At 47.1% G+C, this 72,089-nt stretch overlaps 2 pseudogenes; one reads left to right on the top strand and one right to left on the bottom strand.

Moving 5' to 3' along the window:
* The first annotated feature begins 2,269 nt into the window (after nucleotides 1-2,269).
* Nucleotides 2,270-32,735, top strand: LOC133225744 (katanin p80 WD40 repeat-containing subunit B1-like; annotated as a pseudogene).
* An 8,425-nt stretch (nucleotides 32,736-41,160) lies between these two features.
* On the bottom strand, nucleotides 41,161-54,662 carry LOC133225746 (kinesin-like protein KIFC3; annotated as a pseudogene).
* Between the last annotated feature and the right edge of the window lie 17,427 nt (nucleotides 54,663-72,089).

Consider the following 72,089-nt stretch of genomic DNA (forward strand, 5'->3'; position numbering starts at 1 on the left):
ATCTATATAACTTTAGAGAATAAATGTAGAGGGAAACAAGACTGAGGCACGCATGCCTTTGGAGGAGCTATCCCCCATGCGTCTCAGCGCTGAATAAAAAGCATACCTACTTTACAGCTTTAACGAGTTGTGGAGTCTATCTGCGTATCACATCTGAGGAGCTTGTACAAATGTTACCTGACAAACAGCTGCCAGCTGACAAACAGTGAGAGAGCCAGGAGCTCAGCTCCTGCCAGGGCTGTTCCTGTGACACCTGACAAGGGGAGCCACCTCCAGAGGACACACTGACCAGAGCCATGGGGCACAACTGCCTCAGCCACCAGTGAACCCTAAGCTAGGTAGTCTGGAAAGGACCTGTCAGGCATCCCTACGGAAGCTTTGGGCTAAGGGGCCATTGCAGCCGCCCCCTCCCCCCCCCGACAACCAAAATGCAACAACACCCACCCCACTACCCTCAGGAGAGCCGCAAAATTGCAACCCCCAGCGCCAGCACACCACCCACCTTCTTGGCCATTCTTGAAAAGGTGTTTCTGAGAGGCAGAGTCTAACTGGAGCTGCTGAGGGCTTGTGCCATTCTTGTATACCAAAAGAATCTTGATTTTTATATTTTGTACTCTGAAATTAATTTTTAGTCTTCATATTAGGATTTCAGATGTTTACGTGTTGGGGAAGAGGGAGAAGAGGAACTTTTCAAGTAGTGTTACGACTTGATTAAAGTTTGAGCTCTCTTTCTTACTAAGCAGTGACAGCTGCAGCAGTAGAGTATGTAGAGGATTTCAGTTGCACATGAAATCCTAAGAAAGTCCCATCAGAACAGGCAGCTTCCAACTGGTGTTCCCAGTGCGTTCCCTCTGTATGTGTGTGTGAGGCACAGAGCTAGCTTAGCTATTTAAAAAGACCTGTTTGAGAATGGAATAAAGCATAGAATATAGCTTAATTGACAAGTAAAAAATCTGAGTAGTGGTATTGGTTTTCTAAAGCTCATTTTAAATATTTTTGTGTTCTAATTAAATACTGGCCTTTTCAAAATGCCTAATTTGGAAGCTTATAGATGCTGGAGGATGAAAGGAACTGCATACATGTGAAATACTATCTTATGTCTCAAGTTATACTTCAGTAATAGTACCACGTTATCAATGTGACACCCACTTCTGGCAGCAACACTGTGGCTCCTTGCTTATGGGAAAGTTTCAAAGTAGCCCTGCTTGTGCTCTTGCTTTGACTTTGTAACTGGTTCATGACACTTTGACTCATTTAGAGCATACATGGTGCCATTGTGCTTGCACAGCATAATTGTTATAATGTGTGTGTCAACATTGTCTGGGCATCCGCACCTAATGCTTAAATACCCGTGTCTCTGTTAATGCATCCTTTCAAAGTTTGTCAGTGTGCCCTATAAAGTGAGATGATGTGGAAGTGTCGTGGTTTGAACCCAGCCAGACAGCTTGTCCACTTACTCCCCCCTCCTTCTTGCCCTCCCCCTACTCCTGGAGGGACGGAGAGGAGAATCAAAAAAGAATGCAACTCCCACGGGTTGAGATAAGAACAGTTTAGTAACTAAGGTATAACACAAATCACTACTGCTGCCACCAATAATAGTAATGATAAAGGAAATAACAAGGAAAGAGAATACAACACCTCATCACCAGGCGACCGAGAATTCACCCCCCCCAGCCCGACCAAGCACCGGCCGATCCTTCCTCCAACCCTGCAGGCCCTCCTAGCCCTTCCGGGTAACTCCCAGTTACTTCCTGGGCATGACGTGATGTGGTATGGAATACCTCTTTGGTCAGTTTGGGTCAGGTGTCCTATCTCTGCTTCCTCCCAGCTTCCCTCCGCCCTGGCAGAGCATGAGGCTCACAAAGTCCTTGGCCAAACCAAAACATCATTTTTTTCATCTCTGTTCCCAGCCCGAAAGTCAAAACACAGCACTGCACCAGCTACCAAGAAAGAGAAAAATGACTGCTACTGCTAAAACCAGGACAGGAAGATACATGCATGGTGCTATATGCAGTGGTGGTCATAGAATCATGGAATGATTTGGGTTGGAAGGGAACTCATCCAGTTCCAACCCCCTGCCACAGGCAGGGGCACCTTCCAGTAGACCATGTTGCTCCAAGCCCTGTCCAACCTGGCCTTGAACGCTGACAGGGATGGGGCAGCCACAGCTTCTCTGGGCAACCTGTGCCAACACCTCACCACCCTCACAGGGAAGAACTTCTTCCTAAGATCTCATCTCAATCTCCCCTTTGTCAGGTGAGATCTGGTCTTCAGGGTGTTCTACCATGCTGGTAGCTGATGTGGAAACAGGAGCAGTGGCACAGCCAGGTGGTTCCAACTCATGGATAAATACATGAACAATGCCATTGTGGACAGGGCTGTGTCTGTAGCTGTTGATGGTGGGTGACTTGTTTTCTTTGCGGAGTTTGACAGGCCATATATTACCCATTGAGAGACTACAGGTCAATATGAATAAGAAACTCATTGTTGCAGGGTCCCAATCAGGGTCCCTTCGAGTTTGGGACCTGGAAGCTGCCAAAAGTATGTTTCCATGAGTTCTGTTAATGCATGCTTTTTATACTCATCATCATCATGGCTTGACTTCGCGAACGAAGATTTGGGAAGGGCTTTAACCACGCTTACTACAAGCGTGCTCATGACTAAGAAGGCCAATGTGGGATAGGCAATTCCGGCTACAAAAAGCACAGCAGAAGGTCTTCTTGGGTGAAACAGGTGGGGCGTGATTCTTCCTGCGTTGTCTTTTCTCCTCGAGACTAGTTCTTCGTGAGCTCTCAAAGGAGTCAGCGGCATTATGTATGGTGTGCCTCCAAGTCTCCCGATTGGAGGCCAAGGTGGACCACTGATGGTAGTCAATATGGCCAAGGCTAAGGTATTGTTTCAGGGAGTCCTTGTATCTCTTCTTTGGGGCACCTCTCTTGCGGCTACCGGTGGCAAGTTCACCATAAAACACGATCTTGGGGAGGCGGTGATCCTTCATTCTAGAGATGTGCCCTGCCCAGCGCAGCTGCAATTTCAGCAATATGGCCTCGATGCTGGTGACCCCTGCCTGTTCGAGGACAGTGACATTAGACACATAGTCAGTCCAATGGATGTTTAGAATTGTATGGAGGCAGCGCTGATGAAAGTGTTCCAGGAGTCACAGGTGATGACGGTAGATGACCCATGATTCAGACCCATATAAAAGAGTAGACAATACAATGGCTCTATAGACACTGATCTTTGTACTTTTCTTCAGGTGTTTATTACACCAGACTCTTTTATGGAGTTTTCCGAAGGCTCTATATGCCTTTGCTATTGTGTTGTCTATCTCTTTGTCGATCGTGGCATACGAGGAAATGATGCTTCCCAGATAGCTGAACTGCTGAACCGTCTTAAGCTCTGACTCGCCGATGGTAATATGGGGATGGCGATAATCTTCTTGCGGTGCAGGTTGGTAGAGGACTACTGTCTTCTTCAAGCTGACTTCCAGCCCAAAAACCTCAGCCGCCTCCGCAAAGCAAGATGTTAAATGCTGCAGAGCTGCTTCTGTGTGGGCAACAAGGGCGGCATCATCAGCAAAGAGCAGTTCACGGACAAGATGATTTAGGGTCTTAGTGTGGGCCTTCAGTCGCCTTAGATTGAATAGGCTACCATCGGTACAATATCGAATATAAATGCCGTCTTGTTCGTCGAGGTCTGCTGTAGCCCTTTGGAGCATCATGCTGAAGAAGATTGTGAATAAGGTCGGTGCGAGAACGCAACCTTGTTTCACACCATTGGTTATTGGGAAAGGCTCAGAGAGTTCATCGCCATACCTGACTTGGCCTTGCTGATCCTCATGTAACAGAATAATAATTTTGAGGAACTTGGGGGGACAACCTAATCGTTCTAAGATCAGCCACAGGCCTTTTATGCTCACAGTATCAAAAGCTTTGGTGAGGTCAACGAAAGTTACGTATAGCCCTTTATTCTGTCCTCTACACTTTTCTTGCAGTTGTCTGAGAACAAATGCCATGTCTGTGGTACTTCTATTAGCCCTGAAGCCACACTGACTTTCAGGTAGAAGTTCTTCTGCGATAGCAGGTACTAGTCTGTTCAATAGTATTCTTGCAAGAATTTTACCAGCAATGGAGAGCAGAGTTATACCACAGTAGCTTGAGCAGTCTGACTTGACACCTTTTTTCTTATACAGAGTGACGATGATTGCGTCACGAAAGTCTGACGGTATTTTGCCTTGTTCCCAACAGCACACAACTAGCTCATGAAATTTAGCGTGAAGTGCTTGGCCTCCATGCTTCCATATTTCAGGTGGGACTCCGTCAACCCCAGCTGCCTTGCCAGTTTTCACCTGCTGTATGGCCTTAAGAGTCTCTCCCATGGTAGGGGCTAAATCCAATTCATTTTTCACCGGATGTTGCAGAATGTGCTGGATTCCTTCGCCTTGGACTACACGATTAGCACTAAAGAGGGTTTGAAAATGTTCAGACCAACGATTCAGGATGGAGATTTTATCTGTAAGAAGCGTTTGGCCATCTGCACCAAGTAAGGGGCTTTGCACCTGGAATGTGGGTCCATACACTGCCTTCAGAGCCTCATAGAATCCTCTGTGGTCACCCAAATCTGCACATAGTTGAGTCTTTTCTTCTAGGTTGAGCCACCACTTGTTCTGGATGTCTCTAAGTTTCTGTTGGAGTTTGCTACATGCAAGACGAAAGGCTGCTTTTCTTACGTGGCAGAGTGGCTGAGCGAGGTGTGCTTGATGAGTAGATCTCTTTTTTGTCAGCAATTCCTGGACCTCCTGGTTGCTATCGTCAATCCATATGCTTAATACCTATGCTAACCCTGAAGGTTCCGAACGTGCGAAGGATCAGGAGCCTGCCATTGCTTTCATCTTAATTTCCATCTCTCTTAAAGGAGCTTTTGTGCACTTCCTACTGAGCTGTGTATGCACACCCAAGCAGAAATTTGTACATGTACTGTGGAGACAGATCCAAGGAGATAGTTTCTAGGGTTTTGACTCAAGTGTGTTGAGAACTATATTCCAGATGAGTTTCCATGCACATGTAGATTAGCTAGTATATAGAATTTGTATTCAGACTCTCTGCTTAAAATTGTCAACCTTGAAAGGATCCAAAATAAAATTGGAAGTTTTAAGTATATTAGGTTCTACATAAGTCTAGGAATCCCTCACTTGCTGACCCCTTGTTCTCATTCTTAAGTTCTGTTCTTTTTTTCCTCAACTGATTTTTCTCCTCTTCTCTCGTATGGCCATTTAAACAGACAAAGACCTAAAAAAAAATCTTGGAGCAGATTCTTCTGGAAGGCGTGCTAAGGCACATGAAAAACAACAAGGTGGTTGGTGACAGCCATCATGACTTCACTAAGGGGTAATCATGCCTGACCAATTTTTTGGCCTTATATGATGGGGCTAAGGAACTGATGGACAGGGGTAGAGCAGTTGATGTCATCTATCTGGACTTGTGCGAAGTGTTAGGCACTGTCTCGCATGACATCCTTGTCTCTAAATTAGAGAGACATCAATTTGATGGATGGACCACTTGGTGGATAAAGAATTGGCTGGATGGCCGCACACCATCCAGCCATGTTGTGGTCGACCACGTTGTGGTCAACAGCTCAATGTCCATTTGGAGACTGGTAACAAGCATCCCTCTGGGGTCAGTATTGGGACTGATCCTGTTCAACATCTTTGTCAGCAATATGGGCAGTGGGATTGAGTGCATCCTCAGCAAGTTTGCCAGCGACACCAAGCTGTGTGGTTTGGTTGATATGCTGGAGTGGTGGAATGCCATCCAGAAGGACCTTGACATGCTTGTGAGGTGGGTCAATGCCAACCTCGTGAAGTTCAAACAAGCCAAGTGCAAGGTCCTACACCTGGTTTGGGGTACTCCCAGGCACAGCTACAGGTTTGGCAGAGAAAGACTTGGGGGTATTGGTTGACGAGAAAATGAACATGAGCCGGCAGTGTGCTCTCACAGCCCAGAAAGCCAATCGTATCCTGGGCCACAGATGATCCTGCTACTTTGCTCTTGTGAGACCCCACTTGAAGTACTGTGTGCAGTTCTCTTGTACTCAAAATAAGAAGGACATGGATCTGTTGGAGCAAGTCCAAGGAAGGTCACAAGGATGACATGGGTGCTGGAGCACTTCCCATATGAAGACAGGCTGAGAAAGTTGGGGCTGTTCAGCCTGGAGAAGAGGAGCTGCATGGAGACCTCATAGAAGCCTTCCAATATCTGAAGAGTGCCTACAAGGACGCTGGAGAGGGGCTCTTCATGAGGGACTATATCAATAGGACGAGGGGGAATGGATTTAAACTTAAACAGGGGAAGTTCAGGATAGATATAAGGAAGAAGCTCTGTGAAGGTGGTGAGACACTGGAACAAGTTGCCCATAGAAGCTGTGGCTGCTCCATCCTTGGCAGTGGGATGCAAGGTTGGCAAAGAAAGTGATAAATGCTCCATCCTTGGTAGTGTTCAAGGACAGGTTGGATGGAGTCTTGGGTAACATAGTCTAGTGTCATGTGTCCCTGCCCATGGTAGTGGAGGTGGAACTAAATGATCTTAAGGTCCTTTTCAACCCTAGCTATTCTGTGATTCTATCTGGCTGAATTTATTAGCACACCTATGAGCTAGTGTCTGTGCAAATGACCACTCTAGCTCTGGCTCAGGATTTAATTTCTGCCAGGGGAATCTTCAGGCTGTTCCTGGCGAAAGGTGATGGAGAGAGGTTGCCCTTGATATTATCTATGCAATTTTTCTTCCTCAAAGGTGAGTCCCTGCTTTCAGAAATGTGGTGTACCAGTTCTACTGGTCCTTTCTGGTTTCCAGAATTACAGGAGGTGTTACTTGGTTGATGACTTGCTGAAACCCTGTGATTGTTTTGCTGTCTCATACTTCCCAAATATTCTTTCCCAGTCTTTCAGATACTTCTTGAAAGGGGCAATTAAAGGAGTCCAGAGAGAGTATTGGAACTGAAGAGACAGAAGTCAGGATTGTGCCTGGATGGGAGTGCAGAGCCCTGGGAATGAGCCTGTTTGTCCAATAGCTTCAGGTGAATAATGCAGGTGATCAAATGTCCCTTTCACTTCCTGGCTAAAACTGTTGTCCCTTCTCCTACCCCATTTTGCTCTCTTTGTAACAAGTGGAAAGATAAGCTGCTTGGCAGCTGCCTCAGAGAGTGGCTTTTCAGTTTTATTTTCACCATGGAGGCCTCTGGAGTTTTATTCGTAGTTTCCACACTTAAGGGCAGGGCTTTCATTAGTATAACTGAACATTAGCCCTCTATTGCTGTTTCTTTGTATTGCAAGGGCAAGGTCAGAAACATTTCCATAAAATAATGTATGCAGATTAATAAACAATATGTAACATGTCTAACATATGTTGCATTAACATGTACTTAATGGTGAGGATAGTATGGCTGAACTTCTGCATGGTGTCTGGGGAGAAATGATCTACTAAATATTTGCTCCCTATTCCTTCTTCCTGCTCTGTTTCTTTTCCCAGTTCTTCAATCTTTACTTAGTTACACAGTGAACCTCTTGGTTACACAGTGAACCTCTGCAGCCTTGATTTCCATCCTTATGGAAGCATTGTGGCATTTGGCTCTTTGCACACAAACATTAAGGTAAAACCCATCTTCCCCTAGAAGTTGCCCTCTTTACTTGCAGTATCTTTGTTTTCAAGAGTGCCAGAATGTTTTGTGCCAAGCTGTTGGTTGATGCTGCACACATCATCATTTCCATGTGTGTGGGCAGGTGGATTTGAGACTGCTTGTGAAATCTGTGTGTGTGTTTGCAAAAGTAGCTCAGGAGTGTGACTCCTGTGCTGTGGAATGTGGCACCAAGCACAGATGTCCTGATTGCTGTGGATTGCATCTGCTTCATTATGCTGTTGGAACTGAGATTCTGTAGTAAGAAATACCTTATAGAAGTGATTGGAGAATTAGGTTAGGAAATACCCCTAAAGCAAACTGGTTCAGGAGCCCCTTCAGTGTTTTCATTCTGTAGTGTCATATCAGCTTGGTTATAGGGAAAGCTCTTATTGTGACAGGACTCTTCCCATGTACTGCTCTAAATATCTTTTGTTTACTTTTCTTCCCTGTACCTCTGGGATGTGAGGAGAAAAAAAAGCTGTGTCTTCAGGTACAAGGTAAAATCCTTAATTATTTTTCAGGTGAAGAGGGGGGGAAATATTTCTATTGAGGACTCGTGAACAAACCTTAAAGTGATTATGTACAATTAACTTCTTAGTTTTCCAGTATGAAAATAAGATCTGCACAATTTGTGAAGTGGATTGGCAAACCTCTGCAGGCCTCTGAGCTATATGGTAACATGAAATGGATATCATAAGAGTTAATGTACTCTAGTTTTGTTTGCTTTAGTTTGGGATGGAGAGATTCACGAGTGTTACTTTATATTGTGACTGATATTACCATGCAAGGCCCCACTGCCTCAAGATGGTTCTATTCTTGGGGCCTTTTTCAACCCAAAGGACTTGCTGCATATTCATTTAATTTAGAAACCAATTTAGTGGAATGACGCTTCTATGTGACCACATACATCTGTGTAATTTAAAATCGATTATTATTAAGTTGAATCTGTATTTATCATACTTTAAAGTGATGCCAGAAATATCTACAGTCATTTAATGTGGGTGAGTGTTCAGTGTTCTGCAAGCTGTGGACTCTGTGAAACAGTTACTTGATTTTATTTTATTATATTGTGTAGGATTGAAAGACAAAAGCCAGAATTCCCTCAGAAGGAAGGGAGGGAAAAAAAAGGTGTGTGTGTGGGAAAAATACTGTTGGTTGGTCTCATTTCAGGGTCACACAGAAGCAGTTTGATGTCTCTGCTTTAGTCCTGATGGGAAGTGGTTAGCCTCTGCTGCTGATAATCACACTGTAAAGGTAATCTATTGTGACACCTCCTTATGTGCTCGCGGCACATAGGTATGCTGGGACCATCTTTTACCAGGCATTACCAGCACTCACTCATAAACACTTTTAGTTGATTAAACTGGTTGAGCCCTGTGGCTTTGCAAGGACCAGTCTGTTTATGAGGATCATGTTTAGTGGCCCACAACATCCAGAAGAGATCTGTGTGCATTGCAGTGCACTTATCCAACAGACATCTTGGGACTATGCACATGAAAATTAAAATTTTGGTGATGGTGAGAGCTGTGATACCTGAACACTGGCCTTGGTAGTCTCAGATGTTGCAGAATGAGTTGTCCACAGCACATTGCTCTGCTCAGTGAATTCAGTAGGAGTGTGTCATCATAGAATGGTTTTGGTTGGAAGGGACATTAAAGCTCACCCAGTTCCAACCCCCTGACACTTGCAGGGACACCTTCCACTAGAGCAGCCACAGCTGCTCTGGGGAACCTGTGCCAGGGTCTCGTCACTCTCACAGGGAGGAATTTCTTCCTTATATGCAACCTAAATCTCACCCCATTTCAGTTTGAACCCATTACCCCATGTCCTATCACTACAGTCCCTGATGAAGAGCCTCTCTCCAGCATCCTTGTAGGCCCCCTTCAGATACTGGAAGGCTGCTTTGAGGTCTTCACACAGCTTCTCTTCTCTAGGCTGAACAGCCCAAATGTTGTCAGCCTGTATTCATATTGTATACATTGCATATGTTTATCAGTTTGAAAATTGCTGTTACATCTGAGCAGAGCAAGAGAAGGAATTCAGAAAAGTATCAAGTGAAGCAGTGACTTCAGTTGTTTCAGGTGTGGTATAGAGGAATGTGGGCAAAGGATTGGTTTTTGTTTTCAGCTTCACATGAAAAAACCTGATCAGTTGTTTCACTCTAGATTTTTTCAGTGGAGACTAATGCACAGGAAGAATGAATTGCTGAGGGATTCCTTCAGTGATTGCTTTGGGCTTTCTGTCTGCTTTTGAAAGATAATCTGTGGGGACAGGTGAAAATGCTTTATTTTATGCCAGTCTCTAAATATAAACCAGAAACTTTTAGAGGAGAAATTAAATGAAAAATTTAGAAGAAAATTCCAGGGGAAAACAAAAAGTAAAATTAAAATGCAGCCTCAAATGACTGGGACTGTATTCCTTCCCTGATCATTGAATCTGTTCTTGGAGGGGAAGAAGCATTAGAAGGTTGCCAGTACAAGGAAACCTGAAATGTATTGGAATTCTCTAACATTAAGTCCTTTCAAGAGTCTTTCTGCTCTTTCTTTCTTCCAGCTGTGGGATCTGGTGGCTGGGAAGCTAGTGTTTGAGTTTACATACTGGCCCAGTAAATGTTGAATTCCATCCCAATGAATACCTTCTGGCTTCTGGCAGCTCTGACAGGTATGTAAGGGGAGGGAGAAAGAAGAGGATTGTGTAAATCTGTTCCCTTTCCTGATGCCCTTCCTTTTAGCAATGTGGAAAATAGGAATGTCACAGAACTCAAATGTGCCGTTGCAAGAGTCTGACATCTAGCCAGCAGCACATCTGTGATGTGCAGAGCATGGAGGTCTTGCCTTCTCATCCAAAATTGGTAGACCCTTCTACTGCACCAGAAAACAATGCAATAGCCTCAAGCCTGTCACTAATCCAGCTGACATCCTGAACAGCAAGTAGTCCTTCTCAGTTAGCAGGCTTTTCTCAGCTTTGGGTCAGCAATAAATACCTAACCATGATTAGAGCATTTAAGCATCTGTGGCTGGACTCATGGATCTTGGCTCATCTGGCCTTCTGTGTAGGTTCATCATATGTGCACAACAGCAAAAGCTGAAAAAAATTCTAGCAGTTTGTGCATCATTTCAATTCTGTATCCTACAGCAGATCTCTAGAGGGATGAGTGATGATTTTTATTGCATGTACAGGACTGTTTGGTTCTGGGACTTGGAGAAGTTTCAAGTGGTGAGCTGTATTAAAGAGGAGGCTACTCCTGTCAGGTATATTAAATTCCTACTGAAGTGTCCAAGGCAGAGACTAAAGTATGGGTGAAGGGAGGATTTCCTGAAAGACTTTACTGGGGGGAAGTTTGGGCTGCTGGAGATGTTGCCCAGGCCCACCAGATTGTACATCTGAACACCAGATTGGTAGGCTTGTTGTTAGAAATGGAGTTGGAGGTGTTCTGTGAAGACAGAAATACTGCCCTGGGGTTGCTGTGGGACTGGACAAGGTTGGAAGGTTGTGTGTACCTAATTTTCTACCTGCCTTCCTCCCAGGTGTGTGTTCTTCAACCCAGATGGCTGCTGCTTGTACAGTGGCTTTCAGGATTCACTGTGTGTGTATGGCTGGGAGACAGAGTGCTGATTTGATGTGTTCTTGGTAAACTGGGGAAAAGTAGCTGACTTATCTGTCAGCAACAACCAGCTGGTAAGCCATTGCTCCCGAGGAGGGGTCAGGCAGCTTAGAAACATGAGATAAAATCTTCTCGCCTCCTTGCAGGCCTCACAGGTTCTATCAGACTGTCAGCAGACAGGGCCTGCCATATGCCCAGACAAAGACTGTGTGCTTTTGCTTTCATTGGCCTCATGCTACACTTTGTCTCTTTGGCTTCTGGAGGAAAGAAGTTGGGCTTGGTTTGACTAATATTTATGCTTGGCAAAAGTTTTATTATAGCCTTTTGTAAAACACTCACAGCTTCAAACTGAAAAAGCCAAAGCACCTAACTGGGAAATTCTCAAACACAATTCTGCAGGGTCCCTGCATCATGCCTGTCCTGAAAAAGGCTTGGGGTGTGCACCCTGAAACTTGGTCTTTTGCCTCTGCAGGTATTTGCTTTGCAGAAAGCACAGTCTCTTCCTTTGTTGTAGATCTCGGTAAAGTCACAAAGTTGGATTCTATTACTCATGGGCTAATTGGGGATGATGAGCCTCTTGTGCTGCCTACCCCCACGGGGTCCTCCCTTTGCCACATCTATGACAGGCTCTCAACTAGCTGCAGCAAGCCACAAAGGTAGGGAATCGTCTAGCTTGCTTGTTGTGGATTTCAAGATTTTAAGGAAACATATAGGGAGCTTAGTGCATTCTCTCTGATAGAATCCATATGACTTGCTCTGACAGTATCTCTTTTTCCACAGCAGAGTGGAATAAATCTCCTGCACATTTTTTAAAATACCAGGCCACCATTGTAGAAAGAGACATTATTTCTGAAACCTTTAAAGTACAAATTGGGAAAACAAATAGGGATGCATAAATTTTTATGCGTGCCAAATTCTCTAAAATCTTTATTAGGGCGAGAAGCAACATTTAAAGAAGGCAAAATGGAATTAAGAGTTAAAAACAATTAATTAATTGCAGTTTTGAGTTTATCTTTAATTCAGCAGAAAAGCAAAAAGGAGGACCTCCCTGAAATAGAAGAAATCTTTAATCAGGTATATCTGTGAGTATGGGCATCTGAAGTTCCAGGTAAGGCAAAAAATGCTTTGCCTGTTAAAGTGGAAATAAAAAGGGGGGCCTGCCCAATTAGAATAAAACAGTATCCCTTAAAATTAGAAGTTCAAAGGGAATAAAAAAAATCATTGATAAATTTTAAAATATAGATTATTAATTGAATGTGAATTGGAATATAATACTCCTATCCAGACAATAAAGAAATATGATGGGAAAAATTACAGATTGGTTCACAATCTCAGGGCAATCAACAAAATTGCAGAGGATATTCGTCCAGTAGTAGCTAATTCGTATGATTATTGACTACATTGAATAATAATCAGAAATGGTTTGCCATCCTGGATTTTAAGGACGCTTTCTTTTGCTTACCATTGGCCAAAGAAAGCCAAAGTTATTTGCTTTGGAATGTGAAAATCCTGGCAGAGGAAGGGAAACTCAATTAACTTGGACAGTATTACCTAAAGGGTTAAAAAAACAGTACAGCAATTTTTGGAAATCAGCTAGCATGAGAACTAGAATCATGGAAGCCACCTACTCAGACGAGGACTCTTACAGTATGTGGACGACCTGTTAATTGCTACAGAAACAAAGGAAGAATGTATCCAGTGGACAATGGAATTATTAAATTTTCTGGGACTGAATGGTTATCAGGTATCCAAACAAGGCCCAACTAATCCAAACCCGAGTTTCCTACCTAGGATATGAAATAACAGGAGGACAGAGAGAACTTGGAACTGCTAGAAAAGAAGCCATTTGCCAGACTCCAAGACCATCGACCATCAAGGAGCTCCGGACATCCCTGGTAATGACTGGATGGTGCAGACTTTGGATCCATGATTATGGTGTTCTGGTAAGACCCCTGTATGAACTGTTGAAGGGAAACCCTCCCTCTTTGGACTGGACTGATAAAGCAGAGGAGGCTTTTAGAAATTAAAATATAGAGTTAATGAGAGCTCCAGCTCTGGGACTTCCTATGTGACTAAACCGTTTTGGCTATATTATGAAAAACAGGGAATAGCTTTGGGGGTCCTTGATCAGAAACTAGGACCCTACAGAAGGGTAGTGGCAAATTTTTCAAAACAGCTGGATGAAGCGAGCAAAGGATGGCCCGGATGCCTAAGGGCTGTGGCTGCAGTCATCGTGAATATTGAAGAAGCTCACAAATTCACCTTGGGACAAAAGATTACTGTACTAGTGTCCCATGTGGTATCAGAAGTCCTGGAGCAGAAAGGACCCCACTGGTTATGTCCTTCATGTTTTTCTAAAATAGCAGGCCACCATTGTAGAACAGGATGATACAGAAACTGTGGTCCCTAACGTTGTGAATCCAGCATCCTTTTGCAGGAACAATCGACAGAACCACTAGCAGACGACTTCTTGGCCACCATAGAGACTGTATATTCGAGCCGACCAGATTCGAAAGAAAAAACGCTGGAAGATGATGATTCTTGGTTTACTGATGGTAGTAGCTTCATGAAAAATTGTAAACGAAAGGCAGGATATGCCATTACCACCACTTCACAGGTAAAAGAAGCTAAATCTTTACTTGCAAACACCTCTGCCCAGAAGGCAGAAATAATAGCATTACTGAGAGCTCTGGAATTGGCTAAAGACAAAAGGATAAAGATTTGGACTGATTCTAAATAAAGATTTGGTGTGGTCCATGCACATGGTGCCACCTGGAAAGGACGAGGACTTTTGAACACACAAAGGAAACAGATTAAACATGCTACAGAAATTCTGCGGCTACTGGAAGATGTTGAGGTACCTGAAGAAGTAGCTATTATGTACTGTAAAGGACATCAACAAGGTGACTCTGATCAGGAAATTGGAAATAATTTGGCCAATTTTGAAGCCAAACGAGCAGCTGAACAATCTCAAATCATGTCCTTAATCCCTGATGGCAAACTAACAACTGAAAAATCTAAACCTAGGTATTTAAAAGAGGATAGAAAATTGAGGATCTAAAAGGACAGGAAAATAAAGAGGGTTGGATTCAGATACCTAATGGGCAAATTGTAATCCCCTATAACCAGCTCTGGAAGTTAGTGCAGGACGAATATAATAAAACTCATTGGGGTAGCAACTCTTTGCATAAATATTTAGACAAACAAACTGTAGGAAGGAATCTATCCACCACAGTTCATTTAGTGACAAAACAGTGTCAGCTATGTCTTAAGAATGATCCTAAGACTGAAAATAGAAATCAAATTGGGACAATTGGGAGAGGAAGTTATCTGGGATAGCAGTGGCAAATAGATTTTTCTGAATTACCAAGAAGAGGGGGTTATCGATATTTGTTGGTGTTAATGAATACTTTTTCAGGCTGGCCAGAAGCATTCCCTTGTAAGATAAATAATGCAAAACAAGTGATTAAAATATTATTTAACGAGATAATAACCTTGTTTTGGGGTACCAGAGGCAATTTCTTCTGACCGAGGCTCACACTTTAGTGCAAAATAGTTACAAGAAATTAGCAAAAATTAGAAATTGATTGGCAACTACATGTTCCATACAGGCCTCAAGCCAGTGGGCACGTAGAAAAGATGGGTCATCTAATCAAACAACTGATTAGTAAAATATGTCAGGAAATGAATTAATATTGGTACCAAGGTTTACCACTGGCTCTATTAAAAATTCGAACTAAACCTCGGTCAAAAGAAGAGTTTAGCCCATTTGAGATTTTGTATGGAAGACCATATCTGCCCCAGTTTAAAGGAGAAAGTCTTCAGGAAGTGGGAGAAGGCTATCTCTGACAGTTTCTGATCAATCTGGGAAAACTATTGGAGGAGATAAATAAGAGAATAGTAGGGACAAGAGCAAGAGGTTTGGATTATCTGATTCACCCTTTCAGATCTGGAGACTGGGTTTATGTTAAGAATTTTTCAGGAGATCCTCTACAGGAGAAGTGGAGCGGACCGTACCAGATATTATTAACCACCTTTACAGCAGCGAAGATAAGGGAACAACCTGCTTGGATACATTATTCAAGAATAAAGAAAACACCAGAGCCAGAGGGACATGGCGGATCAGACTTTCAAGACCCTTATGTATGAAATTGCATCGGTCATAATTTGGACTCATATGAAAACTGGCGCCCAAGCTTGGGACCAGAACTTATACCTCAAATTAGTGCAGAATGTTACTAATGTTTTTAATCGTAGTGACTGTTGGGTGTGTGCACATTTGCCTAAATCAAGAGAAAGCCTGGATCTCCCATTAACTGGAGTTCCAATTCCTAACACTATCTCATGGACAAATTTGTGGGTGAACACCAGCAATCTGTATTTGAAGGAAAGTTTAACATTTGGAATAGTTAATCCTAACCCAGGTAATAAATATTACACCTGTGCACAAAGATGTATTTCACCATCAACCAGGGTAGGAGATCATGCTTGTTTAAATGCCACAGATGTAGGTCACCATTCAAATTGCAATCATACGATTAATATAGATGGTATCATAGTATAGGGGTGGCCCGTTCCTAAAGGGAAAGGATGGTATTGGTTATGTGGAAAAAATGCGTATAAGGTTCTACCCCCCAAGTGGAAGGGGGCATGCACCTTAGGTGCTGTAATACCCAATTTTACTATTATCAACAGGTACCCTTCCGGGACCTGGATTAGAAGTTTTGCTAAACAAATGAAGCGAGGGTTTAACCCTATTATTGAACGGCACACAGCATTTTATAGTTTTGTAAGAAGGCTAATGTGGAGACAGTGTTCTCACAGGAGAATGTATAATTGATACATAAACTCTGAATAATCCTGAAAGATACAGAAAGGCCATGAGAGGCCTGAGGAAACTTAAGCAAGCAACATAAGAAGAAGCTGGAATTCACTGAGTTAATGAGATCTTTGGGGTGTTGGCAAGCTTTCGAGGTCAAGTTCTCACACCTGTGCTTAACCAATTATGTGTTAGTCACTAAGGGTCTTCAAGACATGTATCCAATCATAATATGCCAAATCACTTTAAGTGCCTGTAAGAAATGGTATATAAGGAGGTAAAGCTTTGTAATAAATTGGCATTCGCTGATCACATTGATCGTTCCTGCGTTGTCAGTGACTCCCGCATCAACAAATGGCACCTGAACAAGGTAAATTGAGGTATGCAAGTTTGAAGGTCCAATCAAAGAAGAGGGGGCGGAGAGCCGGCCGAAAATCAGCGCTGCCGCGGCGCTGTGAAGTCAAACGTCTGCAAACTGTGGGACCTCGCCCTGATCAGGTGAGCGGCCGGGGAGAAGGGGTGCTCGCCTTCCAAAGAGGAAGAGGCAGTGACGGATCTCCTCCAACATATTCTCTCTAAGAGAGGACTGCAGTATGATAGTGCCACCTTACAGAGGCTGTTAAAGTGATCCCGTGATCGTGGCTTTATCCCCACAGCGCAAGCTACCTTTGAGGTTTCTGAATGGGAACGTATAGGCCAGGCATTGTGGGATGAGATCAGTAAAGGGACAAAGGAAGTGCAGGAGCATTCTGCACTATGGAGACTGGTAATTGAGAATTGAAAGGAAATGAAGTCGGACCGGGCAGTAGTGGCATCCGTTTTCCTGGCTGCTGCTCCTTCGCAAAGTCAGTCAGAGGTAGAGAAGAGTGTTATGTCTATGGTATTTCTCCCCCCCGTTGTGCCTGGCACAGCATTGCAGAAGCCTCCTCAGCATAAGGGGGAAGATAAAGTGAAACAGCGCTTACACCCAAAAGTACAGTCAGCGAGTACAAACGCGGTCACCTCCGACACAGAGGAAGGAGACCCCTAACGGGAATTGGAACCAGAGCCAGAGTCTCTGGCAGAACCGGACTTGTACTCTCCCCTTCCTGAGCCCAACTCAGACAACTCAGACGATTCAGACAGTTCGGCTTATTGGCAGATACGAACCAGCCTCAGTGATGGTCAACTGCGACAGTTGCTGAAGAAGTTAGAAGCATTGGAGACAAAAGAAACCTCCAAACCCTCTGCCCCACCCCCCTACAATCCCCTAGTAAAGAAAGGGGAGTGGGAGGGGGGTGTGGGGCACAGGGTAGGGGATTATGGTTATAACCCTGATAAACGTTGGTTTGGGATGATCAAAGATGCAATTGTTATGGGGGAATTTTCAGCTATGGGTCTCTCAGCATTCCCAGTGTTTAGCACTCCACAGAGGGGAAAGGAGTGGGAGGTGTTGGATTTAAAGGTAGTAAAGGAGGCGCATCAACTGGTAACATCCTATGGGTTAAAATCATCATGTACTCAGGCAATTATCACACATATTTTTCCTGCATATATCTTAGCACCATATGATATCTGTATGATAGCTCAATCGTTGCTTGCTCCCCACCTTCAGATATGATTTAAAGTGAGCACAGCAGAGGAAAAGGCTGGATACATGGCTACTGCCTTCGCTGCTGCTGTTAAACCCCTTCTACAATGAGGTTAGGGCGATCGTGGGGGTACTAAATGAAACTGATGTGGCCTATTGTGTACAGGGGGATTGTACAAGGGGGTTAGACAGAATGTACAGAGGGGGGTTGTACAAGGGGGTACTGCTTAAGTTATAGCTGGCTTGACAAGCTCAGCAGATGCCTTATCAGGCAGTACCAGGATAGAACCTCCTAATGAGGAGAACAGGGGGGTTGTACAAGGGGATACTGCCTAAATTATAGCTTGTTTGACAAGCTCAGCAGATGCCTTATCAGGCAGTACCAGGATAGAACCTCCTAATGAAGAGAAGAGCTCAATAAACCAGTTGGACATAGACCAGACCCATCCAGCTTCTAAAGAGCATGCGTGAGGACCAGAGGTAAAAAGTTCAAGCCTGAGGAAGACTCGTTTACTTCATCTTGAAGACCCCTACCCACAAGAGGAAGACTACTTACTTCATCTGAAGACCCCTGCCCAAGACCACCAGGAGGCACTGCACATGCGTACAGAGCCTTTTAGCTCATTATAATACGAAGCGGGGATAGAATATGAATATGTATAGGCGTATTGTGCAACCGAATACATATGTATGACTTTACAGGATAAATGTAGAAGGAAAACAGCACTGAGGTGCGCATGCCTTTTGGAGGACCAATCCCCCGTGCATCTTCAGCTGAATAAAGCATACCTACTTTACAAGTTTAACGAAATTGTGAAGTCTATTCCGCTATCACTAAAACTATGAGATGTCATAATTGTGGACAGATGGGACATTTAAAACAAAACAGTGTACTGTAAAGAAAATTAGTTCAGCAACCCACCCCCCCTCAGGGTACTGTTATGGTTTTGCAGATAAATGTATTAAATGTGACAAATTCAGACACACGACAATTGAATGTCGTTGCTTTGCAACCTTGCTTGCCTAGCCTTTCAATGATACTGATGCGTGGATTGACTCCACAACTCGTTAAAGTTGTAAAGTAGGTATGCTTTGATTCAGCGCTTAGACGCACGGGGATAATTCCTCAAAGTCATGCGTGCCTCAGTGTTGTTTCCCTCTACATTTATAAGGTTGCACCGTACGCCTATACATATCTATGTCCTATCCCCGCTTCGCATTACAATGAGCTAGAAGGTCCTTTGCGCCTGCACAGTGCCGCCTCTGGTCATGAGCAGGGGTCTCAAGATGAAGTAAATGAGTCTTCCTCCTGTGGGTAGGGGTCTTCAAGAGGAAGTAAATGAGTCTTCCTCTTCTTGAACTTTTCAGCTTTTAGTCTTCATGTATGGCCTTAGGGTTTGGTCCCAGCCATAAACCATCTGCTTCTCTCCCTTAACAGTAGATTCAGGGGTCTGCTTTTCCTTACCAATAGGTGCTTATCAGTAGAATCTGGTGTCTGCTTTTCATTGTCAATAGAACCAAGTGTCTTCTTTTCCTTGTCAATAGAACCAAGTGTCTGCTCTTCCTTATCAATAGTTAGTGCCTTTGTTCTGCTTAGCAGGCATGATAGGTACATACAATACCTTTGCTTAAACAAACGAATTCCTCTAGCCCCCCTGTACAACCCCCCTGTACATTGGTCAACCCTCTGCATCAATCCCCCCTTTTTTTATAAAGTGAGTAAATTCTTTTACTCGATTATTTATGACATAGCCATACATGTTCCTTCTATCGATTTATGAAGTGATTTCAATATGCATTGTATTATGTAAGGTACAATCATTAAAATGAGTAATCCTATAGCTAAGATCAAGAAGGCCTTGTTTATGTATTTCCCTAAACCATCCAGTAACTCCTAGGTTATTTAGCCATTCATCCAATCCGCCTCCAACAATTCTAAGCTCTTGCATATTTTCCTGCGATTTTCACAGCTTAGCATGAATTGATTCAGAATGGTCAGATAAATTTACCGAGCACACACCTTTGAAATCCTCACAACCATCCTGTAACAATATCTTTGTTACCTCCCTGTCTTGTGCGCTTCCAGTTGGAAAGGCTTCTGGCCAACCTGAAAAGGGGTCTGTTAGTACCAACAAATGTCTATACCCCTTTTTCTGTCATTTGGAAAATTCTGTTGCAACATTTTATATACTGCCACTACCGTCCAGAGTCTTTTTGAAATAGTTTCCTGTTTCTACTTGATATTTACATTTCATTTCTTTTTCAATCTTCATAATTTATCATAGATCATTTATAATTCCAGGAAGAAAATTATACCAGAAGTAGTCAATATTAAAACAATTAATATTAATATTCCTGCAACCTGTTGCCTTAACCAGGAGAGATCAGGTAACCATGAAGGTAACTTCTTCAAACCTCAGGAGGTATCATTCTTGGCCATTTTATTAAATATTTTAGTTTGTTTCTAGATTTCCCCCAGATCTGTTTCAGGAACAGCAATTTTCATTGATTCTTGTTTCACTGGGGTTATATCAATGGTTTTACTTTCTATTTCCTATGGTTGCTGCAGTATTTATGATTGCCTTCTCTAATTCACTTATTCCCAAAGATGGAATTAGCCATCTCACAAAACTATGAAATGCAGTACTCTGTTCAGCAGTAGGGTTAAACCCTCGCTTAACCAATACCATCCTTTCCCTTCAGGAACAGACCACCACTGAACCACACAATTTGAATAGTGACCTACACCTGTGGCATTTAAACAAACATAGTCTCCTACTCTGGTTCCTGGTGTAATACATCTTTGCATACAGGTATAATACTTGGATTAGGATTAACTGTTCCAAATCTTAAAATTGTCCATGAGATAGTGTTGGAAATTGGTATGCCAATTAATAAAAGGCCGTGATCTCCTAATTCAGGAAACTGTGCACACACCCAACAGTGACTACAATTAACAACTTTAGTAACATTCTGCATTAATTTCAGGTATAAGTATTAGTCCCAAGATGGTATGTCAGTTATCACATAAATCAAAATTACGACTGATATAATTTCATATGCGAGGGTCCTGAAGGTTCGATCCGCCATTTCATCTCTGGTTCTGGTGCTTTCTTTTTTCTTGAATAATGTATCAAAGAAGTTGTTCCTTTATCTTCACTGCTGTAAAGGTGGTCAATAATAACTGGTAAAGTCCGCTCTACTTCTCCTGTAGAGGATCTCCTGAAAAATTCTTACCATAAACCCAGTCTCTGGATCTAAAAAGGTGAGTCGGATAATCCACGCCTCTCGCTCTTGTCCTCAGTATTCTCTCATTTCTTCTAATTGCTTTCCCAGATTGATCAGAAACTCTAGGAGATAACCTTCTCCCACTTCCAGAAGACTTTCTCCTTTAAACTGGGACTGATATTGTCTTCCATGTAAAATTTTAAATGGGATAGCCTCTTCTTTTGACCGAGGTTTAGTTCGAATTCTCAAATTTTTAATAGATCCAGTGGTAAGGCTTGGTATCAGTATCTTGACATATTTTACTAATCTGTTGTTTTATTGTCTTTTTAACTTGCCCACTGGCCTGTATGGAACATGTAGTTGCCAATGAATTTCTAATTTTTGCTAATTTCTTGTACTAAAGTTTGAGCCTCGGTCAGAAGAAATTACCTCTGGTACTCCAGAACAAGGTATTACACTGTTTAACAATGTTCCAGTTACTTGTCTTGCATTATTTATTCTACAAGGGAATGCTTCTGGCCACCCTGAAAAAGTATTCGTTAACACCAACAAATATTGGTCTCAATAATTCAGAAAAAATTATTTGTCAGTGCTGTCCCAGATAACTTCCTCCCCAGTTGTACCAATTTGATTTCTACTTTCAATTTTAGGGTTATTCTTGAAGCAGAGCTGACATTGTCACTAATTGAACCATGTTATACAGATTCCTTCCTTCAGTTTTTGTTCATCTAAGTATTTAGACAAAGAGTTGCTACCTCAATGAGTTTTATTATGTTCTTCCTGAACTAGCTTCCAGAGTTGGTTATAGGGGATTATAATTCGCCCATCAGGTATCTGAACCTAATCTTGTTTTTTTTCCTCTCCTTTGAAAGCTCCAATCAATTTTCTATCCTCCTTTGAACACCTAGGTTTAGATTTCTCAATTGTTAGTTTGCCATCAGGGATTAAGGGAATGAGTTTAGATTGTTCAGCTGCTCATTTGGCTTCAAAATTGGCCAAATTATTTCCAATTTCCTGATCAGATTCACCTTGTTGATGCCCTCAATACATAACAGCTACTTCCTCAGGTAGCTGAACAGCTCTTAGTAGTCATAGAATTTCTGTAGCATGTTTCCAGATGACACACTGTGCATGGACCACACCAAATGCATATTTAGAATCAGTCCAAATATTTATCCTTTTGTCCTTAGCCAATTCCAGGGCACGTTCCAGAGGTTTCTTTCAAATCTGGTTGGCTTGAATATACAGTTTCACATAGTGTCCAAGCAGTCGGGTGTTAATAGTTCTGTTGGTTGTTCTGCAAAAGGATGCTGGATTGACATTAGTGACCACAATTTCTGTATCTTCATGTTGCACAAGGGTGGCCTGGTATTTTAAAAAACATGAAGGAGATAACCAGTAGGCTTCTTTCTGTTCCAGGACTGCTGATACCACATGGGACACTAGGACAGTAATCCTTTGTCCCAAGGTGAATTTGCGAGCCTCTTCAATATTCATGACAACTGCTGTCACAGCCCTTAGGCATCCAGGCCATCCTTTGCTCGCTTCATCCAGCTGTTTTGAAAAACACACCACTGCCCTCTTATAGGGTCCTAGTTTCTGAGTAAGGACCACCAAAGCTATTCTCCGTTCTTCATAGGAATATAGCCAAAAGGATTTAGTCATATCCAGAAGTCAGAGCTGCAGCTCTCATGAGCTCTGGTTTTTAATTTCTAAAGACCTCCTCTGCTGAATCAGTCCGTTCCAAAGAGAGAGGGGTTTCTTTTAACAGTTCATATAGGGGTCTTACCAGAACACCATAATCAGGCATCCAAAGTCTGCATCATCCAGTCATTCCCAGGACGTCTGGAGCTCCTTGACGGTCGACAGTCGTGGAGTTTGACAAACGGCTTCTCTTCTAGCAGTTCCAAGTTCTCTCTGTCCTCCTGTTATTTCATACCCTAGGTAGGAAACTCGGGTCTGGATTAGTCGGGTCTTTGTCTGGTTACCCAATAACCATTCAGTCCCAGAAAATTCAATAATCCCACCATTCACTGAACACATTCTTCCTTTGTTTCAGTAGCAATTGATAGGTGATCCACATATTGTAACAGAGTCCCCGTCTGAGTGGGTGGTTTCCAAGATTCTAGTTCCAGTGCTGATTTTGAAAGGACTGTTTTAAAACCCTTTAGGTAATACTGTCCAAGTTAATTGGGTTTTCCTTACTGTGTCAGGATTTTCCCATTCAAAAGCAAATAAATTCTGGTTTTCTTTGGCCAATGGTAAGCAAAAGAAAGAGTCCTTAAATCCAAGACGGCAAATCATTTCTGATTCAATATAGTCCATAAGGTATACGGATTAGCGATTACTGGATGAATATCCTCTATAAATTTGTTGATTCCTGAGATCTTGAACCAATTTGCAACTTTATTTCTTTACTGGCAAGACAGGAGTATTATATTCCAATTCACATTCAATTAAAATAAATGTGGTTTGTTGTTTTTTTTTTTTTAATTCCCTTTCCTGCAATTTTAGGGGATATTGTTTTATTCTAATTGGGCAGGTCCCCCTTTTTATTTCTACTTTAACAGGCAAAGCATTTTTCGCCTTACCTGGAACTTCAGATGCCCATACTCCCAAATATACCTGGATTAAGGATTTCTTCTATTTCAGGGAGGTCCTCCTGTTTGCTTTTTCTGTTGAATTAAAGATATACTCAAAACTGCAATTAACTGATTTTTTACTCTTAATTCCATTTTGCCTTCTTTAAATGTTGCTTCTTGCCCTAATGAAGATTTCAGAGAATTTAGCATGCATAAAAATTTTATGCATTCCTATTTGTTATCTGAATTTGTACCTTAAGGGTTTCTTTTCCTTGGTGGCCAGTTGCTCCCACATTTGTAACAAATTCTTTTCCCTCTGATTTAATGCCGAATAAGTTGCTCCTGTACCCACCTAAATTCCACTTTATTTTCTCTAGTCCATAGTTTTAATGTAACCAGTGGATCTGCTAGGGTAGATTCCCCAGGTCCCTTGTCAGTCTAGTTCCAGTTCAGTCATCGGAGCCACCCCACGGCACTCCCTCCCCCGCAGGGCAGTCTCACTTCCAACGTTCAAAACTCCCCACAGCTCACACACACCGATCCGGTCCCATAGGAGAAGAACCCACTTCCCCCACCTTTGCCCGACATTACTCCTCCATCTGTTTCAAAGCACTTCTGTCCACATTTATTCAACAAACCCTCAGTCCCATCTGTCAACATCTCTGTTCCCACTTCTTTGCCTGCCCCAGCACTTATCCCATGCTCAAACACAGGAGCAGCGTGAGCTCCCCTCCTTTCCACTTGGTTTCCCCCTTTTTTTTTTTTTCCCCATAGTTCCTCACCCTGCTCTGCAGAGGTTTCAGATGCCTGCCTCTGCAACAGCACTTCTGGTTTAATGTGAATGTGCTGCTTGTTGTTCGTGACAGCAATCACATCTTCATCAATATCTGATAGAACAGATATAGAGGGTGCTCCTCTCGGAGGTATCTGTGATACATGATTTTCCTATTTATAACTTTTAAACATCATTCCCCAATATCACAGGCAGAACAACATCTCTCCAGCTTAGCTTTCAGTTTTCCCCTGTCCTTTTCCAAAGCCAGAATTAGGGATCTGGCAGAGGTTTATTAATTTCACATTCTGCCTGACACTCAGGGTGGTTTCTTAAAGTGAAAAACATATCTTTATATAGTACTTAATCCCATTTTCCTGGCCACCTCAAAACCAACATTCATTGTAACAATGTATTGTAATTCAGAGTTCCATTTTTAGGCCATTTCTCCTGATCTTCCAAAGTATATAAAGGCCACCATTGGTTACAATATTTTATCAGTGTTTGTTTACCGAGCCCCCAGAAGACCCCCCCAGTTCTTTCCAGTGTGCCAAAATGTAACCCAATGGGCTTTTCTTCAGAATTCCCTTGTTTTGACCGGCTCCCATTTCAAACAACCTTTTACAAATCTCTATAGCATCTCTTTCCCAGTACTCTGCAAATGCACTTAAAAAATATGAGAGCACCTACACACAAGTTTTATGATATTCTCAGGGGGTTCAGTAAAATAATACCTCTGGGTTCTGCAGATCAACTCCCCTGTTGTTAGATCATAGTTTCGGTTCCATCAAAATTTACACTGTCCAAGTATCCACGGCCCACGGAGGTTCCACTGTTCAAAAGTTATTATGCACCCATATGTGAGGCTACAAGCCTCTGGTACTGAGTGTAAAGTCCAGGTCTCAAGAGTAGGACTACAGATATTAGAGGTTATACTTCTGTTATACAGCCACTGGGGAGCAGAGGGAACTGAGCTGTGGAGTCAAATGGATGATATCCTAATTGCAGGCAAAGATTTAAACAAGGACCATCTGCTCTGCCTGCTACAATCAGAATTAGCAAAAGCAGGACTGGTAATTGCACCAGACAAGGTGCAACATGAAGCCCCTTGGAAATATCTGGGGTTGATCATTCCCAGAACTGAAATTAGGCCTTCAAAAAGTTAAAATTGCCACACAGATAAAAACCTTGTCTGACGTGCAGAAACTGATGGGTGATATTCAATAGATCTGCCCTTTGTGTGGAATCACAAATGATGATCTGACTGATCTCATGCCCCTTTTAAAGGATGAGTCAAAGGCAAAAAAAAAAAAAAAAAAAGTTCTATTAAAAGCTCAGAATGAAGCCTCAGATCACATCATGACAAAAATCACTACCTCTTATGCTTCTCAATGGGATCCAGATTTACAGGTTATCCTGTTTATTGTCAACAGTGAGTATTATCCTTTTAGTCTACTAGCACAGTGGGATCTCCAAAAGACTGATCCTTTATACATTTTAGAATGGATTTTCCTACTTAAAACTGTAACTACTCGGTTAGAAGTATTTGCTCTTTTGATTGTATGAGGTCGTTCATGTTGTCAGGAAATTATGGGCTCTGACCCATCACAAATTTATTTGCCACTAGACTGGGCACAACAATCTAGCTCTGCTTTTCAGTTTGCTTTGATAGGTTTTGTTGATCCTCTTAATATACATTTTCCACCTCATAATATGTTTACTATGCTAAAGAATAATCAGCTTGAAGATGTTACCTTTTATCCTAGTAAACCTGTTGTAGGATTAACTGTCTTTACAGATGCAAGCAAAATCAATCACACAGCCGGATATGTTTGGCAAACAGACGATGGTTGGAAAGGGCAGAAGATACTTGGTCATTTTTCCAATTCACTACAGACACTAGAGCTAAGTGCTGCTATCGCAGTATTTCAGCGATGGCCTGACACCCTCCTTGTCAGTGAGTGAATGAATTAAAATTTGAGCATAGGACATCTGTTTTATGGATGTTTTCAGTCTTCTTAAAGTGAAGGGATCAACCTTTTTTACATTAAAGTAAAAAAAAAAAAAAAAAAAAAAAAAAAAAAACCCAACAAGAAAACTACCACTAAAAACACCACCACCACCACCCGACGCACCCCCCCCCTCCAAACTTCACTGGTCGCTGTCGTGGCTGTGAAGACTGAGTACAGAGATGAAGATGATTCTTTTGACTCAGGCCCTATTTACCCCGAGAAGGAGCCTGTGCACCTCCATCAGACTGCTGTTGCTGCTCCTGAGATTCTGATGCCTGATAATTCTGATACTGACCTGGATGGTCCTTTTCACCTGGAGCCTATTCATCTGGAAAAGTAGCCTGATTTATATCCCCCAGATCCTCATGCTAAATGCACAGATGTAAAGGGAGAAGCGAGACCAGTGGGGGATGCAGACGTATTGTGTGCTTTCTGGGTCATGTATGTTCTGCAGTGAAAAGGTCTCTTGTATGCTCTTATTAGGGGTATTGGGCAGACTGTGACGGATTGTGAACTTATACCCCATATGCAACTCATTTAATACAGTCTCTCTATGATATTCATATACTAGAAGTTGGTAAATATAAGTATGTCCAGGTTTCTATTGACCTTTGGAGACCTTTATAGATATTGCTGGACACTTCTTCCAGCATAGGCTGGCCACCTGTGTCGGAATGAGTGTGCATTTAGGTCAGTATAAAGCCCAAGCCTCATGTGATGTGGGGGAGGCAGAGCCTCGGGGGGGATGCCCTCTAAGGTTGAGCCTGCCACCTCGCACTGTGATGATGCTTCTTGGAGCTGGTTTCTTGTTAGTCTTCACAGAGTCCTTGTGCCACGTTCTGTACGTGGGATTGTGTAGTGGGAGTAATGATAGTTGGGATTTTGTGTTTCAAATATTATAGTTGTGTGGAGTGTGCTTTATTGTAGTTGTGTGGAGTGTGCTTGTGGGATCCCATATGTGTGTGTGTTGAGGGCAGACAGTGTTCTGTGTATCTTTTGTTGTTGGGTTCATGTAAAAATTTTTAACGGGTAGCAGTTTAATATTTAGGCCAAGAAAGGGTTAATGCAAAAGTGGGGTTGCCAGCAGGTATTTATGGTTGCTGCTGAAGCAGGCAGGCAGATGTAGCTGCTGCCTAGCAGAGAGGCATTTATAGCGGCTGCTGAGCAGGCCGGCGTTTGTAGCCGTGCAAAGCAGGGTGAGCGACTTTGGCAAAAAAAAAAAAAAAAAACCAACAAAAACCTGGGGATGAATCCAAGACTTGGAGGAACATACCTACTGTGTCAGATGAAGAACTGAAAGCGGGAGTGGTAGTGCAACTACAAGCCGCAGTGCTACGACCAAGTATATCTCAGGTGGCAGGAAAAAAAAAAAAGAAAAAAAAAAGGGCAAACTCCTCTTTTAACCTGTCTAGTTCTCAAGAACTGATAACCTGGAGGAGGAGGTGTATTTGTGTCCTCCTGCCTACAGGTCCATGGCGCCTGCCTGCAAAGTTTGTCAAGCCTTACCATGATCGGAACAGACAAATGGAGGAACCTGATGCCTCAGCTACAGGAGCTGACCGTGAATACCCCAAGCAGAATGAGATAGAGGAAGAGAAAAAACAATGATTGATAAACATCATTTGGGGGCAACTGAAAAGTAACAGCTTAAATATGTTTGTAAATTAGCTATTGTTATAGGCTTTGATTTTGTGTATGAAACCACCTGTATTTACTAGCCAGTTGCTAATAAGAAACTACACCTTGTATTATGTGGATTTGTCACTTGTAAAAGAGATGTTAGAGTATGCAAATTTGTAGTAGCTGCTAGAAAATGCTAAGGCAAAAGATAGAAATATTCTAATACAATGGTAGTGTTATAAAGCAGGTAATGGAGCAAATTAAGAGGGTGAGAGAATTCCACTGGTAAGAAATTTCTTTGGCTAGTCCCTTGCTGGAATCAGCATCTTCAGCATGCTGCTGCGCCCTGTAATAGTTACTCTGCTAATGTAAATCTGTGTGTGTGCCTTGCCATAATAACAACTTGTTATTGGATGAAGCAGGTGAAACTCTGCATTGACAACAAGGTGCAAGGACTGAGGCTGACCAAATGCCTGCTACCACAATCAAGGGCAAGACTGGGTTGACCTCTGTGTTTGCCACCAAGAAGAACCTTTAGCTCCACTGCTGGCTGCAACCCAGCAGGCGTGGAGCGGTGGGGACACATACCATGCCAGACCTTGATGTGAAGGATGGCCTCCCCTGTTATCAGAGAGCCATGCAGGAGAAAAAAAGGGGACAGGCCCAGAAGCCTGTAATTGGCATATGTTGGAGATAGATCTAGCCCAAATCCCCTGCTCAAGTAGGGTCATCCAAAAGATACATAAAACAAAAAGGGGGAGATGTGGAGACAGTGTTCTCATGGGAGAACACATAATTGGTACATAAACTGAATAATCCTGAAAGATACAGCAAGGCTGTGAGAGGCCCGAGGAAGCTTAAGCAAGCAAGATAAGAAGAGGCTGTAATTCATTGAGTTAATGAGAACTGTGGACTGTTGGCAAGCTTTCGAGGTCAAGTTCTCACACCTGTGCTTAACCAATTATGTGTTAGTTGCTAAGGGTCTTCAAGACATGTATCCAATCATAATATACCAAATCACTTTAAGTGCCTGTAAGAAATGGTATATAAGGAGTTAAAGCTTTGTAATAAATTGGCATTCGCTGATCACATTGATCGTTCCTGCGTTGTCCGTGACTCCTGTCGACACCGTGACTCCCGCGTCAACAGTGTACGCATGCGGGGAGAGTCTTCTGGAAAATTATGTAATCTATACGTAGCCTCATGAATATGTATGTATGCCCAGGGACTATAAAGGACGGCTTGTGTGGCAATTCAGTAGCACGTTAGGAAGGAGTGACCCCCTGTGCTTCCGGCCTTGGACATAGAATACCTGCTTGTCAGCGTTAAAAGTTTGTTGGCAAGTTTGTTCCTGGAGTTTTCTCTGAATGAAAGCACAATTCAGGTGCAGTCCCAGCAGTGAAGATGACTGGGATGAGAAGGAATCAAAACCTGAGATCCAGAATCCAGAGGATGATAAAGAGATCTTCCAGCCCAAGAATGCTATCTGTCAGTACAATGTTTTATTATGCTTTTAAGTAGCATTTGGGTTACAGTTGTAGGTGCTAAACTGGTTCAGTAGAAGTGAGCTTTGGTTTTACTATCATAGAGGTTTTGTCTGTTTTTTTGGATGCTGAACCACAGATGATGATGGTGAACTGCTTGGAGGTGGCACATTTACTGAGTGCAGTGATGTCTGGTCGAAGCCTGGGTAAGAATCCAGAGCTCTGCTGTAAGCATAGAATCCCAGACTGGTTTGGGTTGGAAGGGGCCTTAAAGCTCATGTGGTTCTAACCCCCTGCCATGGGCAGGGACACCTTCCACTAGACCAGGTTGCTCCTAGCTTTGTCCAACCTGGCCTTTATCCAACCTGGCCAGGGATGGGGCAGCTACAACAGCAAAGCATGCTGCCTTCCTGTCCTGATTACAGAGGACTACTGTTTTATGGGATCTTTATTAGCTTAGAATTGTGCTATGTATAAAATCAGAAGACTCCATTAAAGAAGGAAAGATGAAATGTTTTGTTAAAGCAGAGGTGGTTGTTTAGGAAGCATAGTGCAAGGCCTGTATCATTTTTATTGAATGTGAGAAATTAGGTACTCCTTCTACGGAATTAGTAGTCATTATTTGGATTTACTTATGTAAATCAGTTTAGCAGGAGGTGATTCCCTCCCCCCCCGATGTAATTTGTTGTGTCAATGCCTTTTCTTGTGCTTCATACCTCTACATCAGCAATGAACTACATAGGTCAGTTTGTTCCTCTCATCCATGAAGGCTGAAAGCCTTTGGCTAAACTCAGCAATAGCGTCACGGATTGAAGGAGGTAACTCTGCTTGTTGTATTGCTGATTACCCAAATGTGTGGGGTTGTTGAAGGTCTCCCAGCTCCAAGGTTGACTTATCACTAATCTGTAGCCTTGGATCCTCCTTTTGTTTGCTTGTTTTGTTCTCTCTCTCTATGTAGGTCACAGTCCTCCTCAAAACAGTGAGCCCTTTCCAGCACTCCCTGAGGATGGTATGAAAACAGCCTCTTGGGGGGAATGGCGTTAATGGCCCTCAAACCAGGGAGAGCTGCATGGCTGCAGAAATAAGTACTTGTAATCTAGCTGTACAGAAACTTTGCTCTCATCTCCTCTTGAAAGGAACAGTTTCTACTTTCCCACTTTCCCTCTTGGTAGAGCCTGTGAGCCAAAGGAAGCAGTGAGCTGCAGCCAGCTCAGCAGATGTCCAGAGATCTGCCAAAGAAGAAGTCTGGACTGAATGTGTTCAGATTTTCCATAAGCTGTTCATGTCTCCACTGTGAAAATATGATACAAATGCTCTCTAGACTTTACAGTTTAACAAAGCTGATTCCCTTACTGAAGAGGAGTAAAAATTCATCTCCAGGCTTTGTCCTGCCCTGAGTCCTGCCTGAGCAGTAGAATCAAAGGCCAAGCCTCCAACAGGTGATGGTTCTATCGCTTTTGTTCACTTCTTGCACTTGCAGTGGTGTTTCTGCTTGCATCTCAAAACTGGAGCACTCTGAAGAGGACCAAGTGAAGGATATATTATCCTGGCTTCTTTAGAATTTTCTCTTAGCCTTCAGGCTGGCTGCAGCCTCTTGTCCTGATTTTAGATATCAATGGCAGCACTTGGCACTTCTGCTGGGACATCTCCCTGTTCTTTACAAACCTTAAGTTTAATTCACTTTTTTTAAATTTTGAGTTTCTCCAAAGCTTCAAACATATTTGTGACTGATGTAGTAGAGAAGGCAAAAGAGAAGTAACTGAAATCAGAACAAATTGAACATTTCTATTTCAAAATGGTTTTAAAACAATCTGCAAGGAAGTCAGCATTTGCTGGGACTCTGGACACCAAAATCAGCTGTCATCTAGGCCAGAGAAAGCTCCTACCCTCCTGTGTCACCCTGCTCTGTTATTGCTGCTCTATCAGTGTCTATGCTTTCAGTCTGTGAAAAACCAAAGCCAGTCAGAGCTCGTGGATGAGGAAGCCATTTCCCAGATCAGGAAAGCCCATGAGATCATGTGTGTGGTGCTCGCCAGTCGCCACAAGAATCTGGACACTGTGCAGACGGTGTGGAGCTCCAGTGATATCAAGGCAAGGATGTGGAGATACCTGAAGCTTGTGAGGTTTGTTCAGCCTGGAGAAGAGAAGGCTGGCTTGGACCCCTTCTCTGCCCAACCTGTAGTCCTGCTGGGATTGCTTCATTCTAAGGTTTAGGACCTTGCACTTGTCATGGTTAAGCTTCATAAGGTCTGGCAATCAGCTCACCTCACAAGCATGTCAATGACCTTGGATGGCATTCCTTCCCTCCAGCATATTACTAATCAATAGCTCGGGTGCTTCATCAGGAACCAACTTGAGGGAGCACTCAATCCCACTGTCCATGTCACTGAGAAAAATGTCGAACAAGACCGGTCCCAACAGTCCCACCTCTCAAGCAAAAAAAAAAAAAAAAAAAAAGGAATAAATATGAGTGTCCTGCTATCTTCTGGGGCTTTGAGGGTGGCTTGTGCAGGAAGAGGCCCCAGCAATGTGCTGTTACAGTACTGGGGCTGAATATTCTGCCTGCTTCGTGTGTGTCCTGCCTGCGCTGCTGCTGCTTTGCTGCTTGCTGCCTCACCCAGGGTCTTTCTGGTGATGATCCCATGCCTGGACCCAACTGGGGTATAACATGGGCACATCTCCAGCCCCCACAGCAGGGAGAAGCCTGAGATGGAGCAAGATGCTGCAGTGCTAGGGCTTACTTAGTGTTTGACAGCTTTATCTCCTGGTAACAAAGGGAGCTGAATACCTGCAGTCTGGGGGCTGTGTTGACAGGCTTGCCCAGGCACAGCTCCTGGACAAGTCATCTCATGGGCTTTCCCAGCTGTGAGAGATGGGCTGTGAAAGGGGAGGGACCACACACCCAGCCTGCTGCAGAAACAACAGCAGTACAGGAGAACGGACTTCAACGGTTTATTTGAAAAAACTTTTGTTACAAACCAGGCTTTTTTAATTATTAAAATACATATAAACATTATTCTTACAAAAGGCTATTTTTCCCCCCTTTTTGCTTTCTTTTTAATAAATTATCGTAGAAGCGTAGAAGCATAGAATCATAGAATACTTAGGGCTGGAAAGGACCTTAAGATCCGCTAGTTCCAACCCCCCTGCCATGGGCAGGGACACCTCACACTAAACCATGTCACCCAAGGCTCTGTCCATCCTGCCCTTGAACACTGACAGGTTTGGAGCATTCACAACTTCCCTGGGCAAACCACTCCAGTGCCTCACCACCCCTACAGTAAAGAACTTCTTCCTTATATCCAAAGTGCAACTCCCCTGTTTAAGTTTTTAACCTTGTGATCCTCTGTCCCATCATGCACAGTTCCAGTGAAGAGTCCATCCCCAGTATCTCTATAAGCCCTCTTCACATACTGGAAGGCTGCTTAGCTGGGGTCTCCACACAGCTTTCTCTTCTCCCAGGCCCCAACAGCCCCAACTTTCTCAGCCTGCTTCATACGGAGGTGCTCCAAGTCCCTTATTCATTCTCATGGCCCCCCTCTGGACTTGTTCCAACAGTTCCATGTTATTTTTATGTTAAGGACACCAGAACTGTACACAGTACTCCAGGTGAGGTCTCACAAGAGCAGAGTAAATGGGCAGGGTCACCTCCTTCAACCTGCTGGTCATGCTCCTTTTGATGCAGCCCAGGATATGGTTGGCTGAGGGCACGCTAATCCCACTGTCCATGTCACCGAGAAAGATGTTGAACAAGACTGGTCCCGGACTTCTGTACGTTCAGGTTCTTAAGATCGTCTCAAACCAGATACTCTCCTACAGTGAGCCCAAGGTCTTCATTCTCACAGTTCCTGTGACTGCCTTCCAAGACTTGGGTGATGTGGTCAGAGCCTTTGCCAGTGAAGACTGAAGCAAAAAAGTCATTAAGAACCTCAGCCTTCTCCAAATCCTGTGTAGCTAGTTCTCCTGAGAGCTTCCTGATGGGGCCTATGCTCTCCCTAGTCTGTTTTTTATTTGCTATGTACCTGTAGAATCCCTTCCTGTTATCCTTAATATCCCTAGCCAAGTTTAATTCTAACTGGGCCTTAGCTTTCCTAACCTGGTCCCTAGCTTCCCAGACAACATCCCTGTATTCTTCCCAGGCCACCTGTCCTTGCTTCCACCTTTTATAAGCCTCTTTTTTCATTTGAGTTTTCCTCAGCAGCTCCTTATCCATCCAAGGAGGTCTCCTGGCCCTCCTGCTGCACTTCCTTCTGGTTGGGATGCAACACTCCTGAGCTTGTAGTAGGTGATCCTTGAATATCAACCAACAGTCTTGGGCCCCCCTGCCCTCTAGGGCTATATCCCATTGTCCTGGTTTTAGCAGTAGCAGTTATTTTTCTCTTTCTTGGTAGCTGGTGCAGTGCTGTGTTTTGACTTTCAGCGGCAACAGAGCCATAAAAATGGTATGTTTTGGTTGGCTGAGGACTTTGTGGGCCTCATGCTCTGCCAGGAAGGAGGGAAGCTGGGAGGAAGCAGAGACAGGGACACCTGACACAAAACTGACCAAAAAGGTATTCCACAACCACAGCACGTCATGCCCAGGATGAGGCCTGGGAGCTACCCGGAAGGGATAGGTGGACGGCAGTGTTGGGAGGAGGATCGGTCGGGGGTTGGTCGGGCTGGGGGGAGCAGTTTTGAAGTTGCCTGCTATGGGGTGTTGTATCTCTTTCCCTCTGTTATTTCCTTCTATCATTACTATTATTGGTGGCAGCAGTAGTGATTTGTATTTTACCTTAGTTACTAAACTGTTCCTCATCAACCCGGGGAGTTGCATTCTTTTTGATTCTCCTCTCTGTCCCTCCGAGAGTAGGGGGAGGGCAAGAAGGGGGGGGAGTGAGTTAACAAGCTGTTTGGTTGGGTTAAACCACAACACCCATGGAACCTTACTAAGCAGGTTCCTGAAGAGGCCAAAGTCTGCTCTCTTGAAGTCCACGGCAGTGAGCTTGCTGCATGCTCTTCTCACTGTCCTGAGGATCTCGAATTCAGCCATCTCATGATCACTGCAACCAAGGCTGCCCTGGAGCATCACATTTCCCACCATCCATTCAGCCATTCCCTGTTAGCATGAAATCTAGCATGGCAACTCTCTTTATCGGCTCCTCTATTACTTGCAGAGGGAAATTGCCTTCCACACAATCAAGGAACCTACTGGATTGCTTCTGCCGGGCTGTACAGTCCCTTCAACATATCACAGTATCACAGTATGCTAGAGAATGAAGGCACTCTAAACAATCACTGAGTCCAATCCCCCTGCTGGAGCAGGAACACCCTACAGAAAGATGTTACACAGTAATCGTGTCCAGGCGGGTTTTGAATGTCTCCAGAGAAGGAGACTCCACAACCTCCCTGGGCAGCCTGTTCCAGTGTTTCTTGTCACCCTCACTGAGAAGAAGTTTCTTCAAGTTTAAGTGAGAGTTTCTGTGTTCCAGTTTTTTAGCCATTGCCCCCTGTCCTATCATTGTTTGCCACTGAGAAGAGCCTGGCTCCATCCTCTGGACACTCCCCCTTTATATATTCAATGACAAAGGTCACCCCTCAATCACCCCCCTTCTAATACACCCCAGGATGCCATTAGCCTTCTTGGCCACAAGGGCACAGTGTCGGCTCATGGTCACCCTGTCGTCCACCAGGACCCCCAGGTCCCTCTCCCCTACACTGCTCTCTAACAGGTCGTTCCCCAGCCTATACTGGAACCTGGGGTTGTTCCTGCCCAGATGCAGGACTCTACACTATCCCTTGTTATATTTCATCAAGTTATTCCCCGCCCAACTCTCCAGCCTGTCCAGGTCTCGCTGAATGGCAGCACAGCCTTCTGGCGTGTCAGCCACTCCTCCCAGCTTAGTGTCATCAGCAAACTTGCTGATAGTACACTCAATTCCCTCATCTAAATCATTGATGAATATATTAAATAATATTGGTCCCAGTACCGACCCTTGAGGCACTCCACTAGATACAGGCCTCCAACTAGACTCCGCCCCACAGACTACAACTCTCTGGCTTCTCTCCTTCAGCCAGTTCACAGTCCACCTCACTACCCGATCATCCAGACCACACTTCCTCAATTTAGCTGCGAGGATGCTGTGGGAGACTGTGTCAAAATCTTTGCTGAAGTCAAGGTAGACCACATCCACCGCTCTGCCATCATCCATCCACCGTGTTATTTCCTCATAAAAGGCTACGAGATTGGTCAAGCATGACTTCCCCTTGGTGAAGCCATGTTGACTGCCCCTCATAAACCTCTTATCCCTGATATGCCTTAAGATGGCACCAAGGATAAGGTGTTCCATCACTTTCCCAGGAATGGAGGTGAGGCTGACCGGTCTATAGTTACCTGGGTCCTCCTTCTTGCCCTTTTTGAAGACAGGAGTGACATTTGCTTTCCTCCAGTCCTCAGGCACCTCTCCAGTTTCCCAAGACTTGGTAAAGATGATGGAGAGCGGTCTAGCAATGACCTCCACCAGTTCCCTCAGCACCCGCGGGTGCATCCCATCTGGACCCATGGATTTATGGATGTCCAGATTGCTCAACTGGTCTTTAACCCATTCCTCATCGACTAAGGCAGACCGCTCCATTGACCTATCTTCATCCGAGGTCTCAGCGGTACAGGGCTCTTCAGGACTGCCTCCGGCAGAGTAGACAGAGACAAAGAAGGCATTCAGTAACTCTGCCATCTCTGTATCTTCTGTCACCAGGGCACCTGTCCCGTTCATCAGCGGGCCTACATTGCCTCTGGTGTTAGTTTTATCTGCCATGTATTTGAAAAAGCTCTTTCTGCTGTCCTTGACCCCTCTTGCCAGCTTTAATTCCAAGGAGGCCTTAGTCATCCTAGCAGCTTTCCTACATCCTCTAGCAGCAGCCTTATATTCTTCCCAAGTGGCCAGCCCTTCCTTCCATGACCTGTAAACTCTCCTCTTCCACTTGAGCATACCCAGCAATTCCCTATTTAGCCACGCAGGTCTCCTGACCCTCTTCCTTGACTTCCTACGTGTCGGGATGCTCTGATCTTGAGCTCGGAAAAAGCAGTCCTTGAACGCCAACCAACTATCTTGGGCCCCTTTACCTTCAAGCAGCCTAGCCCATGGGATTTCCCCTAGCAATTGCTTGAAGAGGCCAAAGTTTGCCCTGCTAAAGTCCAGGGTTGCAATTCTACTTGCTATTCTACTGACCCTACCACACAAGATCCTGAATTCCACCATCTCGTGGTCGCTGCAACCAAGGCAGCCCTCAACCTTCACTCCTTCAACCAGACCCTCCTTGTTAGTGAGGATGAGATCCAGCAGTGCACCTCTCCTGGTTGGCTCATCCACCATTTGCATGAGGAAGTTATCATCCATACACTGGAGGAACCTCCTGGACTGCGGCTGGGTTGCCGAGTAGTCCTTCCAGCAAACATCAGGGAAGTTAAAATCCCCCACGACGACCACGGCCTGTGACTGTGAGGCCGCTCTCAGCTGCCTGTAGAAGGCCTCGTCAACTTCCTCACCCTGATCCGGTGGCCTGTAACAGACCCCCACAACAGTATCACCCCTGCCAGCCTGCCCCTTAATTCTCACCCACAGACTCTCAACTCGCTCATCATCTGTCCCCAGACAGAACTCAAAGCATTGTAGCTGCTCTCGCACATAAAGAGCAACCCCACCACCCCGCCTGGCTGGCCTGTCTTTCCTGAAAAGGACATAGCCCTCCATGAGTATATTCCAGTCATGTGAGCTGTCCCACCACGTCTCTGTAATTGCCACCAGGTCATAATCTCCTGACTTAACACAGGTTTCTAGCTCCTCCTGCTTATTTCCCATGCTGCGCGCATTGGTGTACAGACATTTCAGGGAGCAAGCTGAGCACACCGATTTCACCCTAGGATTACAGGAGGCCTCCCAGTCTTCATCAATTCCGGAGCGCTGTCCCACTGAGGCAAGCCCAGCTACAACCCCATCCCCCTTCGAAGCTAGTTTAAAGCTCTCCAAATGAGCCCTGCTAATTCGTGCCCCAGCATCCTTTTGCCTCTGTGCAATAAACCTTTCCCACATGCCAATGTCCAGACTGGTGCCCTATAAAACCAGCCGTTATCAAAGAATCCAAAGCCCTGCCTGCAGCACCAGCCTCAAAGCCAATTGTTTATGGACTGAATTTTCCCATTCAGTCCCACATCATCAATAGAAGATGGAAGGAGTGAAGAGAAGATCACTTGAGCCCCAGAGTCTTTCACCATCCGCCCCAAGGCCCTGTAGTCTTTCTTTATCTCCCTCAGACTGCGGGAAGCAGCTTCCCCCTCACCCGTCTGGAAGACCAGCAGCGGGTAGTAGTCTGTCGGGTGCAGCAGGTTGGGGAGCGCCCTGTCATATCCCTGATCCGGGCTCCAGGCAGACTACACACTTCCCCTACACACTTCCCTATGATGAGGGTCAACTCTGCATATCGGGCCCTCTGTTCCTTTCAGAATGGAATCACCTACTACAATGACCCTTCTTTCTTTCTTATCAGAGGCAGTCTTGAGGTGTGAAGTCGACCGCCTTTTCCTATGTGGCCTTGTAGGCGGGCCTTGCACCACATCCTCACCTACCTCTCCTTCAAGATCCAGGGCCTCAAACCTATTACGGAGGGACACCTGGGGAAGCAGGGCAGGAAGGGAGGAGGGCTGCCCACGACGCTGAACTGGAACTTGCTTCCAACCCTCATCATCTTTTTGGTCCCGTACCTCTAGGCAACAGCTACAGGGCAGGGGCTGTCTTGGGCCATGCCCCTCTGTCTGAGAGGGCAGGGAGTCCATCCCCTTTTGGGGGGTATCTCCCTGGAGCTGTTCCAACTGGCCAGCCAGGGAGTTACTCCACCAGTCGATCTCCCTTTCACACTCCCTGATGATCCTCAGCATCTCAACCTCCTCCTTAAGTTTAGCCACCAAGCTAAGCAGATCTTCTACCTGCTCACACCTCACACAGGTGGAATGCTGTCCTCCCTCCGCCGGCAGTAGCAGGCTCTGGCACTCCCTGAATCCAGAGACCTGAACAGCCACGGTTAGGGCCGGGGTCTCTGTCTGAGTTGCTACAGTCCTCTTACTGTTAGCTCTCTTTCTGGAGACGACCATATTGGTCAGCAAAACGACCTACCTGTTTTCCCTGCACCTGGTGGGCAGCGACGTCGCTGCCCTCTCAAAGGCTCTTTCAAGTCAAGGGGCAGGGGAGTGGTTGCCGTTCTCCGTGGGAATGCCCCCTGCCACGTCAGCCGCTCTCTCGCAAGGGCTGCTGGGACTTCGGGAATCAGGAAATGTCGGGAATCGCGATCCCTCTCCGCTATCCCCTCTGATTTTCCAAATCTCAGTAGAAGCTCGCGGTCGCTGTAGCGTGCTGGCTGCGGCTCTAGCTGGAAGGAAAGCCGACGGAACTGACTGAATGATATCAGGGTGGTTGAAGTCCCCCATGAGGACAGGGGCCTGCAAGAGTGAGACTGTTCCTATCTGTCTAGAGTGCTTCATCCACAGAGTCCTCCTGATCATGTGGTCTATAACAGATCCCCACAGTAATGTCCCCCATCGCTGTTCTACCTTTGACCCTGACCCACAAGTTCTCTGTTGACTGCTCACCTGTCCCCAGACAGAGTTCCATACTCTCCAGCCTATCCCTAACATAAATAGCAACTCCCCCACCCCGTCTGCTGGGCCTGTCTTTTCTAAAGAGCCTGTAACCTTCCATTCCAACACTCCAGTCATAGGAGCCATCCCACTATGTTTCTGTGATACCTATTATATCATATCCCCTTAGACGTGCACACATCTCTAATTCCTCTTGTTTGTTCCCCATGCTATAGGCGTTTGTATAGAGGCATCTTAGCTGAGCTCCAAGTGAAGCTGGCTCATTGGCTGGAGCAGTTGAAATGTCTCTCCATTGCTCCGAGCATTTATTATAGGTGCTGGCAACTGACTGGGTGGTTTGGATGGAATGATGCCCCCATCCCCCAACACATCTAGTTGGAAAGCCTCCTTGACCATGGGTGGCCTTTTTGCACCAAACCGCTCTTTCCTTTATTAGAACTCAGCTTTCTCCCTAGCCCCAGGTAGACTTGGCCATGAAATTGAGTCCCACATTCTAGGTACCCAAACCCCTAATTATTGCACCAAATATGCTGTAGAAGAGCAAGAGGAGGGGAGCTGGTGGGAAGGAGCCATCAGTGCGCACAGTCCAAGGACTGAAGCAATAGGACATATGGAGGTTCTGTGTGCCATAGGGTCACAGGCGGTGCCACCTCCTCCCATGCCCCTGCCAACCTCCATCCTGACACATACACAAAATGGAATTTGGGCTGGAGGGGTGGAGGAGTTTTTTGTTTGTTTTCCGTTCCAAGACCATGTAAACAGGTTATAAATGTTTCAAACACTTTCATCTTGACTACGCTGTGATATCTCTTGACAAGACAACTGGTAAAGAACTTTACAATAGCTTCATCTGAGACTGAGTCACCTGTGGGTCGTGGCCAACCACTGTGCCAGGGCAGCACCAGCACCACGGGCAATGGCAGCTTGGCTCATCCAGGCATCAGGGTGCCGCCATGCAACAACAGGCCTTGGAAATCTTCAGGGAAGTGTAAGCTTCTGGGATTTGTTTTCTCAGCTTAAAATATAGGAAGCACTGCTCTGCAAGACATGAGGCAGTTCCCCAAATGGCAGGCCCAGGCTGGGCCCTCAGAGCCATTTCCACAAGCTCCCCTGGCTCTAGCATCCTCTCCAGCCAGGTAGAGAGCTTAGAAAAAGCTGGAGAGATGGAGGGAGCACCCAGGAGCTCCCACTTGGACTAAAAACATCCATCCAGTGAGACTAAAAGTCAGAACCAGGGTTAAGGGGAGATCCTGCTCAGCACCGCTGTCCCACCCTGTGATGGGGGTCTGGCTGCTGGAGATGCTGGCACTGTGCTGCTCATGCTGTAGAGGTGCTGTCACCCTCACATCGAGTTGGTTGGGCAAGGGCAGCAGCACCAAAGCCTTGGATGTCTCTGAGCAGCCGGGTCTCAGTAGTGACATGAGGGGCCCAGTCCTGCAGCAGGTTTGGGGCCAGGGCTGGCAATCGTCACAGGGGCACTGAAACTGATGTGGCCTATTGTGTACAAGGGGGTTGTCAAAATGTACAGGGGGGTTGTCAAAATGTACAGGGGGGTTGTCAAAAATGTACAGGGGGGTACTGCTTAAGTCATAGCTGGTTTAACCAATCAGCAGATGTCTTATCAGACAAATACCTAGAACAAAACCTCCTAGTGAGGAGACTGGTGTTGTACAAGGAGACTGGCTTTACTCATGGCTGGCTTGACAAGCCCAGCAGTTGCCTTATCAGACAGCACTAAGATAAGGCTTCCTAGCGAAGGAATAGCTCATTAAACCAGCTAGACATGGACCAGACCCATCCAGCTCCTAAAAAGCATGGTGTGCAGGACCAGAGGTAAAAAGTTCAGCCTGAGGACTCGTTTACTTCACTTGCAACACCCTACTGAGAGGAATACGTACTTACTTCATCTCAAGACCCCTGCCCAAGACCAGCAGGGAGGCACTGCGCATATGCGTGGAGCGCCTTTTAGCTCATTATAAATACCAAGCGCAAGAACATGAATATGTATAGGCGTATTGTGCGACCTAATACCTATGTATGACTTTACAGGATAAATGTAAAAGGAAAACGGCACTGAGGCACGCATGCCTTTTGAATACCAATCCCCCGTGCGTCTTCAGCTGAAGTAGCGTACCAACTCACAACTTTAACAAAGTTGTGAAGTCTATTCCTATTAGGCACCATCTTGGTTTTCCCCTGTGGAAAGAACACATGGGGTCAGAGTGGGCATGGCCATCACTGCCCTGGCCCCATCGGCAGCATTCCAGTGGGTGCTGCTCATGCTGGATCCCAACATCTGATGACATCCCTGCAAGTGGCAAGGCCCCAGACCCCTGCCGTGCCCTGTGTGGGGCCAAGCAAGCCCTCCAGAACTGGCTCTCAGCGTTCAGGCATGCCACTTGCTAACAGACGGTCCTGCTGCCCCGGATTCAGGCCAAACTGAAGGGAAAAAGGTTCTGCCCAGGGGCACCCCAGGCTGTGGCTTCACACTAGGACACTCTTGGGGAAGTGCTAACTAGCCACTAGTTAATCATCTAGCTGCCCCCCCCCCTCTGACTGGCTTTGCCTGCCAGTGCCTGGCTGGGATGAGGCTGGGGGCAGGAGCCTCTGATGATGATGATGGACCCTGGTGGGGCACCCAGGGTGCAGAGCAAGGCTGGGGTGTCCCACCACTCACCTGAGGGCTGGAGCTTCCTGCAGATGGGGAGGTGGGGCAGATGGGGACAAGCTGCCGGGCTGCTTACATGGCCCCATCTGGGGGGGTGCTGTAGTCCCTGGAGAGTCACCCTGGGAGGAGATGATGGGGTACGGCCCCAGGGTCAACCTGTGCCAGTCCCAGAGTGAAGAAACAGGGATGGGCTCATGGGCAATGTGGTGTCCAAATGTGCTCTGGGGGTACCATGGGGCTGGTGTTAAACAACTTGGAGAGAGTTAAGTGGCAGTATCAGAATCTAATGCCACTGCTTGGGGACAGCCTGTGCCCCACCAGGTGATGGTCCCTAATGGAGGTGGCTCTGTCGGGACATCTAACAGCAAACAGCTTCGTGCTAATGCATGGGGCAAACAGAGGATGGCGCCCAGGAGTGGAGGGGAAGATGGATGTTTTGGTTACCTGACAGCTGCTCCTGGCTGGGCCAGGAGCCCAGCTCTGCCTTGTGGGTAACTGGACCCAGCTCCAAGGAGTGAACCCTCTCAGCAAACTTGAGGGAGCACAGCGTCTCACTAGTGTTCTTCTTGGTGGGGGAAACCTGTGGGCAGCAAGTCACCCCGCCAGCTGCCTGCACCCTCAGGGCTGCCCTCCTGCTCCAGCCAACACACCAGTCCATGCCCCAGCCAGATGTTATTATTAACTTTCCGCTCCCAAGATAACCCTGTCCATCCACACCAAGGCTAGCTCCATGTGATCTGGTCGGATCCCCTATCACCAACTGCCCTGGCTTGAGGGACAGCCAGGAAAATGGTGGCAGGTGGCAGGGGGCAATCACAGCCTGCAGACAGTGACAGTGAGGAGGGCATGGGAGTGGGAGCTGTGCTTGTTCAAGTTAGTGCATTCTGTTGCACAGCGTACATGGCCAAACTGACAAAAAGACCTGGGGAATCCAGGAGAATGGGGATGATGGGGGGTGGTGAAGGTCAGTTGGCCCCAAACTCACCACAAATCCCCTAACCCGGCACAGCCTCACAAGGTGCCTGGTCTATTGGGATTGTCACCCCGGCTGTCAGTTAGATCCCTGTCATGAGGAAAAGGCAGAGGGTGACAGGCAGGGCTTGGTGGTGACAGTGACTTGGGTGTGGAATCCTCAAGGTCACCTGCCCCCCACACTTTTATTTTTAACCCCTTGGAGGTCACCCCAAGGACAGCTGACCATTACATCACACCCAGGATCATTTTAATCTTTGTTGGCTCTCCAGCGTTTCAGAAATACTCCCAAATCCTGGAGGCTTTGACCAGAACCCCCCAATGGTTGCCCCATCCCTGGGAGTGTTCAAGGCCAGGTTTGGCACGTGGCTTGGAGCAACCTGCTCAGAGGTGGAAGGTGTCTGACCTGTGGCAGGGGATTGGAGCTGGATCAAGCTCTAGGGTTCCTTCCAACCCAACCAGTCTGTGACTGTGATTGTGCCCGTGTCTCTCCCACGCCCTTTTCACTTTGTTGATGTCCTCCACACTTTGCACCCTGAACTTGGTCAGCCCCAGCACATAGAGCTGCCTGATGCCATCAGGACACAGCTTCCCATCTCCAGCTTCTCCTTTAGCTCCTTCCCCAGCAGAGGCCTCTTTGGCCAAGGGGTATCCATTATAGCCATTACCATCCCGGGGGTCAGCCATGCTGGCTCCCTCCAGCACACAACCCCTCATTGCACAGAGCTGTTTGCCCAGGCTGCCAGATCAGCTGGATCCTTCCAGGATGCTGCACATCCCAGTCAGGACCCATGGCTCTCTGACTCCCCATGTGCCCAGAACTACCACCCAACCCAGACCTAGTACTCATTGCCATCCCCATTATCCATATGGCTGCATTCAGCCTCCTCCAGGCACCTCCTGCCTGCAGCTGGGCTGGGAAGAAACAATTTCTCATGGCCCTCAGTTCATTATTTTCAGTTTAACATCTGGGGGGGGGTGAAGGGGCAGGGAGGAGAGGGGGATGCCCTGACCACCGCATCAGTGCCTGGGACAGATGGGAAGCTGAGGAAGCAGAGGGAAGCAAAGCCAGGCAAATTCACCTCCATCGTGTAGGTTTTTCCTGCCCCTGTCTGCCCACAGGTGAAGATACAGATTGTCCTGGGTTTAGCAGTAGCAGTCATTTTTTCTCTTTCTTGGTAGCTGGTGCAGTGCTGTGTTTTGGCTTTCGGGCTGGGAACAAAGTTGATAAAAATGATGTTTTGGTTTGGCCAAGGACTTTGTGAGCCTCATGCTCTGCCAGGGAGGAGGGGAAGCCGGGAGGAAGCAGAGACAGGACACCTGACCCAAACTGACCAAAGAGGTATTCCATACCACAGCACGTCATGCCCAGGGGGGAACTGGGAGTCACCCCGGAAGGACAGGGGGTCTGCTGGGTTGGACTCGTTGTTCGGCGGGTGGTATTGTACTCTTTTCCCTTGCTATTATCTCTTATCATTGTTGTTAGTGGTGGTAGCGGTGGTGATTTGTGTTGTACATTGGTTGCTAGACTGTTCTTATCTCAGCCCGTGGGAGTTGCATTCTTTTGCTTCTCCTCCCCATCCCTTCGGGAGTGGGGAAGGGGGACGCCCCTGGGGGGGGACGACGTGGGCCTCGACTGCTTCCAGCCCGGCACCACTCACTGGGAGTGAGTGCACAAGCTGTCTGGCTGGGTTTAAACCATGACACAGATGTTGTATCCATCAATGCAGGTGACCAGGGCTTGAACCTCCTGAAAGACCTGGGGGGGAACTGGAGGATGTCAGAAGATGGCTGTGTCTCCCCATCACACCAGAAGCGTGGATGGCAGCACCCACCTCCTCCTGGGATGCTTGCAGGCGGAAGACCTTATCCAGCTCAAAGGACACCAGCTTCCCCTTGTGCAGGAGGTGCGGGACGGTGTCATCATCAGCATTGAAGGTCACTATGTTGGCTGCTTCCACACCCTCGCCATCCTTCTTCATGATGGGGCAGACTCGCCCGAAAACACGGATGTTTCCTTGGAGAATGGGGTTGCACGATGGTGTCAGCCCTGGCACATTCTGCTGCCACCCTCTGTCACCATCAAACACTGAGCAGGCTGAATGATGCTAACCAATGCAGCTCGTCACCAACCCAAGCATCTTAGAGGGTTGCAGAGCACCCAAGCCATGGTGCTGGGGTGCAATGGAGTGGTGCTCCCCTGTCCCCCCCTCAGGGACATGCTCTCCTGTGAGCTGCACACAGCCTTCCAGCTGCACAGATCGCCATCGTGGCACTTCTGTGGGATCTCGCAGCCGTGGCGGTACTTGCACAGCAGCTCCTAGTTGGGGCCGGTGCATCTCCAGGGCCTGGCTGATCTGGGGGGATGGAGACCAGTGGCTGGAGCCCACACCCCCCCCTTCCCCCAGCATCTCCACTGGCATGGGGTGGTAGCCCTGGGGGATGGGGAAGGTCTCACCATGGCCCTGCGCTCCGCAGGGTTTCCTGGAGGAGCAGGGGGAAGTCTCTAGAACTGCTGCTTTCAGGCTGTTGTAGTTGTGGGTGAAGGGTGCGCAGTGCTGGCTGCATCGTCAGAAAGTTGGTCCAGATGCCTGCAGGCATGAGGAGGGGTGGCATGTGGCACAACACCCCAGCAATGGCTCACCTGCGAGGTCTTCCTTACTGCCTTCATCTCCGCTTGGGCATGGACGCCTCCCTCAATGGCATGGTTCTCCTCCTCCTCCATCACCTGCGTATCCTCCAGCCTCTGCCCACGTGCCTCTGCTCCAGTCAGCTTCGTACATCGTGAATCCTGGGTGGGAGAGGAGCAAGGGGGTTGTCATGAAGGATGACCACCCACTGCACCACACCGCAGTACATGGAGCCAGGCTGGTGGTTTCTGAGCTCAGCTTTGTCTGCTGGGGAGCTCTGCAGCTGTTGCTCCAGTTTCCTTCAGCACCTGCCTCTGACACTCCACCTGCTCCTGCAGGTACTGGTTTAAGGGACTTGGCTCTTGCACAGGGCTTATTTGGCTCTTGCTGATTCCACCTCCACCATCTTGATGGGTGTACTGTGTGGGAAAAGTACCTTGAAATAAGATTGGGTATATGGGAATGAAGAACCCAAGCATGTGAGCTGGTGGCTTATTTGGTGAAATCATCATGCTGTGCTGACGTGCACAGGGATGGGTGACACTTTCAGGACACTCACTAGGCACCAGAGTGCCAGTCCAGCCTTGCCTAGCCAGGAACATGGATCAGAGGGATATGGATCAGACGCTCTGAGGGCTGAAGCAGCTCTGCTTGGAGAAAGGCTGAGACTGGGCTCTGTCCATCCTGGAATAAAGAGAGGCTCTGGGAGGCTGCCAGAGTGTATCTTCAGGTGCCTGACAAGGGCTGACAAGAAAAGCTGGAGACGGCCTTTGCAAGGGCTGTAGGGACAGGACAAGGGGGAATGGCTTTTAAGTCTGACAATAGGGGAAACTGAGATGAACTCTTAAGCAGAAGAAGATCTTTCCTTCAGAGGGTGGTGAGGCACGGCACAGGTTGCCCTAGAAGCTGTGGCTTCCCCATCCCTGGCAGTGTTCAAGGTCAGGTTGGGATGGGGGCTCCGTCAGCAGCCTGGTTCAGTGGAGCAAGGGTGTTCCTGCTTGTGGCAGGGGATTCAACTAGTTTAGTTTAGGGTCCCTTGACTTGCACCAAGTCCTGGGAAGTCCCCAAGATTCTGTGATTCTATGGAGAGCCCCTTAGTGCTCACTGCGGGTAGAAAGTGTTCTGGTCCTCTGCAGTTGGGCTGGGCTTCTGGAATATTAAGATTTTCAATACTGGGGCTGGGGCTGTTACTCAAGGAACAAAACAAAGGGTTTGAGATACCATAACTTAGAAAGACACACTCTGTGGTTAAAGACAATATCATCTCTGGATGAAAGATACACTCTGTGGTTAAAAAGAATACTATCTTTGTACAACCTATGACTAAACAGGTGCAGGTTGGTTAAACATAAGTCGGGGTACCACATGTCTGCCAGAGAGTTATGAAATCGAACCATAAAAAGAGATAAATAAATGAGAGGAAGGGGCATACAAAATCGAGTAAGGGGAGATGTAACCAGAGGTGGGACAGTTGGCATGCAGATTATACGCATCGGATAGTCTGTAAACCTTGGAATACCCAACCAATGGGGAAACAAGGGAGGGAACTTGTAGATGGGATAGGAAATGTAAATCATTGTTCTGACTTTGCTGTGCATGCCTACTTGCCAGGATACCCGTTTTTGCAATGACATTAATAAACCACTGCTTCACTGCTGTCTACCCTGAGCTTTTAGAAGAAAACTTCATCTGAAGAGACCATTTCTCAGGATCCCACCTTCTGTGCCGCTGGGGCTGGGACTTGAGGCTGGCGATGGTCTCTTGGCTGTCCCACAGCTGCTGGCTGAACCTCAGCAATCTCAGCCAGGGAATACTTGATCTGCAGTTCCACCTCGGCCAAGCAGTTTGTCTTCTGCTGCACCTCCAGGTCCAGCTCCCCCAGCTTGGCCTGTGTCTCCTCCGCCCCCTGTTGCAGCTGGGACAGATGCTCCTGCAGCCCAGCATTCTCCTGGCCCCAAAACAGCACAGATGAGGCCGTGTCACCCATGGGTTCCCATCACCCTGATGCCAATGCCACCATCACCAGCCACTCACTTGGAGGTAGGTGCAGTCCCGGCATGGTGCCTGCTGCTGCCACCACAGCTCTCTCTCACATGCCTTCATCTTCTGCCACAGGCATTCATTCTCAGCCACCAGCACGTCCTGGTGCTTCTCCATGTCCGTGCCTCCCTGCGACAGGACGGATGGGATGGGAGCTCAATGCACCCTGGGGACCCCCAGCCTTCAGCATCAGGGGAGCCCCCATCTTGCTGCCCCCATGGAGCCCCCAGCCTATGTGGGACCCCCATGCCTATGGTGGAGCCCCCAGCTTGCTGCACCCCAGAGGAGCCCTCACCTGCCACATTGGGGACCCCCCCAACCTGCTGTATGGATGAATCTCCACTTTCCTACCCCCAGGGAGCCCCCAGCCTGCTCCATCAGGGGATCCCCAGCCTCCTATGTCAGAGACCCCCGCACCATGTCCAGGGAGCCCCTACTCTGCTGTCACCAGGGGACTCCCAGCCCCTAGAAGGTATGTCACTTCCCACTGCAGGGTGACAGTGATGGGGGGGGGTGGCTTTTCCTGCCACAGTGCCACTGGTTGTGACATTGCATTGGATAGAAAACCCCACAAACTTCCACGCTCAATGTCTCTTTTGCAGCTCGCAGGGTCCAAACTGCGACCCTGGGGAGGTTTTAACCCTTCTAGGTTCCCGTCCTCCCCACAGCTCCCACATCTCGTAGGGCAGGAGTGGCTCAGCCCCAGTGTGATGGCAGCTCACCAGCTCCAAGTGCAGCCGCCCAGTCTCCTGTGTCTGCTCCAGGAGCTTTGCTTTCAGAGCTTCAACCTGTCAACACAGGCAGAGTTAACCAGGAGGCATCTCAGCAGCTTTCAGAGGAGACCCCCATGGTGATATGCTGGACACCACCATCCATTCTGGCTTGCATCTTTGTTATGCCTTAATTTTCCACCTTGCTCTAAGCATCTGATTGACATGAGCTGATTAAAATGAGCATTAATGAAAGGCTTGCTTCGACCTTGTTTGACTATGTGTGTAATTTGTCCATGTTGAGCATGAACAGAAACCATTATTAAAGAAAAAATAAGCAAAAGCATCATCTTTGGAGAAGGAAGAAAACAAACCTACCCATAATTACGCTTAAAGAGCCTGGAGTGCCCATCCTGCCCTTGCAGTGCAGCTTCATTTTGCCTTTTCCATTTTTCTTTCTAAGAAAGTTATCTTTGGAGAAAGATGGAGCAGGAGCCATTCCATAAGTCCCCATGTCTGAGTCTGAAAGGAGGATGCTCCCCAGGAAAACTGCTCACCTGGACATGGCAAGCTGTTGTCCCATCCCAATAACCAGCAACTGGACCTCCATGGGCGATCATTTAGGAACTGCTGATTAATAGGATAATACATAGGTAATAAATTAGGAACAATTTTTTCCCCAAAAGGGTGGTCAGGCATTGAAACAGGCTGCCCAGGGCAGTGGTGGAATCACCATCCCTGGAAGTGTTCAAAAAACGTGCAGCAGTGCAGATGTGCTGACACGGTGCTGCAGTTAATGACGATCGGTTATTAGGGCACATCCTCGCAGGGATGGGTGTATCTCCTGAATACTCAGCAAGATTCAGCTCAGGGTCCCACAAGAGAGCTCTGTGTGCTCACAAGAGACAAGCTGGGGAAGGCAGCTGCTCCCTGCGGCATCAGGCGCAGCAGACTCACACTCGAGTGGGAAAAAACCATTTCTGTACTCAGGAAGGCAGATTATTAAGGTATCTTTTAGACATGCACACCAGAGCCTTCCCACCACTCCCTGTGCCAGCAGTACTCCAAAATACACCTTCATCCCCTACCTGCTCAGGCATCTCCAGCTGCATCCCACTCTCCAGAGGCAACAGGGATTCCTTGGCAGCTGGATCCGGCTCAAGCTGTGGCCCAGCCATGCCCAAGCTTTTGAAGTTTAGGTTGGCGCTTTGCTTGCTGCCAAACTGGCTGGTGCGGGGCTGGATCATGGCTTCTATCATACTGAGTATGCCAACCAAATGCAGGACAATTACCTCTGCCTTTTTGACACCTGTGGAACAAGCAAAACCTGACTAACAGCTTCCACAACAGCCATATGCAAATACATTTACAAGCAGCCAGAATTTCTATATCCCTGGGATGACCCAGGTCCTTGTGCTGAGGATGTGGCTGCGGTAGTGCTGAATGGGTTTGGAGAGGGTTCTGGTTATGGCAGACAAAACGCTCTCCCCTTTGGCAGACAACTCTATGTCTTTGTGTTCACTTTCCACCTCCTGACTCTCAAAAGTCACTAAAATTAATCTGCTGGGTTGGTCTAATGAGCCTGTTCTGAGCTGGGAGGACGGATGATGTCTGCAGGGCTGTGACCCTGATGCCCAAAGCCCTCCCGGCCACATCATGCCCAAGGAGCCACATGCCCTCACCAGCATTATCCCAGTGTCATCATAACATCAACCAGGGGGCTGCAAGCATCCCAAGGGAGATGCAGCCAAAGCTAGTGGGATGGCACCAGTGCTCAGGAGCATCCAGCTCACCCCTACGCCCAATGCTCTGAGATGGAGGTCCTACACTCCTTCCAAGCATGTCCTTCACTAACTGCAAGCCACAGTGCTCCAGCCAAGCCACATCCTGAAGCTGGGGAACCCGACAGACCCCCTTGTGTCACACTGTCCCCGCCATACCTGGCCTTGCAGCTGGAGAGAGAGGGAGAGCTTGTTATTCTCCCGGGCAGAGAGTTTCTCCTGCAGCCACAGCTTCTTCTGCAGATGTGCCATGGAGGCCATAACCTTCTGGATCACCAGGAAGGGCTGGGCTGCTGCCAGACTGGCACATTTACCACTGCAGATCCTCCCTCCTGCAGTGGGAGCAAAGGTGGAGCTGCTCAGGACTTGGCTGACTTGCTGGGGAATGGGATGCTGGCTATGGGGAGAATCCCAGGGGCTGCGGTGGAGGTGGGACTGCAGGAAGCAGGACTTGCAAAAGTCCCATGGAGAACAGTGATGTGCCAGGAGGTACATCCTGAATGCCACATTGCTGACCAGGGTCAGCAGGACCAACAGCCTGGGTCCAGCTGGGTGAGCCCCTGGAGGGGGGGGTGGGATCCAAAGGGATGGGTTGATGCCAGCAGAGCATCCCAGGCCATAACATCGAGTGCCTGCCCAGGCCACTATGACATGACCCAGCTCCATCACATGCCAAGGCGCTGCCACCTCACTCAGATAACAACTGCCTTCACCATGTCTCTGATTCATCCTGGCATCCTTTTTACTGAATGAGAAAGTGCTGGTGGAAAACCAGGATGTGATCATGTTATTAAAGACTGCATCATTACACACAAACATAATGGAAGCCAAATTAAAATTAGATGGGTACCCTGGACAGCCATGTTACCTAATCCTTGTGTGTTCAGGTTTCCAACCTCCTCCTCCTACTTTAGACATGGTTTTCTGTGCATTTAATGGAGCCACCGGTGCTGACAGAAGCCAACCTGGCTGTACATCAGAGCCTACCAAATGAATCCGTAAATGATTTGATAGTTCCCAAGAAGAAATGAGCTGGCCTGACTCATTCCCAATGTGGAGTTGAGGCATAGTGGTGGGCAAAGTGGTGGCCAGGATCCCGGCTGCCCGGTGCCCTTCCCTGTTTGCCATGGATTTCAGCTGCTGCCACCAGAAACCTTGAGATTTTTAAGGCAGGAGGTGATGCTGGGAATTGCTTTGCTGCCTGCAGGCAGATGCTGCCTGCTTTACGGGAAATGTCCTGAAGCAAGATATTTTTTGTCTGTGAATCAGACTTTCTACCGTTCAAAGGAGTTAAAAAGCCAGCAGACAGAAAATGAAATGCTGGGCCCATGCCATGGCTCTGCTGTTAACTACACGCCATGGGACTTATCCAGCAATGCCTGCAGAAGTGATCGCTGGGTTTTGTCTCCCTGACTTGGGCTGGATACACTGGAAGAATGACAACAGGCACCAGCTTTTCTTTCTTTACACACTGAAAGCTCAACCCAGCTCAGGCAGGGGACTGTGACGTTCCCTTTGAACCCAGCACACACAAACCCCACCCCAAAATGTCTAAAGTTAACAGGAACGTCATCTCTCACCCCTTGGGGAGCATGCAGGGATAGATTACAGACAAGATTACATGAAGCACCAGGGCTCTGCACACATCATCCACCCTAATCTCAGGCTGGGACTGAAGGCAGAGCCAGGTTCAAAGCCACAACCCCTGGATGCAAGTTAAACTGCTGGGCAGGTGTGATCCCATATGGATAACGCTCTCCTCCTTGCTCTAACACCTTCCTCCTGAAAGAGCTCTCCTTGGGAGAGGAGTTGCCACAGGGATTCCCTGCCCCGTCATGGTTATGCATGCTGCCAGCATTTCCACAAGCGTTCCATTTTCCTTAAGAGGGAGGCAGAAGCAGCAGGTTTGCTGGTGCTCACTGCTTCTATTCACCCAACTAATTCATTGGTGGCCTGGTGCCATGTGGCAGTAGGCTGGTGTTTGATTTCTACCAACACCCAATATCCCCCCACCCCAGTGAGCTCAACCATATGTCTATGTGTACCCCAAAATAGGAGAGGACCCCTGGTACATGCTGGCAGGTGCCAGGCACCCATCCCATTCTTCCTCCAGAGTGCCCACTACTGCATCCCAGCTTCCCCCTCGCCTGCTTTCTCCAGGTCCATGACGGAGGCTGCCTGTCCTGGGGTGGCCACTTCCAGCCTGTGGAGAGATGCCAGTAGCTTCTTGGTGCCGGGTGCCAGGGCCCAGAGCTGGTTTTCCTCCCGCTGCTCCCCTGCTGCCCCCCACAGGGCATGTGCCTATGAGAAGAAATAGGATGGGGAGGTGAGATACAGCAGCTATGCATATCATGGATCTGTCAGCAGCATTTGTCCTGGGTTCAGGAGTAACAGTCTTTTTTTCTCCTTCTCAGTAGCTGGTGCAGTGATGTGTTTTTGACTTTCAGCCTGGGAACAGCGCTGATAACACCAGTGTTTTTAGTTAGTGCTCAAATGCTTAGTCTGACCAAGGACTTTCTGAGTCTCATGCTCTGCCAGGGAGGAGGGGAAGCCGGGAAGAAGCAGAGACAGGACACCTGACCCAAACTAGCCAAAGAGGTATTCCATACCACAGCACGTCATGCCCAGGATGTAACTGAGAGTTACCCGGAAGGGCGAGTTATCTGCTCGGTCGGGCTGGGTATTGGTGGGTGGTATTATATTCTCTTTCCTTGTTATTTCCCATATCATTATTATTATTATTATTTGTGGTAGCAGTAGTGAGTTTGTGTTTTACCTTAGTTACTGGGCTGTTCTTATCTCAAACCGTGGGAGTTACATTCTTTCAATTCTCCTCCCCATCCTTCCGGGAGCAGGGGGGGGGGGGAAAGGGGGGGAGTGAGCGAGCGGGCTGCTTGGGTTACTCACTGCACTTAAACCATGACAGCATTTCACTGGACTGGCCGGGAGGAGAGAAAAGGAAGGACATCCCAGAGGACAGGCTGGGAAAATTTGGGCTGTTCAGCCTAGAGAAGAGAAGCTGCATGGAGACCTCAGAGCAGCCTTCCAGTATCTGAAGGGGGCCTACAAGGATGCTGGAGAGAGACTCTTCATGAGGGACTGTAGAGATAGGACAAGGGGGAATGGGTTCAGACTTGAACAGAGGACATTTAGGTTAGATATAAGGAAGAAGTTCTTCCCTGTGAGGGTGGTGAGGCACTGGCACAGGTTGTCCAGAGAAACTGTGGCACTGTGTCATGTTGGACAGGGATTGGAGCAACCTGGTCTAGTGGAAGGTGTTCCTGCCCATGGCAGGGGATTGGAACTAGATGATCTTAAGGTCCTTTCCAACCCAAACCTGTCTGAGATTCTATGATTCTATGACAGGGCAGGGGGGTCTGGGAAAACCCTCCCTCCAAGGGATTTTGGTGTTGGGAAGCCACTGTAATGGACTTATAATGTTCCTTTTAGTTCTCCCCAGAAACAGCTCCTTCCCTCAGCTTGCTCATGCAGTTACACCGAGTAGTAACTATTTTTTCTCTCTATGGCCTTACAAAACACCAGACCCTGTCTTGCAGGGAGGGGGGGATGTAAATCTGCTCACTAGTGAGCCATGGCTCAGGTAACACCATGCCCTGCGGGATGGAACACAGCTCCAAAAAAAAGCAGAGAAGAAATAGGGAAGGAGGGGAAGGAATATACAGAAAGTTCCAAATTTCTGTATCTATTGGATCTATCACGAGGTCACGGGGAAAGAAAAATAAATCTCTATTATTTAATCACCATTTATAAAAGCACTGTGGCATGGATACTTTTGGAAAGCTGAGCTGCCAATCAGCTAAGCTCCTGGAGGTGCTCCCTGCCCCGCTCAAAAGCAAGTGCCTTCCCTTACTTATGTTTTATCTCTGAGACTGTGGCCTCATCCTGAATGATTTGCCTGAAGCCCAGAATTAAGTGGTGGCAGCAACACCAGTACATAGTGGCCTGACATTCCCCTGCCACACTAGCCTTCCTCCTCCTCCACCTTGCTGGCAAATACCATGTCAAGATGTTGCATTTTCTTCTCAACCTTCTTGCCTTGAGCTCTCCTCCTACATGACCCAGAAGTGACACAGAAGATGTTATTATGGGCTGCTCCCCAGCATTTTTTGATGTCTTATGACTTCCTGGAGATGCTCTTCCCTTCCCACCCAGGCAGCAGTTATGCTCCAGGTGCATGGCATCAGGATCAGGGCAGAAACCAGCTATGGTGATGGGGCGGGGGGGGGGGCAGCAACTCCCACTGAGGGATGGCCCCACAGGGTGCGGGGTGTCCTTCTCACCACCCCAAAAACACCTTCCCCCCAAGATGCCAGGCTGCTCACCTGCAGAGCCAGGCAGAGCCCATGGGGCTTTGGAGTGTCCAGCCAGCTCATGCTGAGGATTTTATGGTGAACCAGCACAGGCAGCAGATGAACCTGGTCAGAGGTGTCTTCTCCACTCCCAGCAATGAGCGTGTCCTGCCCATGGCCTGAGATAGGGCAAAAAGCATCCCTGGATCAACCCAAGACCCCCAGAGGGATGTGGCCTTCCCCCTTGCTCAGCAAACACACCACCTCCTTCCCGCTGTTGCCACCGCACTGGGGCAGCACAGATGGTGCATAAGTTTTATTAAAATTATTAATTATGTTAATTTGAAAAATTAGCCCTTTGGGGGGTTGAGACAACTAGTAATGACAACTCAGGGTGTAGCACCTGCCTATCCTCTGCAGGACCAGATCTGTCCCCTCACTGGGGACATTCCACCCCTGCCTCTTGCCAAGTCTCTCTGCTTCCCGCAATCCCACCTCAGAAAAGCTGCCAATGCCAGCTTGCATCAGAGAAACCAGGTAGATGGACACTGCCGTCACCTCCATCCACCGCCCCCAAGTATTTCCTTAATTTTTGTTCTTGGTTCAGCTGTAATAGTTATATTTCTCCTTCTTAGTAGCTGGAGCAATGCTGTGTTTTTTACTTGAGCAAAGCAACAGACAGTGCAGCAACTCAACCCCCAAGCACAGCAGCTACACTAACCCTGGCAACAGACAATGCAGTCACTCCAACCACAGTGAAAGACACCGCAGCTGCTCCAACCCCGCTGACAGACACTGCAGCCACTCCAACCCTAGTGACAGACACTGCAGCTAAACCAAAGGACCAATCCATGCCAATATCAGTTGCCCCTGTAAGCAAGGGGAAAATCAAATGAGAGCCACAAAGAACCACTCGTGCACTGAAGAAAGATGAAGACCCAGTACACTTATTACAGGGGACAGCATATGAACAAGAGTTATTAATACATGAATCAGAGGAAGAGGAAGAACAGGTAACTTCTCGATCCCAGACCTCTACTGAGCTGCACAATATGCAAAAAGATTTCAGTTGTCTTATGTAAGCACATAATCACCTGATTCCTCCAATGCTGGGACAATGGGGCTGATGGTCACAAACTAGAAGGTAGGGAAGCCAAGCAACTGGTATCACATGCTGGGGAAGGGGGAATTGACAAAGTGATAGTGAAAGAAAAACAAGCCCTCAGCCTTTGGAGGTGGCTCTTGGAAGCTGTGAAGGAAAGGTTTCCCTACAAGGAGAATGTTATATATAGCTCAGCCAAGTGGACCACGATAGAAGCATACAGTCCCTGTGGGAATCAGACATTCTAGAAATGATTTATCGTAGGCTGAATGCCAAGAATGCACCTGTAGTTCCAGATGAAGTTGAATGTACACAACTCACGTGGCGGAAATTTACATGGAGTGCTCCATCATCATATACCTACTCATTGGCATCAAAGACCTGGAATGAGGCAGCACCACCAACAGTGGATTAAGTGACTAGTCAACTACAAGATTTTGAAGACAATCTCACCCCTTCCATCACTTCATCTGTAGAAAAAAATCCTGACGCAGGAGTTCAAAGAATTAAGAGACAATCTATCCAATCTATCCAGCTCCCCACGTGTACCAACCCGTGTCTCAGCTACTAACAGAAGGTGCCCTACTGCCCGAGAGAAAAGATATAGGAGGTACACGCCACAGGCTATCCTATGGTTTTACCTGTGGGATCATGGGGAAGACATGAGAAAGTGGGATGGAAATCCTACCTCAGTTCTAGAGGAATAGGTGCGTGAATTGAAGAGGAGAACAATGGTCAAGGATGATCCTCTGAAGAAAGTTGATGCTCCAGTCTTCTGTAACCTTAAATCTTTAACAATAGTGTGTGTGTCTGTAACATAGTAGAATAGGTCAAACTGTTCTAATTTACTAACACATAGAGAGAAAGGATTGTTCAGCTGATGGGGGAAGGAACATCATGGGACTGATAACAACTAAGGAGACAGTAAATAAGACCAAGGATGTCAGCCTTCAAGATAACAGAGTGGCACCCCACCCAGCATGGAATGAGACTGGAACAGAACAGAAGCAAGGACATACCAACTGCTAACACAGCACTACGACCTTGTAAGCATGAGCAAGCACTGAGGTCATTCAGTAAACACAGTGAGGAAGACTATCGGCATCCACCAAAGACCCCCACTCAGCAAGAAAGTACACACGTAATTAGGATGCAAATATTATAGTTAGTTCCAGGAAAAGCTATGAATATGCATGAGTATGCTAAATATATAGCCACTGTTGGCAAGTATCAGGTGCTCTCACCTTTGTGAAGTAATTCACGTGTGCACCCAGCGCTGCAATAAAGAGTGCTGCTTTCTGAAACTCCAAATTGAGTCTTAGAGAGTTTCTCTGAGTGACTTTTATGGTAACAATTTGGCACCTGAACAGGGACCCTCTGCCTTTATATAAACTACCCCCAGTTTATATACTGGGCATGACATGCTGTGGTATGGAATATCTCTTTGGCTAGTTTGGGTCAGGTGTCCTGTCTCTGCTTCCTCCCGGCTTTCCCTCCTCCCTGGCAGAGCATGAGACTCAGAAAATCCTTGGTCAGAGTAAACATTACTGAGCAACAACTAAAAACATCGGTGTTATCAGCGTTGTTCCCAGGCTGAAAGTCAAAAACACAGCACTGCACCAGCTACTAAGAAGGAGAAAAATGACTGCTACTGACGAACCCAGGACACAGCTGAACCCAGGACACCATGGCATCGAGCCACTTAAAAAACATCCTTGTTTGCAGCTGGTCTGCAAAGACTGACCTCTTCTGCTGCAGCCATGAACAGCAGGAGAGCAGGGAGAGCAGGAGACTTTGGGGTGCTAAGATGAGGATGCTCAGGAGCGAGCACCATCGAGACAAAGCATTTGGAGAGGTTGGAGGGGGCAGCATGGTCATGGGGGTTTCCAGCAATACACAGGTTAGGGCATTGTTCTGACAGACAGGGTATGCCACAAAGTGACCACACACTGGCTGTATAATATTCAGAGTTTATTAAACAAGCACACTAAAGCAAATAAGCACTCTAAAGCAAGCACAGTCATGACAATTAGGTAAATATCTATACATAATGAATAAGTACAATAAAGCAAATCAGAGATATAGGTAAGGCATATAAGTAAAGTACCAGAGAGAGTTAGCAATGCATTAAATCATTACTGTATAGAGAGAACAGAGATTAAGAAGAAATACATCACCAGTTACCACTGAATCATCATCCAGGCCCACACTTCCAGCTGTGAAGCCCCATTGCAGCCAATGCCAGGAGTCTCAGGTGATTGGAAAATTCCTACACGGTGCATCCACCCATAGGTGAGGCTTCTCTCATGGTCACAAGAGGGTCCCGCTTTTATACCCTTATCAAAACAACCTGATTTATGACAGATATCTAATCGTTTACTCATGGGGCTGTGCGGTTTCTCATGATCTCACTGTTGTCCACTCTGAGTGTTGGCCAGGCACCCCAGTGCGGCCAAGTATGAAGGTCATAGAACAGCTGTACACCTCTGTTTTCCTGTCGCTTTCCGACAGTCACGATCACCGGATACACTGTGGCAAACAGCATCCTTTGTTATGCCTCTCAGTCATGAGATGGAGTCAACTCTCAGCTAGGTTCCCATCCATTACAGGCACCCATAAGGTCTCCCTGTTTGTGGGAACCCCACACAGAATCCATCTTCACTGCAGGGAGAAATTGGCCATGAGATGCACATTATCCAGGCAGGACAAGTGCAGGTGCTGGGGGGACCTGATAGGAAAACTGTGCTGGTGGCTCTGAAAGCTGGATCCATGTTTGGAGAAATAAGGTAAGTGAAGCATTCCCAGAGAGCTGGGGAAATACAGATCGTGGGCTCTGGGCAAGAAGGGTGGGAAGTGGAGAGATCAGCAACACCCTAATTAATCCTTGCGATTGACAGCCACGAACACAGAGCAGTATCTGCTACACAAATTACATCTTGTTTTCTTGGATCTTGTCTATTTTTGTGCTGTTTTCTGCCTGGGGAGTTAGTGACAGTAAGCAGATGTATAAGGACGGATGGGAAAATCAGTAAGAGAACATGATTCACTAAACCAGCCCCCCAGCCATTAATCCACACATTTCCTGAGCGTGTAAAGACCTGTACCAATAACACAATGACAGAGGTTGACTCCCTAAAGTTGAGCAGACTCCAGACTGGCATAAAATGCAATATTTACACCTTTATTTTTTCCACTTCCATTTTTTATACTGCTCTATCATGGTTTAAGCCCAGCTGGTAACTCAGAACCACACAGCCACTTGCTCACTCCCCCCCTTATTCCTCCCTTTGCTCCCAGAGGGATGGGGAGGAGAATCAAAAGAATGTAACTCCTATGGGCTAAGAACAGTCCAGTAACTAAGGTATAATACAAAACTACTACTACTGCTACCGCTGATAATAATAATGATAAGGGAAATAACAAGGGGAGAGAATACAATTGCTCACCACCTGCCAACCGATACCCAGCCCGACCCAAGCAGTGATCTGGGCCTTCTGGGTAACATCCCCCAGTTTATATACTGAGCTGCTCTTTCACCTCCCTGTACACATCCAGATGGGATAGTCTGCATATCTCCATGCTGGGAAGAGACACAGGGAGGTGAAAGAGCAGCTGATAGGCAGCACACCATGGCCTCGAGGCTGGGTAAATATCCAGGTAGACGCTGAGGATATCTGCACCTCTGCAGAGGCTTCACACAACAGTGCTCAGCACTAACAACCAGTCAGAGGCAGCGGTGGAGAGTGGCACTGTGTGCTCTGTGTGGTAGTAGCAACAAGACCCATATTAGAAGCTAACCCTGCTAATGAGGTTTAGCAGGACCCCGTTAGAAGGACATCCCTCCTTGGCACATCTCTCTGAGGTTTCTGAGGGTCTTTTCCAAAGGAGGCCGTTCACAACAGCACTTCTGCCAAGCTTTTGCCTAGATCAGCCCCCCCAGATAATTCAGGAGCAAAACAAGAGCTCGGAGAGGAGGTGTGGGAAAGCTTCACTGTGCTCACCTCACAAGATGTGAAGAATAGAATTCAGCTGCCCTTCTCATAGAGGTCAACCTTGGCAGCAAGCTGACATCCCGATAAGGTCCGGTGTGGTAAAGCTCTGAAGAACACTGGCTTTGCACAGCATTGACACCATGGCTGGGGCAGTGGGAAAAGGTCTGCTAAGTTTCATTCTGTCTTTTTTTAATTGTTTGTTTATTTCCTTGGATCACAGGTTTCCAGTTTAAGTCCAACACCACCAAAATCACCAGTGCACAAGAAATCACCCATCACCTCCCACAAAGCACGCACCTGCCTGGGAGAAGAAATATTCTCCAAATCTTCCAATAGTTTAGTCACTATTCGTGTGATTTCCACACCATGAGAAGATGAAAAGATCCAAGCATGTCCTGGGGCAGGAGTAGGAGCCATAGCTGTAGGCTTCTCTAAGAGCTAAGGGTAGGATCTGCCTTTCTTTTCTGCCTAGACCTTTACTCACTGCTGATGAAACCTTCTGCCATATGACCCAGAATCATACAAGGTTTCTGAACTCTGAAGATCTATTTTTATTGAGCATCTTTATGAATATTCCCACTAAATCTCAGGCCAGCCCTCTTGCTTCAAAATGCAGTCTAACGGAGAGGGAGCCCTGAAGAAATTGCTTTTCACAGTTCTGGGTGGCTAATGAGTGCTCACATGAAGCATGAGGAGTTCTTCACCTCTGACAGCTGAGTCACAGTTTGGCCAGAAACAACCAGGGGAGATAAACAACAAGGATTCTCTGTTGGTCTTAAGGTTGTCAGCAGCAGCTGGAGAGTGATTTATTCAAAAAGGATGTGGACTATGCTCACAAGCCGAGCACCGACCAAATCCCACTGTCACAATAACACCAACGTCTGTCCTGGTGTGCATAGACTGCAAGATGCCTGAGGGTCCGTGTGTGGTGCCAAGACCACCTTGGGTTTCCCGAGTTCAGGAAGGGAGAAGCCATGTTGGTTGATTCAGAGAAAACTCCAGGGACAAACTCACCAACAAAGTTTAAGTTGACAAGCAGGTATTCTTTATTGATGTGACAGGAGACAGGGGGGATAGCTCCACCTAATGTGTGTCCCCATATTGCTACACAAGCCGTCCTTATATAGTCACTGGGCATACATGCATATTCATGAGACTATGTATGAATTACATAATTTTTCAGAAAGTTTCCCCGCATGCATACAAAAATGTGGTGGTGGTCTCTGAGGGTCGTTTACTTCTTCCAACAATCTTCATCACTTCTGGCAGCCTTTGAAGCACATGCAGTAGATGTTTACATCAGCTTAATTAACACTACAGACATAGCAATCATCCTGTCCTTCTACTTATCGGTTAGTTTAACTGTGCCCATCCTGGACATCTGCTAGTCCTAGATACTCCCCATCCCCACATACTTTGTACTAAGGTCATAAGGACCTAAAACTATGTCAACTACAATGGTTTATCTTATAGAAGAATTCTCAGTATGTTCTCTAGCAGCACTCTACTTTTTTTTCTTTCTGTGAATCATGCACCTCAGTTATTTTCCATTGGTACTGTTACAAAGCCATCAAACTTAACATTACTTAAAACTGATTCTACTTATTTACAAAGGTTTATATTTCATTTTGTGATTTTGTGCCTCCTTGTCTCATGGTTTCCAGCTGGGATGGGAAAGAGCAGTGCAGAATGTGATCTCCTCTCCCAGCCAGTCGTCATGGTTTTAGCCCAGCCAGTAACTCAGAACCATGCAGCCGCTCACTCACTCCCCTCCTTCTTCCTCCCCCTGCTCCCGGAGGGATGGGGAGGAGAATTGAAAGAATGTAACTCCCATGGGTTGAGATAAGAACAGTCCAGTAACTAAGGTATAACACAAACCCACTACTGCTACCACAAATAATAATAATGATATGAGAAATAACAGGGGAAGAAAATACAACCGCTCATCACCTGCCAGCCAGTGCCCAGCCTGACCCGAGCAGTGATCTGGACCTTCCAGGTAACTCCCCCCAGTTTATGTACTGGGCATGATGTGCTGTGGTATGGTATACCTCTTTGGCTAGTTTGGGTCAGGTGTCCTGTCTCTGCTTCCTCCCAGCTTCCCCTCCTCCCTGTCAGAGCATGAGACTCAGAAAGTCCTTGGTCAGAGTAAACATTACTTAGCAACAACTAAAGCCATTGGTATGTTATCATCATTGTTCCCAGGCTGAATGTCAAAAACACAGCACTGCACCAGCTACTAAGGAGAAAAATGACTGCTATAGCCCAGGACAACAGTGTTTCAGAGTCAGGTCAAAGCCTGTAGCATGCAAGCAAGAGTGCACATGCGTGCAGGTGGTCCCCAGCCCTCATTGCTGGACCTCCGTGACCTGAAGCATCTCCAGCAGCCAATTTCCAGCCCACTTTGGTCACTTGGTTGGCTCTTGGCCACATTTCCCATGGAGAATCCACTTTGGCCTTGCTCTTCTCTGCAATGGGGCACTTGTGAAGGCACTTTCCCAACAGCACTGGATGGGAAGGCAAACATCTGGTTAGCAGCCAGCAAGCCCAGCTGATGTCTCAAGGTGTCCAGTCTTCCTCCAGTACCACCAATTCCTCACCTTCCTCTAACCCAGCACCAACTGGAGTGAGCTTCTGGTGAGCTGAGCGGTGGCAAGAAGTGGTGGGTGAGGGGATGCCCCCACTCACAGGGGTGATGCAGATCCTCCCCAGGGATTTGCTGTCCATGTCTCTGCGGCACAGTTGGCTCCATTGAGAGAAGCCAGTTTCCACCCTCTGGAGGAGAAGCTGGGGCAGGTTCTGCCACAGGGAGCAGCCCCAGCACCATGGCTGAGAGACTTCTCAGGTACTCAGCAAATACTTTGAGAAGTCAGGTCTGTCCATGGGGAAGCTGGGCTGCTCATGAAGCATCAGGTGATGCCTCTTCCCATCAGCAGCCTGGGGCCGATCTTCACCTCCTTCAGGGTCCTCTTATTTTGCTGTGCGTTTTTTCCCCTCTCTTGAAAAATATATAGGTTTCTGTGGTGGGAAGAAGCCAGAATATATGTTAATGTTAATTAATGCCTGCTTGTTTTCTTTTAAACAAATTTAATGAGCTCCAATACACCACAGAAGGGACTGAAGCCACCACTTCCCTTCACATTGCAGGGGACGACCTGGCCTTACCCAAGCTTCCCTAAATATTTCTTGTCCTCAGTTATTTGCAAGTGGTTTCCTTCTGGGTAGAAGGTTTCGGTGGGAAGTGCAAAGCTTTTTTTTTTTCCTTCCACTATATAAATATTTATATAATCAAACCAGGATACCTGCAGAAATTGAGCTGCTGTTCTGATTTGATATGGGTTACAAAAAGCATTTAAATAAATAGTGGTCTGTAATGGCTTTCATAATTCACTGCATCTACAATAAACACTACGTAGATTATCATGCCTTTTCTGTAGCATTATTTCAAAACTCCATCTGTTTCCCATTGTTTTGTTCCCAACAGAGACAGGCAAGTCCCCATGTGCAGTTCACAGATTTTCCAATAAACTACTTACAGGCTCAGAACTGTAGAATTACAATGGAATTGTAATATTTTAATCACCAGAAGGAGGGGAAAAAAGGCTTTCTTAAATGGCACATACTTGCATGAAGATCTTGGTTTTCAACATGCAGCATTAGATGGTGATGGATACATAACTGGCAATTCTGGAACCGTGGGGAGATTTGAAATTATCCTCCTCTGTGATCTTTTCATGGTTTTAGTTGTTTAGGAAGATTATTCTCCAGGTAATAATTAAGGTCAAGGCAGGGTTGGGCTTACAGCCTGGGTTGGAGAAGTGATCAGGTCTATTTGCTGGGGGGGCTGTCTAGAAATGACAGGATGAGGAGATGGGAAACTCATTTAGTGCCTCTTGTTTGGGGGGTTACAATAAATTTGCTTTCTTCTGGATTTTGTAACACCATTCCTTCCTTAGTTTTACTGTGCTTGCCATGGGCTTCTTTTGCATTGGTTCCTATAAATATCTTGCAGTGTGTACTTATCACAGATTTGTTCCTTCTGCCCTTGGAATGTTCCTGATGTATTTGATAATGCTCCATGTATTTTCACTGCATTTCTTGCTAGCTTTTGCTCGTTCCACTTCAATGTCCTCAAGTGTTGGATTGACACCATATGAGACCCTCTAATGATATTAATGCAGTATGTGGAGAATCTTGCTGGGCACTTGCCAGTCCAGCACACTGGAAGTTCTGCACTGCAGTCTTCCTTCTGCCTTATATTTCTGATTAATGGATTTCTCGGAGGTCCATAGCCATAGAAACAAGGTTTTCCTGCAATGATATTTTAACTCTTGCTGCTTTTGAATGACATAAGTGGAATGGAGACCTGCTGAACGAAGAATAGGAACTAGCTGTTGGGTCTGTATGTATGTGTTAGGTTTCATCTCACTATCACAAATAGCATCTTTATGGGAGGCTTCATATATACTGTTTTAATATATATATTTATATATGTATGCTTTTATATATATATACACATTTGATATTGGAGGTATATTCATATTCCTTGTGGTCTGTGTTATTATGTTTCAGAGCAGTGATAGTGATTTAATGTTCTGTGTGGGGTGAGAGAAGACAAATATGCCTGACTAAACAAATTAACTTATAAAAGGAATAATATAATCCACAATGGACATCTGACAGTGTCCTGAGTTGAGCAGTAGCAGTCATTTTTTATCTTCTTAGTAGCTGGTGCAGTGCTGTGTTTTTTACTTTCAGCCTGGGAAGAACACTGATAAAAACGATATTTTTAGTTATTGCTAAGTAATGTTTACTCTGATCAAGGAGCTTCTGTGTTGAATGATTGGCCAGCAAGGAGGGGCACAAGAATCCAGGAGGAAGCAGAGACAGGACACCTGACTCAAATTAGCCAAAGGGGTATTCCATACCACAGCATGTCATGCCCACTATATAAACTGGGGGGAGTTACCTGGAAGGTCCAGATCACTGCTCGGGTCAGGCTGGGCACTGGCTGGCAGGTGGTGAGCAAATGTAATATAGAAACATAGAATCAAAAATCATAGAATAGTAAGGGTTGGAAAAGACCTTAAGATCATCTAGTTCCAACCCCCTGCCATGGGCAGGGACACCTCACACTAAACCATGTCACCCAAAGCTCTGTCCAACCTGGCCCTGAACACTACCAGGGATGGAGCATTCACAGCTTCCCTGGGCAACCCATTCCAGTGCCTCACCACCCTTAAGGGGGGGAGTGGGTGAGTGGCTGCATGGTTTTGGGTTTCCATATGGGCTTAAACCAGAACAGATGGGCAGTAGCTAAGCAACTTCATTCACCAGCTACTTCAGGACTTACGGATGGATTTCATCAGGTCCATGGACTTGTGCACATTCAGGTTCTTAAGATGATCTCAAACGTGATCCTTTCCTACAGTGGGCCTAAGGTCTTCATTCTCACAGTCCCTGCATCTGCCTTCCAAGACTTGGGTGGTGTGATCAGAGCCTTTGCCAGTGAAGACCGAGGCAAAGAAGTCATTCAGAACCTCAGCCTTCTCCAAATCCTGTGTAGCTACTTCTCCTGAGAGCTTCCAGAGTGGTCTCACGTTGTCTCTAGTCTGTCTTTTATTTGCAATGTAACTATAGAATCCCTTCCTGTTATCTTTCACATCCGTAGCCAAGTTTAATTCTAACTGGGCCTTAGCTTTCCGAACCTGGTCCCTAGCTTCCTGGACAACATCCCTGTATTCCTCCCAGGCCACCTGTCCTTGCTTCCACTTTTTATAAGCCTCTTTTTTAATTTGAATTTTCCTCAGCAGCTCCTTATCCACCCAAGGAGGTTTCCTGGCCCTCCTGCTGCACTTCCTTCTAGTTGGGATGCAACACTCCTAAGCTTGTAGTAGGTATTCCTTGAATATCAACCAACAGTCTTGGGCCCCCCTGCCCTCTAGGGCTATATCCCATGGAACCTTACTAAGCAGGTTCCTGAAGAGGCCAAAGTCTGCTCTCTTGAAGTCCAGGGCAGTGAGCTTGCTGCATGCTCTTCTCACTGTCCTGAAGATCTCAAATTTGACCATATCGTGATCACTGCATCCAAGGCTGCCCTGGAGCGTCACATTTCCAATGAGCCCTTCCCTGTTGGTGAGCACGAGGTCAAGCATGGCACCTCTCCTTGTCAGCTCCTCTATTTCTTGCAGGAGGAAGTTGTCTTCCACACAATCAGGGAACCTCCTGGACTGCTTGTGCTGGGCCGTACCGTCTTTCCAACAGATGTCAGGGTGGTTGAAGTCACCCATGAGAACAAGGGCCTGTGAGCGTGAGGCTTTTCCTGTCTGTCTATTGAGTGCTTCATCTGCAGGTTCTCCTTGATCAGGAGGTCTGTAACAGATCGCCACAGTAATGTCTCCCATAGCTATTTTCCCTTTAACCCTGACCCACAAACTCTCTGTTAACTGCTCACCTGTCCCCAGACAGAGTTCCATACTCTCCAGCCTATCCCTAACATAAAGGGCAACTCCCCCTCCCCGCCTGCCAGGCTTGTCTTTTCTAAAAAGCCTGTAACCTTCCATTCCAACACTCCAGTCATAGAAGCCATCCCATAATAGAATCATAGAATCATAGAAGAGTTAGGGTTGGAAAGGACCTTAAGATCGTCAAGTTCCAACCCCCCTGCCATGATTCTATGCTACGGGCATTTGTATAGAGGCATCTGAGCTGAGCGCCAAATGAAGCCGGCTCATTGGCTGGAGCAGCTGGAATATCTCTACATTGCTTTGAGCATTTATTATAGATGCTGGCAACTGACTAGGTGTGTTGGGATGGAATGATGCCCCCCCTCCCCCAACACATCCAGTTTAAAGCCTCCTTGACGAGTCTGGCAAGCTTCCTACCAAAATTGCTCTTTCCCTTCTTTATCATCAGACCAGCTCCACCAGCCCCCACTAGACCTGGAACTACAAACTTGAGTCCCATGTTCAAGATACCTAAACCCCTGACTATGACACCACCCTTTTAACCATTTATTAACCTGGCTAATCCACCTACCTTTTTTTAGGTCCTCCCCTGTATCCTGGAGAACTGACAAAAAGACTATCTGAGCTCCAGAGCCCCTAACCACATCCCCCAGGGCTCTGTAGTCCTTCTTTATGTTCCTCAGGCTACAACTATCTATATCCCTAGCACCCACATGCATCACCAGAAGTGGGTAATAGTCCGTGGGACTTACTAGAGCAGGCAGCCTCTCTGCCACATCCCTGATCTGTGCCCCTGGTAGGCAACACACCTGTCTTGAGACCGGGTCAGGCCGATAGACGAGTGCTTCTGTCCCTGTCAAAGTAGAGACACCTACTATTACAACCCTCCGCTTTTTCCTGGCATGAAGGAATGCTATCCAGAGGGACCTGGTCAGGCTGGAGAGATGGGACCATGCAAACCTCATGAAGTTCAACAAGGTCCTGCCTGGTTTGGGGAAATCCCCAGCACAAACACAGGCTGGGGGAGACTGGGTAGAGTAGCCCTGAGAAGGACTTGGAGGTGTTGTGTGAGGAGAAGGCCCCCTATAACCCATCTTCAGTGCACACCTGAGCCCAGAACGCCCCCTGTGTGCTGGGCTGCACCCCCAGACCGTGAGCAGCAGGTTGAGGGAGGGGATTCTCCCCCTCTGCTGTGCTCTGGGGAGAACCCCCCTGCAGTCCTGATCCAGCTCTGGGGTAACAGCACAAGAGGGACGTGGAGCTGTTGGAGCAACTCCAGCGGAGGCCACGGAGATGCTGTGAGGGCTGGAGCAGCTCTGCTCTGGAGCCAGCCTGAGAGAGCTGGGCTGGTTCAGTATGAAGAAGGGTCCTTAAGGGAAGACCTTAGAGCAGCTCCAGTCCCTAAAGGGGCTACAAGAAACCTGGAGAGGGGCTTTTGACAAGGGCCTGTAGGGACAGGACAAGGGGGAATATCTTTAACCTGGCAGAGGGGAGATAGAGATGAGATCTTAGGAAGAAGTTCTTCCCTCTGAGGGTGGTAAGGCCCTGGCACAAGGTGCCTAGAGAAGCTGTGGCTGCCCCATCCCTGGCAGTGTTCAAGGCCTAGTCTCAGGTTGGTGGAGCAGCCTGGCTTGCAGGAGAGGCAAACCCAGTGTTCCTTTCCTCAGAGGACACCACCTCTTCTTTCTCATCTGGAGGATCAGCTGAAGCCCCTCAGTCCCTCAGGGTCTGGCCCTTTCTGGGGTCATACCTCTCCCTGGAGTAGGGTCTTGTCTGGCAGCACCAGCTTTGCTGGGAATCTTGAGGCCATGCACTGCTTTGCACAGGAGCCCTCCCATTTCCCAACCAGGAGCACAAGTGCTGTGGTCCCCTCACCCCAGGCTTCATCCCCCCAGGCAGACAGACCACTGGGCAGACTCCTTGGATGGGGAGTTGGCAAGCTGTGCCCGAACAAACTGGGTTGGTTGGCAAGCTGGTTGGCAAGCTGTGCCCCAACAAGTCCTGGCACACGCAGCCCAGTAAATCATAGGTACTGGTGAGTTTTCTTCCTCAGCAGCTCTGGTTTCTCCCAAGCCAGTGGCATTTCGGTAGCCAAGACTTTTGAGGGGCTGGGAAAGGGGACAGCAGGGAGCATCTGCAACCTGGGCCACCAGCCTGGGCTTAGGGACAGGGTGCCTGTGGCTGGAGGTAGCAGCACTGCCCAAGCTTGTGAGCTTGAACTCCTGGCTCCTTGTACCCCCTTCTTGGTAATCTCAAGCAGCCCAGGCGCCCAGCTGTGAGGAATATAGGAATGATTCATGTCAGCAATTTAGGAGTCCTTGTCATCATTGTAGTTTGGGTGGAATCGAAAATCCTTGAAATCATTCTATCATGTGTAGAAAGTATAAGAATGATCAGATTATGATAGATGTTCCTGTCAATACAATGATGAAAGAGAAGAAGAAACAAAGGAATAATCCTTCTTAATCAAACACTTTGTTACTTTAAGGGGTACTTTGTTTAACTACTTGAATGTCTCAAACACTATGCTAATTAAAGGGGTACTTTGTTTAACTGCTTGAATGCCTTAAGGGGGTTAGGTAATCAAGAGATACATCCTGTTACAGGATGAGGTGAAACTTGTGTATTGAATAAGTAACTATATAAGAAATGGAATTTAGGGGGCTAAGATGCTGGTTAAGCTTGTGACAGACATCCCCTGTTAATGTATTGCCAAGGAATTCAATAACTTTTTAAGAAGTTTCTTCACCCAAAGATAAGACCCCAGCAACAGGAGAACAATGAAAAGGAACCACGTCGATATTTGGGTGAAGGAGACGACAGGATTGGCTGAAACCCAAGACCGCGGAGTATAAGAGACTACGCCAGAAATCTCGGTGTGCGTCTTGGGTGGAGTGGAGACTCACCGGTGCACCCAGCGCTGCTTGCTTATTGCCTCTCGATATTAATCAATTGTAATGAAATTTAATTAAATCAGATCATGGCCAAGACGGAATTTTTATAACAAAATTACTGATCCCGACGTGATCTCTGTGTGGCTGCTTGGGACTATAGTTTTTATGCGGTGGTGCCCCACAATTTGTGGCTCGGGAGTTGTAGTCCCGGGTAGTCTCGCAAGATCAACGAACAGAGAGGCAATAACCAAGGAATTCAAGCTCCCGTAAAAACTGCAGTATAAGGTACCCGTAATTCTTGTGCACGAAGACCCAGAGGAGAACAACGGACTGTGGGTATTGTTCGGTTGGGTGGGAAGGCTAGTGTGTGAGTGTGACTGTGATGTTTTCCTCTAACCGCGTTTCCAATCTCCCCTGAGGGAATTGGCCGGTGAAGAGAAGGAGTGCTCGGTGATTTGTGTTTGTGCACAATTGAGACACAGACTGGGTATCCTGGACCTGTGAAAATATGGGCCAGGGCATTGGGATCTGTGAAGCGAGTGTGGACCTCTTCTAAGCGCGTTTCCAATCTCCCGCGAGGGACTTGGCCGCTGAAGGAGAGAAGTGATAGTGATTGACTGAGAGGAGACACACCCGGCGGGAAACGGGTCAGAGTAGGAGTTGTAACTCTAACCCAGGAAGGGGTCCACGGAGAGGTCCCAGGAATAAGGCAGGGAGCGAATTACCAGATATAGCCCCAGACAGTCCCTTGGGGTTAATACTTAAGTACTGGGGCTTTTGGCCGTCCCAGGAGGGAAAAAGTAAGGAAAAAAAAAGGTGCATTACTGTATGGAAGTGTGGACTAAAGAGGAAATTCGGCCGCGTTCCCTTGGGCAGGTTTTTAACCAGTCAGGGCTGGTGCCACTGCTCCTGGCTCCACCCCCTGAGAGTCAGCTGCTCGTGTTAGCTGAGCTTCCAGCTCCTGGGGAGATCCTGTCGAGGACTTGAGGCTCCCTCAGTGGCTCTCGTCGCTCTGAGTTGAGGCTCCTGGACGCTGATCTGCCCCCTGCTCCGGTGTTGAAGGTGTGAAGCTCGTGCAGTGGTATGTTTTTGACTTTCAGCATGGGAACAGTGCTGATAACACAGATGTTTTATTTGTTGCTCAGTAATGTTTACTCTGACCAAGGATTTTCTGAGTCTCATGCTCTGCCAGGGAGGAGGGGAAGCTGGGAGGAGGCAGAGACAGGTCACCTGACCCAAACTAGTCAAGGAGTTATTCCATACCACAGCGCGTCATGCCCACTATATAAACTGGGGGCAGTTACCAGGAAGTCACTGCCCGGGTTGGGCTGGGTATCGGTTGGTGGTTGGAGAGTGGTTCTATTCTTTTTCCTTGTTATTTCCCTTATTATTATTATTGGTAGTAGCAGTAGTGGTTTTGTGTTATATCTGTAGCTACTGGACTGTTTTTATTTTAACACTTGGGATTTACATTCTTTCTGTTCTCCTCCTCATCCTTCCGGGAGCTGGGGGAGGAAAGGGGGATTGAGCTAGCGGCTGTGTTGTTAGAATGATTTCAAGGATTTTCGATTCCACCCAAAGTACAATGATGACAAGGACTCCTAAGTTGCTGACATGAATCATTCCTATATTCCTCACAGCTGGGCACCTGGGCTGCTTGAGATTACCAAGAAGGGGGTACAAGGAGCCAGGAGTTCAAGCTCACAAGCTTGGGCAGTGCTGCTACCTCCAGCCACAGGCACCCTGTCCCTAAGCCCAGGCTGGTGGCCCAGGTCCCTCTGGATAGCATTCCTTCATTACTGGCCATCCACAAGCATCTGCTCAGCTCATGCATGTCATCATGAAGGCTCCTTCCACCCAGACCATGCAGAGAGGCACAAGAGGTGGGACGAGTCCATTACATGGGAGGATGGCTGGGTATCTGCATGATCTCTGATGGCTTGGATGAAGGTGAATTGGGTTGGCAAACTAGCTAGAGGTTTAACCCAGCAGGACACATAAGAGATCCCTGCTGCAAGCAGGATGCTATGCGCAGCTTTCTCAGGGCTTGGGTCAATTGCTGAGGTGAGTAGCTCGAGATAGGACGCCTTCAACACCGGAGCAGGGGAGAGATCAGCGTCCAGGAGCCTCAACTCAGAGCGACAAAAGCCACCGAGGGAGCCTCAAGTCCTCGGCAGGATCTGCCCAGGAGCCGCAGCTCAGCTGGGGCGAGCAGCTGACTCACAGGGGGCGGAGCCAGGAGCAGTGGCACCAGCCTTGACTGGTTAAAAACCTGCCCAAGGGAACGCGGCAAACAGAGCAGGTCGAGGCAGTTTGTGCGGTAGTTTGCGCTGGCAGGCGAGTGGGATGATGAGCACTGGTCGTATGACCAGGACCCAGTCAGGGAGCTGTGCTCTGGCTGCCCCGGTGGTGGCCAGCATAGGCACCCAGACAGAGCCGATGATAGGGGAGGCTGCAGTGCAGAGCTCGGAACGTAGAGAGTGCCTGCACTGATCTTGTGAGGGAAAGGTGCACAATGGGTAGGGCTGCACTTGGTACTCCCTGGTGGAGGTCCTCCTGCAGCAGGTGGCTGAGCTGCAGGATGCTATTAATAGACTGCAAGATGTCAGGGTAGCTGAGAAGAAGTAGGAATGCTTGCTCCAGACCCAAACTGTGCAGGGGCCTCAAGCTTCCCCTCTAGCTCATGAAGGAAAGAAGGAGGCCATTAACTTGGCGGGAAGCTGGAAAATAGTGACAAAAAAAAAAAAAAAAAAAAAGGAGGAAAAGGACAATTAAAAGCAAGGGGCTTCCTCCTAAATCTGTTGTCCCCACGCAGAACTGCTTTGCTGTCCTGCAGGGGGCTAATGAGGAAAAGCAATAGTGCCAGAAACAGCCAGCTGATGCACTGCTAAAAAAGATCTCTACTGGTCCTGCCAGGAAAAAGCAGAGGGTTGTAATAGTAGGTGTCTCTACTTTGAAAGGGACAGAAGCACTCGTCTATCGGCCTGACCCGGTCTCAAGACAGGTGTGTTGCCTACCAGGGGCACAGATCAGGGATGTGGCAGAGAGGCTGCCTGCTCTAGTAAGTCCCACGGACTATTACCCACTTCTGGTGATGCATGTGGGTGCTAGGGATATAGATAGTTGTAGCCTGAGGAACATAAAGAAGGACTACAGAGCCCTGGGGGATGTGGTTAGGGGCTCTGGAGCTCAGATAGTCTTTTTGTCAGTTCTCCAGGATACAGGGGAGGACCTAAAAAAAGGTAGGTGGATTAGCCAGGTTAATAAATGGTTAAAAGGGTGGTGTCATAGTCAGGGGTTTAGGTATCTTGAACATGGGACTCAAGTTTGTAGTTCCAGGTCTAGTGGGGGCTGGTGGAGCTGGTCTGATGATAAAGAAGGGAAAGAGCAATTTTGGTAGGAAGCTTGCCAGACTCGTCAAGGAGGCTTTAAACTGGATGTGTTGGGGGAGGGGGGGCATCATTCCATCCCAACACACCTAGTCAGTTGCCAGCATCTATAATAAATGCTCAAAGCAATGTAGAGATATTCCAGCT

The sequence above is a fragment of the Neopsephotus bourkii genome, unplaced genomic scaffold, assembly GCF_033783945.1.
Source record: "Neopsephotus bourkii isolate Nb327-2 ecotype Australia unplaced genomic scaffold, CSIRO-AGI_Nbou_v1 NB_1766, whole genome shotgun sequence".
Lineage (NCBI taxonomy): Eukaryota > Metazoa > Chordata > Aves > Psittaciformes > Psittacidae > Neopsephotus > Neopsephotus bourkii.